This window comes from Bufo gargarizans, chromosome 3 (assembly GCF_014858855.1).
Source record: "Bufo gargarizans isolate SCDJY-AF-19 chromosome 3, ASM1485885v1, whole genome shotgun sequence".
Lineage (NCBI taxonomy): Eukaryota > Metazoa > Chordata > Amphibia > Anura > Bufonidae > Bufo > Bufo gargarizans.
Genome location: NC_058082.1, coordinates 58,421,664 through 58,493,752, shown reverse-complemented (window position 1 = coordinate 58,493,752; position 72,089 = coordinate 58,421,664). Strand labels below are relative to the sequence as shown.

The following is a 72,089-nucleotide window of genomic DNA, read 5'->3' as shown; positions in this document are numbered from 1 at the left end:
CGATTTTCCAGATGACACCAGAATGACGGATCTGGCATTATAATGCATTTGTCTGACCGATCAGGCATTTTTAAGACTGATCAGGATCCTGATCAGTCTTACAAATGTCATCAGTTGGTGTATGTTTTTCAGGATCCGGCAGGCAGTTCGGCGATGGAACTGCTTGCCAGATCATTTTGCCGCAAGTGTGAAAGTAGCCTTAGAAGGCATTTTTTAGAGCTATAAAAACATATTATTAAGGAGGTGAAAACCACCTGGGATGTAATTACATTGTAACACAGTAACATAGTAACATAGTACATAAGGCCGAAAAAAGACATTTGTCCATCCAGTTCGGCCTGTCATCCTGCAAGTTGATCCAGAGGAAGGCAAAAAAAAAACTGTGAGGTAAAAGCCAATTTTCCCCACTTTAGGGGAATAAAAAATTCCTTCAGGCAATCAGAATAACTCCCTGGATCAACGACCCCTCTCTGGAAGCTATAGCCTGTAATATTATTACACCCCAGAAATACGTCCAGGCCCCTCTTGAATTCCTTTATTGTACTCACCATCACCACCTCCTCAGGCAGAGAGTTCCATAGTCTCACTGCTCTTACCGTAAAGATATTGGATAGATATTAAGCAGAGGAAAAAAATCCCTGAAGGTTTAAGATGGCAACTACCCCTTAGTTCAGAAGTTACAAATGATTTGGAATTGATTTCAGAATGGGAGAAATTAATAAATCAGTGTGGTTTTAATGCAATGTGTTTTATTATCAATAGAAGAAAGGATAAACTTAAACATATTAATAAAGCGATAGATGAAATTCAAGAGAAGTTAGAACCTTTTAAGAAGTTAGATAATTATGCCGAATTATCCAAATTATGCCAAAAAATGTGTTGAAAACAGAAGCAGATGTAAAAACAAAAAAACATAGGAAATATATTAAGATATCAGAAGATTATCGGCATAATAAGGTATATAAATGGAAATCTAAAGGAATGGCAGAGAAGGGTTCACATGATGAGGAATCAAAGAAAGAGGCAATGGTATTAAATAAGGAGAATATTCATGCTCACAGTAAAACTTACGGGTTCCTCCTGAGCAGAGGTCCCATGAACCTAGAGATAATTACCAACAAGCAACTAGACCACCTAGGTATGGCTATGATTTTAAACTGCGTAATTCCTCTAGTTACCGCTATCCCCCTTACCAACAAAGGATGTATCCAACAGCGAGGTACAGACGCATACGTATTGTATGCCAAATAATCAGCAGCCAAGACGATCGCATTATTATAGATATGAAAATTATAAATCTCAATATAATTATCTGCATTACCCACATGTACAGGAGAACCTGTCCGCGCCTATGAATAATTATAATAGGGCTTAAGATCACGAGTCACAACATTTTCCCCATCAGAGAATAAAGGGGATCCAAAGAGAAAGAATAAAAGAAACAGAGACGCAGGGAGAAAAAATAACAACCCACCATAAAAGAAATCTCACAAAGGATGTAGAGGGGGGAAGAAAATAAAAGAACTGTCCCAGAAACAGGAAAGTAAAGGACAACTAAAGGGGATTTGTAATCTTAGTTCGTATATATTGAGTGAGAACAAAAAAAGATTCTAATGAAGGGGTTGAATTATGTGCCCATGAAACAGCTTAATAAATTTCAGACCTTTTTAGATATCCATCGGTTTATAAGAAAGCTTAATATAGTTAAATATGTCACATCCAACCCTAGAATGAGCAGCATAGACGCAGGTATCGGAGGGATTATACATACCAATTTCCGGGATAAATCCAATTTTTTTCCGTAGCCTAAATATAACGAATGTATTAAAGCTTTCAAAATGGATCTTCTATAAGAATTAGAAAAAATAGCTCCTAAACCTGTTTACTACAATTTAACCCATGAAGAAAGAAAAGCGTTAAGGCTACGTTCACACCAGACGGATCCGCACCTATAATGCAAACTATTGTATCCGTTCAGAATGGATCCGTTTGCATTATGAAGACCAAAGTAAAAACGGACCCGTCCTGACTTACATTGAAAGTCAATGGGGGACGGATCCGTTTTCAATAGCACCATATTGTGTCAGTAAAAATGGATCCGCTCCCATTGACTTACATTGTAAGCAGTGTTTTGGTGTCTGCCTCCAGAGCGGAATGTAGGCGGAATGGAGCCAAACTGATGCATTCTGAATGGATCCTTATGCATTCAGAATGCATTGGGGCTGAACTGATCCATTTTGAACCGTTTGTGAGATCCCTGAAACGGATCTCACAAACGGAATTCAAAACGCCAGTGTAAAAGTAGCCTAAAATTGGAGAAAAATGAACATATTGTGGTCAAGCCGACTGATAAGGGAGGGGGAGGTAGTGATCTTCGATAAAAAAAAGATACGAGGAAGTCATGCATAAATTACTGCAAGATACAACCACGTATAAGAGACTGAGAAAAGATCCAACCCCAGAGTATAAAAAACAAATGGATACACTATTGATGAAGGGCAAGGAAATGGGGATTTTGAACATGAGTTTGAATTCCTTCAGATTAAACATCCAGTTATTCCAGTGATTTATTATTTGCCTAAAGTTCACAAGAATGTAACTGACCCCCTCCCAGGCCAATTGTATCTGGTAAAAATTCTCTAACTAGCCGTCTGACTGAATATGTTGATTTTTTTCTGCAAAAATATGTGAGCAATACCCCGTCTTATCTGAAAGACACATGAGCTGTGTTAAAGCTGACAAAGGGTTTGGGCCAATATACGGAAGATGTGATATTGGCCACTGTTGAGGTTGCATCTCTGTATACCGTCATCGCTAAAGACAAAGGTATTAATGCAATTAAGGATTGTCTTGTGAACAACCCAGAAATGACATTTGAAGAAGGAAAATTTATTTTGTAATGTTTAGATTTTTGTTTGTGTCATAATTATTATTTTTTGCGATGGTTCCTATTACTTGCAGTGCATCGGAATGGCGATGAGGGAAAATCGCCCCCAGTTTCGCTAATCTGTTCATGGGCTCATGGGAGGAATAATATATAAGGCCGAGGTTGGGAAGGAAAGATAAGAATGGAGAATTGATTATGTGGAAAAGATATATTGACGATTTCCTGCTGATATGGAAGGGAGATCGCGGGAAGGTTTGGAGGATTTTTTTGTGTTACATCAATGCAAATGAATGGAACTTGCGTTTTACAGGAAATGCAAGCGATAATTCTGTTGATTTTTTAGATGAAGGGAAACTAAAAACTAAAACATACTTCAAGTCTACAGATGTAAATGCTTATATTTCTACTACTAGTTGCTATTATAAACCCTGGATTAATAATATTCCTAAGGGACAATTCAAGAGAGTGTGCAAGAACTGTACTAATTTACAAGATTATCAGGAGCAAAGAAGCAGGTTATAATAGGTTTTTGGAGAAGGGTTATAATAGGAAAGAACTAGAGAACTGTCTACAGAAAGTTATTGAAGCGAGCATGAATTCAAATCAGAGTAAGATGTATAAAGATAATAGAAAGATCAAAGAAGAGAAAGATTTTTGAATGAGTTTTATTAGACAATTCAATAGTAATGCATGGCAAATGAAAGAAGCTGTTAAAAGAAATTGGTCTGTTCTTAAAAATGTCCCCATATTAGGAGAAAATATATATTTTTTTTTAAAAGCACCCAGTTTAACCAATAAACTTGTACATAGTTTTTTATATCTACACAAACCGCTAAAGTTAATAAACACTGGTTCACATGGTGCGGTTTTTGTTTACCATGTAAGAATCGCCTGAAAGAAAACAGACAGCAATAAAGAGACAGTGGTATCTAGGAGTAACTGAACCACACACAAAATTATGGGAGAACTTTCTTGTGAACATATGGCTTTTGTCTATATGCTGGAGTGTCCTTGTGGCCTCCATTATGTAGGATGGACCACTAGAAAATTAGAAGTTAGGATCCAGTAACACATACAAAATAGAAAAAAGGATTGGTCACACATAGTGTCTCTGCACATTTAAAAAAAAAATACGAAATAAAAATCCTGAAGGTCTCATTGGGAGATTTATTGGGCTTCATTGGGCTCGAACATGTCTGGAATAATTGGAGAGGGGGTGATCCATTGAATAAAATTAACAGAAAGGAGGTAAAATGGATCGACAAACGGCAATGTGCAACCTGAGGGTTTAAATGTCGAACTAGACATAAAGGCTTGTGTAGTGGATAAATAGAGTATAGAGATGCCACTAATATGTAGCGTATTTTAAAAATGTAATTGCAAATAAACACCTCAGATGAGAACATCGGGAGGTTGGTGCGTAGGAAGAATAGAGTATTTTATTTTGTTGTTTGTAATATATACTGTAGATGGGTTTATATTGTTTAATGGGAAAAGGAAAAATTGGGGATTTCACATTGGTAAGTTGTTGAAAAATATGAGGACCAGATTGTGAGGTTGATAAACATAGAAAAGGAAAAATATTGAAGTGCATATAGATATTTTGGGACATTGCGGTTAATTAGAATGAGAATTAATAATATAATGATTATAAACAGGGCTGGCCTTTGGGGTGTGCGAGCTGTGCGGCCGCAGGGGCGCCCGGCGGCCGACACAGCACGCAGTCAGTCTCTTACAGCAGGCCGGCCCGAGATTGTGTAAGGCGAGCCTGGTGAGCTGAGCCGCTGCAGCTGCCAGGTCAGGTTCCGGAGCGTGGAGGAGGAGCTTAGGGGCACAGGCGCAGCGTCCAAGTGCTACGCCTTCACAGAGAGCCGCGGAAGGATCCGCTCAATGTGTGAGGGCGGCGGGCGGTGTTCTGCAGACAGGGAGGGGAGGGAGCAGAAGACTTCAAATAGCGAGTACCTGTTCTTATTGTTTTTTTTTTTTTAACAAATATCTTTCATTAAATGGGGGCAGGGGACTGGATAAGGGTGACAGACACTGGGTATGATTAAGGGGGCAGGGGACTGGATAAAGGTAGCAGACACTGGGTATGATTAAGGGGGCAGGGGACTTGCTTTGGTTGACACTGGGTATGATTAAGAAGGGCAGGGGACTGGGTAAAGGTGACAGGGTATGATCAAGGGGGGCAGGAGACTGGCTAAGGATGACACTGGGTATGATTGTTTGCACTTGCACTTAAATTATCTGTAATTAAAAAAAAATGTTTGTTACAAAGATTGTTTTCGTCTTTGTGTATGTACCTGAACACCCATGGCCAGCCCTGATTATAATGGGGTATTGTAGGCATAGCTGTGTATTTTACGGAGAGAATTAATGAGTTAATGATGAATGGGTGAAACCAGTCATATGACTATAAGAAGAGGAGATAGAGGTGGTTCCACGGTGGTAGCTCACGGTAAAAAAGAGGTTTCTATTCAATTGGTTTTTATTGTATAATTGGATTTGATGTATGGAAATATTGTTGTACTTATATTTTGTTAAGGTTATTTGAAATAAGCAATTTTTCAATGCTACAATCATGTAAATCAGGGCTGCAGAAACACTGACATTACCTTGAAAAACAAGCAATCTAGATGAGTCCACAGGTGCCCCTGATGAAGCGGAGGCGAAACCCGAGTCGGGCGTTTGATGAGAGGAGGTGCGCATTTTATATGATTGGGATTTTATGGATCTTGTGAGTAGAATACATTTTTATATTTAAACTCAGTTGGCTGTACTTCACTATGTCGGGGCATCTCTTCTGTTCTTTAGGAGATTAGAGCATCGACCTTTGTGAGAATCCAAGCAATATACTGAGTGAGGATTTACATCACAAAGACACTCTTTCTTTATTTCGAATGTGAACCTAGTTTTTCTTTCTAGTATTATTACTGATGATTGACATCTTCTCCCTATTACTCTGCATAGGGAGAAAGATTAGCCAGATAAATATCGAACACCACACCACAATTGTGAAAACGATTACACATAGCTAGTGCCCAATTAATTACAAGCCACACGCCACGTAATTTTTATGCTACCTATAAGATGAGTGCAAGAAATAGGTGACACTGAAAAAATATATCTTTATTAACACATAAATAAACCATTTAAATATGAGCCATGCAAACAAATGAGGACATCAGTGCAAAGTCACAGTATATACTATAGTTATTGAACAGGGAGTGAGAATCCAAGTAAACCACAGCCCAATGCACGTGCATCACTTCATGGCATAAGTATAAATGCATAAAGTGCAAATCATAAACATCAATTACAACAGATACCTAATTACTACTAACCCATGTGAACAGGACAACTGTAATTGGCTACCACCCCGGTATGTGTTTTGGCAGTATGTGTCCTCAACGTATAGTATATAGTGTGGCCATACAGCACAGTCATCCTCTGATTGAGTGGCTCATTTATAATTATTTGTTACTATCACCCTCCAGTAGTAGTGGCTTGTCTCCTCTAGAAAAGTGTCGGGCAGTTGAAACCAAACTTGCCCAATCTTTATCTCCAAGTCAGAGAACCCATACACATTAGGTGGTCAGTGGGTTTGGCCGATAAAGATCTAATATGCATTGCCACCTTTATAGCTATTGTCTACAGTCTAAATGAGTTATCCAACAATAGCTGTAGGGTGAGGTGTAAGCACTCCTTCAACAACAGCATACATTCCCAAAATTAAAGTAAACCACAAATTCATCCCATTGCCAAGTACCACAATATGAAGTAAAAACATGAATCACCTTCCCATCTGGGGTCAAGCTTCTTGTTTAGGCAGCTGTGGTTTTCTTACGTACATTACAGTATTTGAAAACAATTTATGGCAACAACTGTACATCAACTTGAAGGATACAATGAGTAGATTGATAGTACTTGATTATAATAGCCTGGCCGCTGGATGTAGAGGCAGATCATGGCCATACTAGACAAGAAACAACCATGGGGAATCCTATTTCTGAAGTACTGCCAATGACATGCAGGTATGATCCTCCTTGGAACTGACACTTTACTGGGCTTGCTGCACTATGTGGGCTTCTGAATAAGTGGAGTTTAAAGAACCAGAGTTTAAGACAAGGAGCAAGAAACTAAGGTTTGATAGATTTCCCTTGTGCGTTGTTGGCTTGATTCTAGCTAGTTCTCCAACTACAGCAGACAGGGTCTAAATCTAATTCATATTTACTGTTTTCCTTCTTTACTGTTCATACCCATTTAAAAAGGTGCTCCATGGACAATGCCACTAAGTGAGTGTCCTGTGCAATGTATGCTTGCGTTAAAGAGCCAATCGAGGATGACTATATTTGCACTAGATACAAGCATATTGCATATTTGGAATCCCAGATCTTGGATCTAAATAGGCAGCTTGAAATATTTAGGGGCATTGCAAACTTGGAGAGAGGCTTAGACCTCACTGTGCAGTCACTTACTGGGGTCAGTGAAATGGAGGTGGGGGGAGGAGGGCAAGATCAGGACTATCAGGTCAGCAGTTGAGTTAATGTAGGAAGAAGGGGTAGAGGAAAAAGTGTCAGGGAGGCTAGTCATGGGCTGGAACGCCCTAGTAAATACTGTATGCCTGTTTGGCTGATATTAGAGATAAAAGCCCAGGGTCAGCAACACTGCAGCAGGGTGTTTCTCCTATCAACCAGGAGGATGCCCCCTGCAGGAAAGATGGGAAAAGGAGTGCAGCGAAGGTCAGACAGATGCTGCTGGTAGGGGACTCTACTATTAGGAGGACAGACAGGGTAATTTGTCGCAGAGACCTTGAATGATGAACATTTTGTTGTCTTCCGGGTGCTCGGGTTCGGCATACTGCAGATCGGATTGACAGATTTCTGGGTGGGGCTAGGGAAGACTCGGTGCTCATAGTACACATTGGCACCAATGACAAAGTCAGAGGGAGATGGAAGGTCTTTAAAAATGATTTTAGGGAACTAGGAGAGAAGCTCAAGTTCAGGACCTCCAAGGTAGTGTTTTCAGAAATACTACCAGTGCCACTAGCGTCACCAAAGAGACAACTGGAGCTTAGGGAGTTAAATAAGTGGATCAGAAGTTGGTGCAGGAAGAAAGGGTTTGGGTTCATGGAGAACTGGTCCGACTTTTCGGTCGGTTACAGGCTCTACAGTAGGGACGGGCTGCACCTTAAAGGGGGGGGGGGTGCAACTGCTCTGGGGGAAAAAATGGTTAGATGGCTGGAGGAGCTTTTAAACTAGGATCTGGGGGGAGGGTGGGGGGACATACTAATAAGGGGTTAGATAGTGTAGATAGAGAGTGGGATTTAGGAGATGACAGTGGGGATTTAGTGGGGGTTGGGGTTAGTGAGGAAAGTAAGGACAAGACTGGGCAGAACTGTACAAAGATGAAAAATCAAACTGCTGGTAACAAGAACCTGTTACATACAAACATCAACCAAGGTAACAAAAAAATCCCGGATATTCACTTTACAGGTAATAGTTATTTAAAATGCATTTTCACAAATGACAGAAGTGTAGCTAGCAAAATGGGGGAGCTGGAGGCTATGGTACTAGAAGAACACATAGATGTAGTTGGTGTGGTTGAGACATGGTTGGACTCTTTGCATGGCTGAGATGTTAATATTGAGGGTTTTACACTATTTAGGAAAAACAGGGTCAATAGAAAAGGCGGTGGTGTGTGCCTGTATGTAAGGAGTGATCTGAAGACTAGTGTGAAAGAGGCATTTATGGGTGAGGATTGTCAGGATATGGAAAGCTTATGGGTGGAAGTTCATAGGCATATAAACACTGAAAAAATGATACTTGGTGTACTCTATAGACCCCCTAACATCACAGAGGAGATAGAAACGCAACTGTATAACCAAATAGAGCGGGCTGCACAGGCTGGTACAGTGGTCATAATGGAAGATTTTAACTTCCCAGACATTGACTGGGGTCATGGTTCTGCCTCAACCGGAAAAAAATTCCTCAACTTGCTGCAGGACAACTTTATGGGCCAGTTTTTAGAAGCTCCCACTAGGGGCAATGCTCTGCTGGATTCGGTAATTTCTAATGATGCAGGGCTTGTTGGAAATGTTACTGTTCGAAATACACTAGGTAACATTGACCACAAAATAATTATATTCCCCCTAAACTATAAGAAGCAAACTCTGTCAGGCAGAGCAAAAACACAGAATTTTAAAAAGGCTAATTTCCCTGGGTTGAGGGCAGCATTTAAGGGCATAGATTGGGAGCAGCTACTGTCACATAATACTGAGGATATATGGGAGAACTTTAAATCCACATTGAGTAAATTAACAAAAAATGTTATTTCCTTCAGGTAACAAGTATACACAGCTAAAATTAAACCCCCCATGGCTTACAGCTACTGTAAAAAGGGCAATAAATGACAAAAAAAGGCCATTTAAAAAATACAAATCTGAGGGGTCAGTTGTAGCCTTTGAAGTTTACAAAGGGCTTAGCAAAATCTGTGAAAAGGAGATAAAATTTGCAAAAATACAAAATGAACAGCAGGTGGCAAAAGAGAGCAAAACGAATCCCCAAAAATTATTTAAATATATAAATGCAAAAAAAACAAGGTCTGACCAGGTAGGGCCCCTAAATAATGGTAAAGGGGGGTTAGTCACTGAAGATAAGGAAAAGGCAGAGTTACTAAATGTTTTTTTTAGCTCTGTATATACAAAAGAAGAGAAAAGAGGTGATATCTGTGGTGCTGGGGCTGCTAGCACATCCAGTAATATATTCAATTGACTAACTGTAGATATGGTCCAAGCTAAGTTAAATAAGGTAAATGTGAACAAGGCTCTGGGGCCAGATGTATTACACCCAAGAGTTCTTAAAGAGCTCAGTTAAATCATGGATGTGCCCCTGTTTATAATTTTTAAAGATTCTCTAGGAACTGGTACAGTGCCAAGTGATTGGTACAAGGCAAATGTGGGGGCCATATTAAAAAAAGGATCTACCGTAGGTCCTCCACAGGTAATTATAGACCTATAGGCTTGGAAAGTATAGTTTGTAATAGGATTGAAAACTGGCTGAAGGACCGTGTTCAGAGAGTTGTGGTCAATGATTCCTATTCAGAATGGTCCCGGGTTATAAGTGGTGTACCCCAAGGTTCCGTGCTGGGTCCTCTATTATTTAATTTCTTTATTAATGATATCAAGGACGGGATTAATAGCACCATATCTATTTTTACAGATGACACCAAGCTATGTAGTACTGTACAGTCTATGGACAGGGCCGGACTGGCCTACCGGGATACCGGGAAATTTCCCGGTAGGTTGCTGTCTAAGGGGTCGGTCCTACCGCAATTTTTTTTTCAAAGTGCAGCGACGGCAGCGGGCCCTCCCCCTCACCGGGTGATCGTGACACCAGTCTGATGGAGTGACGAGAGCCTCAGGCGGATGCCGCACTGCCCGGGCTGGCGCTCCATGAGGGTGCACCGCCCGGGCGCAGCATAAAGAGAGAGACTAACAGGAGGGAAGCGCCTCTAGTGTAGCGTGGCCGAGCTCTGTCCGGTCCGCAGTACAGGAGCTTTTGTTTCCTGTACCCGGCCGGACTGACAGGAAGTGCTCACTTAGTGTGCACTTCCTGTCACTCCGGCCGGGTACAGGAAACAAATGCTCCTGCACCACGGACCGAACAGAGCTCGGGCACACTACACTAGAGGTGGGGGGGAGAGGAGAGTGACAAGGGAGGGGGGGAGAAGAGAGTGACAAAGGAGGGGGGAATGAGAGTGACAAGAAGGGGGAGAGAGTGACAGGGAGGGGTAAGAAAGAGAGTGACAAGGGAGGGGGGGGGGAGAGTGACAAAGAAGGGAGGGGGGAGAAGAGAGTGACAAAGAAGGGAGGGGGGAGAAGAGAGTGACAAGGGGGGGGGGGGAGATTGACATCCATGATAATGCACCCCTTGCACACATACACAGAAACACACAATGCACCCCTTACAGACACACACACTGCATCCCTTACATACACAGAAACACACCTAGCCCTTACACATACAAACACAGATTCACACAATGCATTCCGTACACACATTCAGAAACACACAATACATACCTTATACACAAACGCAAACTTCTTTCTATCCCTTACACAAAAACACACTGCAATCCACTACACACACACTGCATCATCTACACACACTGGTATCCCTATACACTACATTCCATAAGCACACACATTAGATTCTCTGCAGCAACACATAACACATCCCCTACACACTTCACCCACTGTGAACAAACTCATGGGTGGAACATGTAGGTGGACTTATGGGTGGGCCTTAAGGGCATACTCACCGTCAGGCCCTAGGGCCCAGACCTTGAGCTGTGTAAAGGGCCCCAAAAAATTGAGCTGCTTCCCTTTCTCCCAGAACATTGATTTTTGTGACCACAGTTACAAACAGCCTCCAGAGAGCCTGCTGTACACAAGACCAGTGGAGCCAGACTGCAGCTAGAGCCCATCATCATCCTCAAATGGTTGTAAGGAGGCAATCTAGTATATTATTTGTGGCACTAATCTCTAATTTACCTCACATTAAAGGGACACTATGGTCCCCAGAACCACTGCAGCTTAATGTAGTGGCTCTGGTCTTTATAGCCTGTCCCTGCAGGCTTTTTAATGTAAAGACAGCGGCACTGCAGCACTGGCGTTAGTTAATATGGCAGATCATATGGGTGGGGCATTGTGATGTCACATGGGGGGGCGGCAAACTTTTATTTTGCCTAAGGCGGCAAAATCCTTGCACCAGCCCTTGGGGAACATTTCTGGCATAACCTCTGTGGGGGAGGCACATATCTGGCATATCTACTGTGAGGGGGCACATATCTGAGCATAACTACTGTGAGGGAGGCACATATCTGGCATATCTACTGTGAGGGGGCAAATACAGTCCTGATCAAAAGTTTAAGACCACTTGAAAAATGGCAAAAAATCATATTTTACATTGTTGGATCTTAACAAGGTTCCAAGTAGAGCTTCAACATGCAACAAAAAGAGTGAGACAAAACATTTTTTGAGCATTCAATTAATTTAAAATAACGATTAAACTGAGACAGGCTGTTTTTCAGCTGATCCAAATTTTAGGACCACATGCCTTTAAAAGGCCAAATCTGTGCAAAGATGTGGATTCATTGTCATTTTCTGTCAGGTAGTCACACGTTGTGATGGCAAATGCAAAAAAACTCTCCCTTTTTGAACGTGGTCAGGTTGTTGAACTGCATAAGCAGGGTCTCTCACTGCTGAGGTGGGACGCAGTAAGACGAATAGAGCGGGCTGCACAGGCTGGTACAGTGGTCATAATGGAAGATTTTAACTTCCCAGACATTGACTGGGGTCATGGTTCTGCCTCAACCGGAAAAAATTCCTCAACTTGCTGCAGGACAACTTTATGGGCCAAGTGATAAACAATAACGGCGGAGCTACTCATTACCGAGTTCATGTTTGGAAGTTGGATTTCTGTTTTGGGGGGGTTTCATTTTTTTGGGGAGGTGTGGTGCTAAACTTTTGATCAGCTGAAAAACAGCCTGTTTGAGTTTATTCGTTGTTTTCATTAAATTGAATGCTCAAAAAATGTTTTGTCTCACTCCCATTTCTTCGTGTTGCATGTTGAAGCTCTACTTAGAACCTTGTTAAGATCCAGCCATGCTAAATATGATTTTTTGCCATTTTTCAAGTGGACTTAAACTTTTGATCAGGACTGTATCTGCATAAATACTGTGAGGGTACACATATCTGGGCATAACTACTGTGAGGGGCACATATCTGGGCATAACTACAGTGAGGGGACACATATCTGGGCATAACTGCTGTGAGGGGGCACATATCTGGGCAAACTACTGTGAGTGGGAACATATCTGGGCATAACTACTGTGAGGGGGCACATATCTGGGCAAACTACTGTGAGTGGGAACATATCTGGGCATAACTACTGTGAGGGGGAACATATCTGGGCATAACTTCTGTGAGGGGGCACATATCTGGGCATAACTTCTGTGAGGGGGCACATATCTTGGCATAACTACTGTGAGGGGGCACATATCTGGGCATAACTACTGTGAGGGGCACATATCTGGTATAACTATTGTGAGAGGGCACATATCTGGGCATAACTACAGTGAGGGGCACATATCTGGCATAACTACTGGGAGGGGCACATATCTGGCATAACTACTGTGAGGGGCACATATCTGGCATAACTACTGTGAGGGGCACATATCTGGGCATAACTACTGTGAGGGACACATATCTGGGCATAACTACAGTGAGGGGGCACATATCTGGGCATAACTACAGTAAGTGGGCACATATCTGAGCATAACTACAGTGAGGGGGCACATATCTGGGCATAACTACTGTGAGGGGGCACATAACTGGGCATAACTACTGTGAGGGGGAACATAACTGGGCATAACTACTGTGAGGGGGCACATAACTGGAGCATAACTACTGTGAAGGGGCATATATCTGGGCATAACTACTGTGAGGGGGCACATATCTCGGCATAACTACTGTGAGGGGGAACTTATCTGGGCATAACTACAGTGAGGGGCACATATCTGGCATAACTACTGGGAGGGGCACATATCTGGCATAACTACTGTGAGGGGCACCTATCTGGCATAACTACTGTGAGAGGCACATATCTGGGCATAACTACTGTGACAGGAACAAAGGTGGGCATAACTGCTGTGAGGGGCCACAAGAAGGACATAACTTTTGTGAAGGGACCACAAGGTGGGCTTAATTACTGTGAGGGGCAACAAGGTGGGCATTAGTACTGTGAGGTGATTTCACAGGGGCAGTCACCATCTCTTCCTTATGTGATTATTATTATTTTCTCTATCACCACAGGGACTTTGTTCTGGATCCAGTGGACCATCACGCCAACGACACCCTGGATGAGGTAGGACTAGATTTAATTAGGACTGGGTGAGTGTAGCCATGCATTGGGCTTAGGGCTCTTTAACACGAGCGGATGCCATGCGGGCAGTGGCGTTGCTAGGGCTGGTGTCACCCGGTGCGGTAGAAAATGGTGTCACCCCCCCTGTATATAACAAACATATTTCATATGAAAACTTACAATTACTTGGCTTGGCCCTTGGGGATCTCGGACGCCACTTCCACACTTTGGCCGGGGGCTCGGTGGAGCTGATGATGTGTTTTATCCTAATGAGAAAGATTTCATAATAAGTATTTGGAGAAGGGGCAGAGGGATAGCAGAGCAGGGAGAGGCTGGTGCTGCTACTAGGGGGTCATACCATGGGGAGTAATAACGCCCACCATAATGCCCCCCCCCCCAGTAGAAATAATTCTCCTTATAATGTGTCAGTGCAAAAAATACCCCCCTGTAATGTCCCCAGTTGAGCTAATGTCCCCATAGTGCCTCCATAATGTGCCAGTATAAAATACCCCTATATAGTGACCCCAGTAAATGCCCCCATAGTGCTCCTCTCCCCCCTAGTGCCCCCATAATGTACCAGTATAAAATGCCCGATATATAGTGCGCCAGTAGATGCCCTCAGTGTCCCCCATAATTTGTAAGCATAAAATACCCCTTCTCAGTTCCCCGTAGTAGTCCTCTCCCCCCTTCCCCATAGTACCCAACACAATGTGTCCCAGTATAAAATGCCCCTATACAGAGCCCCCATATAAAATAACCGTTCTTTGTGGCCTCAGTAGATGCCCCTATAGTGCCACCAATAATGTGCCAGTAAGAAGTGCCCCCATAGATGTCCCCCAATAATGTGCCAGTGAAATGTGCCGTCATAGATGCCCCTTAATCATGTGCCAGTAGCCTAAGCCCCCCATCAACATGTGCCAGTAGCCATAGGCGCCCCCCCTATCATGTGCCAGTAGCCATAGGGCCCCTCTATCATGTGCCAGTAGCCATAGGGCCCCCTATCATGTGCCAGTAGCCATAGGGCCCCCCTATCATGTGCCAGTAGCCATAGGGCCCCCCTATCATGTGCCAGTAGCCATAGGGCCCCCCTATCATGTGCCAGTAGCCATAGGGCCCCTCTATCATGTGCCAGTAGCCATAGGGCCCCCTATCATGTGCCAGTAGCCATAGGGCCCCCCTATCATGTGCCAGTAGCCATAGGCCCACCTATCATGTGCCAGTAGCCATAGGCGGCCCCCCCTATCATGTGCCACTAGCCATAGGGCCTCTCCTATCATGTGCCACTAGCCATCAGTATTGTACAGAAAAAAAAAAAAAAAGGAAAAAAACACTTACCTCTTTGGCAGCGATGCGATGCAGGCCTCTTCTGGCCTGTGTCCCGCGCTGTGTACGGCTCAGGGCTTAGGCGGCGCGATGACGTCATTGCGCCGCCTGCGCCGGCCTCTGATAGCAGGGCTCCAGACTATAAAAAATACCTAGTAGCCATTGGCTCCTGAACTGAAAAATTTAGGAGCCAAATTACATTTTTAGTCGCCAAATCAAAACCGAAAGAAAATTTTGGTATCGTGACAACGCTACGCCGATCAGATCGGCGTAGGGTTGTTTCAATACCAAAATTTTGATTCGCTTTCATCACCATAAAAAAGTATTGCGATACTCGATACCAAGCAAAAAAGCCACGTGCATTTCGCATTTTATGAAACGTTCGGCCCATAATAGAACAGTCCTATCCTATTTTTTGGGGTGACAAGGTGACTAAAAAATGGCAAATGCTCACCGCATACGGAGATATTTTTTAATAATTTAATAGTTTGGACTTTTCGGACGCAGCGCTATGTAATATGTTTATTGTATATATTTTTTATATGTAAAATTGGGAAAGGGGGGATTTAAACTTAATATTTTAGAGTACTTTCACACTAGCGTTTTTCTTTTTCGGCATAGAGTTCCGTCACTAGGGGCTCAATACCGGAAAAGAACTGATCAGGCATATCCCCATGCATTCTGAATGGAGAGTAATCCGTCCAGGATGCATCAGGATGTCTTCAGTTCAGTCATTTTGACTGATCAGGCAAAAGATAAAACCGCAGCATGCTACGGTTTTATCTCCGGCGAAAAAAACTGAAGATTTGCCTGAATGCCGGATCTGGCATTTTTTCCCATAGGAACGTATTAGTGCCAGATCCGGCATTCAAAATACCGGAATGCAGGATCCGTCCTTCCGGTCTGCGCATGCCGGTAAAAATGTGTAAAAAGATACAAGACGGATCCGTCTGTCTGCATGACAAGCGGAGACATGGATTCATTCTTGCAATGCATTTGTGAGATGGATCCGCATCCGGATGCATCTCATAAATGCTTTCAGTCACATCAAGATCGGCGGATCTGGCAGGCAGTTCTGACAACGGAACTGCTTGCCGCATCACACTACCGCAAGTGTGAAAGTAGCCTTAGTGTTTGTGTTTTATTTTCACTTACTATTAGCCCCCTTAGGGGCTGGAACCCTTGTCCTATTCACCCTTAGGCCCCTTTCACATGGGTGAGATTTCTGCGCGGGTGCAATGCGTGAGGTGAACGCATTGCACCCGCACTGAATCCGGACCCATTCACTTCTATGGGGCTGTGCAGATGAGCGGTGATTTTCACGCATCACTTGTGCGCTGCGTGAAAATCGCAACATGCTTTATGTTGTGCGTTTTCATGCAACGCAGGCCCCATAGAAGTTAATGGGGCTGCGTGAAAATCGCATTGTATCCGCAAGCAAGTGCGGATGCGGTGCGATTTTCACGCTTGGTTGCTAAGATGAAAGTCTATTCACTGTGTTATTTTCCCTTATAACATGGTTATAAGGGAAAATAATAGCATTCTGAATACAGAATGCATAGTAGAAGGTCAATATAATAAACATTGAGAGCGCCCCCCCCAGTATATCAAACATTGAGAGCGCCCCCCCAGTATAATAAACATTGAGAGCGCCCCCCCCAGTATAATAAACATTGAGAGCGCCCCCCCAGTATAATAAACATTGAGTGCGCCCCCCGTATAATAAACATTGAGAGCGCCCCCCCCAGTATAATAAACATTGAGAGCGCCCCCCCAGTATAATAAACATTGAGTGCGCCCCCCCGTATAATAAACATTGGGTGCGCCCCCCAGTATAATAAACATTGAGAGCGCCCCCCCCAGTATAATAAACATTGAGTGCGCCCCCCCAGTATAATAAACATTGAGAGCGCCCCCCCAGTATAATAAACATTGAGAGCGCCCCCCCAGTATATCAAACATTGAGAGCGCCCCCCCCAGTATATCAAACATTGAGAGCGCCCCCCCAGTATAATAAACATTGAGAGCACCCCCCAGTATAATAAACATTGAGTGCGCCCCCCCAGTATAATAAACATTGAGTGCGCCCCCCCAGTATAATAAACATTGAGAGCGCCCCCCCCCCACAGTATAATAAACATTGAGTGCGGCCACCCCCCCAGTATAATATACATTGAGAGCGCCCCCCCCCCAGTATAATAAACATTGAGTGCGGCCACCCCCCCAGTATAATATACATTGAGAGCGCCCCCCCCCCCAGTATAATAAACATTGAGTGCGGCCACCCCCCCAGTATAATATACATTGAGAGCGCCACCCCCCCCCCAGTATAATAAACATTGGTGGTGCAGTGGGAAGTGCCAATGAGGGTTAAAAAAATAAATAAAAATTAACTCACCTCCTCCAATTGATCGCGCAGCTGCCGGTCTCCTGTTCTATCTTCAGGACCTGTGAAAGGACCTGTGGTGACATCACTGTGGTCATCACATGGTACATCATATGATCCATCACCATGGTAATGGACCATGTGATTAGCTCAGTGATGTCACCACAGGTCCTGAAGATAGAACAGGAGACCGGCAGCTATGCGATCAACTGGAGGAGGTGAGTTCATTTTTTATTTATTTTTTTAACCCTCATTGGCACTTCCCACTGCGCCACCAATGTTTAATTATACTGAGCACTCAATGTTAATACAAATACAGGAGGCGGGTGCCGGAATGAAATAGCCGGCACCCGACCTCTATGATAGGGGGCTGCGATCAGTGGCAGTTTACCCCTCAGGTGCCGCTCACTGTCATAGAGGTCGGGTGCCGGCTATTTGATTCCGGCACCCGCCTCCTGTATTTGTATTACAGGTCAGTTTTCTTCATTGGTGGCGCAGTGGCCACAGCCCCTCCCCTCCTCCTCCCATCCCTCTTCTCATTGGCGGAGGCAGCGGCAGCAGCAGCACAGGGGGGAGGGAGAGAGCCCCCCCCCCGCCCCCTCCCTGCCGGCCGGCGGGTGACACCCCATCAGACTGGTGTCACCCGGTGCGGCCCGCACCCCCCGCACCCCCCTCGCAACGCCACTGCATGCGGGTAAACAAAAAAATGACGTTGTGCTGGACTGCTGGTATAATTACACAATGCTATGGGGCTGGTATGTAATTTTTTCCAGGGCTGGTTTTCATACCCAGTCCGGCCCTGTCTATGGAAGATGTCCATAAACTACATATGTCCTAAGGCAGTGATGTCGAACCTTTTAGAGGCCGAGTGCCCAAACTGCAACCCAAAATCCACTTATTTATCGCAAAGTGCCAACACGGCAATTTAACCTGAATACTATTGTTCAATATAGTATACTGTATATTCCATGTACTTTATCATTTAGCTATGCCTGCCTACATTCAGTGCGCTGCCTGTGCTGTTCATAGTGTGCCCTGCGCTGATGAATGGCAGGAAAAGTCTAAGGCATATTGGTACACCATAGACTTTTTTCACAGTGCGGGTGCCCACAGAGAGGGCTCTGAGTGCCACCTATGGTACCCGTGCCATAGGTTCGCCATCACTGTCCTAGGGGATCTAACACTGGGAGAGTAACTTATAGAGAAGGATTTGGGTGTCCTTGTAGATCATAGATTAAATAACAGCATACAATGTCAATCAGCTGCTTCTAAGGCCACCAGGATATTGTTATGCATTAAACGAGGCATGAACTCGCGGGGCAGGGATGTAATATTACCAATTTACAGAGCAGTTGGTGCGGCCTCATCTAGAATATGCAGTTCAGTTCTGGGCACCAGTCCATAGAAAGGATGCACTGCAGCTGGAAAAAGTACAGGGGAGAGCGACTAAACCGATAAGGGGCATGGAAGGTCTTAGTTATAAAGAAAGATTAAAAAAAATCTAAATTTTTAGTCTTGAGAAGAGAAGTCTAAGGGGGAACATGATTAACCTATACAAATATATAAATGGGCCATCCAAAAAATGCGGTGAAAAACTGTTCCATGTCAAATGCCCTTAAAAGACAAGGGGGCACTGCCTCCGATTGGACAGGAAAAAGTTCAGTTTTCAGAAGCGTCAAAGCTTGTTTACTGTAACAACTGTGAATCTGTGGAATAGACTTCCTCAGGACATGGTCACAGGAGAAACAGTGGACAGTTTTAAAAAGAGTTTAGATAAATTCTTAAAAGTAAATGATTCGCTTAGGTCTTTTTTCAACCATATTAACTATGTAACTATGTAACTTTCTTCATTTTGTCTGTGCTACAAACAATTTAAGGAATGGGCATGTCTACTCATTAAGAGGAGTCATCTCCATGTCTACTCATGAAGAGGAGTCATCTCCATGTCTACTCATGAAGAGGAGTCATCTCCATGTCTACTCATGAAGAGGAGTCATCTCCATGTCTACACATGAAGAGGGTTTATTGACAGCTGCCTAGGATGCTTTTACCATGCCTCCCCTGGTTGGGGTAAAGGGTTGTAGTACAGGTCTAAGGGCATGTTCACACAACAGACTTTGAAAACATGTTTTTAAAATCGGAGAAATTTGTGGATAGCTCACCACCCTCCTCAATCAGGTAAGGGTGCTCTAGACGAAAGACTGTTCACTCAATCAGTCTAAAAAGTGAAGGTAAAATGGGAAAAATACGGCTGGCACTCACTATGTGGTTCACATCAAACAACTATTTTATTAGTCCTAGTTCACAATGGAACGAAAACAACAATATATTGTTGTTTTCGTTCCATTGTGAACTAGGACTAATAAAATAGTTGTTTGATGTGAACCACATAGTGAGTGCCAGCCGTATTTTTCCCATGTTTTTAAAATCAATGTGGGATCCACACTAATTTTCAAAGTGAATTTTATAAGGCGTGTTTTTTGTCTGGTTTTGAAGCACATTGTTTTGGGGTATATACTGAATTGCAAATCTGCATTCCTGCTCATATGTTTTGGCAGATGTGCACAGAACATACAGCACCTTTCTTTGCTCCCTCCCGTTCATTTTAATGGGGGATTTTGTGTGGGTACTAGTCCAAGATGTGATATGCTGCCTCCGTTTTCCTTGCCTTTTTTTCCCGACATGGAAATAAAAGCAAGTACTGCTTCCAATTTAAATGAATGGCAGGCTCTTTGGAGGCATTATTTTATTTCACTCGGAAAACACGCCAAAGTCAGCTGCAACAATTCCTCTTCATATGTCTACAGTCATAGAGTAAGGTCTTCAGACAACTATGAAGGCCATGTATGCAAATTACTTAGTAAATCGTTTAAATAATTCTCATATAATAAGACTGTGTTGTAGGTGCTGTAGGTCTCTGGGTAAATGCCATTTTTGCCCTTCCTATAATCTGGCCCTGGTTGAGAGAGCAAGAAAGTTGCTTTATTTCAATGTCTGAAATCATAGATACATCCGTTACCCATGTGCAGCTCTATCTTGAAAATTGCTGCGCATAAGTAGCCCAAGATACTTCCTACTTGTCCAACCCTTCTCTTGGATTGGTCAGCATGGTTTACATGAACCAGAGGGTAGCCTTAATGGATATTATTAAGGTAATTTTAGTAATAGATCTGATCCCACATAATTAACAGATACATACATTTAAAATTTTGAAGGCTGCCTATCACCCACCGACTACATGTTGTCAACAGCTGTTAGATAGACTGGGCAAGAAAAGGCACTGGAATTCTAGGCTCCAGCGGAGCTACAGGCACGTGCAGGACCTGAATAAAGTTAAAAACAAAAAGGGCTTTATCTATTATGAAAGTCATATTGTAGAATGTTTTCTATGTTTAGTGATTGCACATTGTAGCAAGTATTATTTATGCTATTAATAATAGTATTCTTCAGGAGGAACCTGGCAACCAGTTAAGCAATCTGAATGTCACTTAACAAAGTGTGCCATACGGGGAGTTGCCAGTATGCAATACACTTGTGAAAATGAGAACTTTCTATTTTACCATTAGGGAAGGTCTGGATTCCTGTGCGCTGGAAACTTTTAAAGATCTGTCTTGTTCCTTGGGTACAGCCCTTTCTGGAATGGTTCCCTGCTCTTCCTTGATGTATATATATGCCACTGAAGTGCCTCTGAAGAAAATAGCAGAGAGACCAAGGCAAAGAACAAACATCCTTGTCCTGCTTCGATTCTTACTCAGAGCACAATGAGGAATGAAATTTGCTCCTTAGCTTTTGTCCGGGCGGTATTTTCAGAGTTTTTGGCCACCTTAATATTTGTATTTTTGGGATTGGGGTCTGCCCTCAATTGGCCATCAGCTCTCCCTACTGTATTACAGATCTCTATAGCTTTTGGCCTGGCCATTGGAACCTTGGTACAAACATTTGGACATGTGAGTGGGGCCCATATAAATCCAGCTGTCACAGTAGCGTTCCTGTTGGGGTCTCACATCTCTATTCTACGTGCAGTGTTCTACATAGTTGCCCAGCTTGTTGGAGCAATTGCAGGAGCTGGTATCTTACATGCGTTGGCTCCTGCTCAAGTCCGTGGAAACCTGGCCATCAATCAGGTATGTATTTTCTACAGATATGCATTTTTGTACTGTATATACAAATATAAATATGGTGGAATGGTAAAAAAGCTTCCAATCATCAGTATGGATGATCCGCTCTTTGGAGGGCTCTCTGCTATGGCTGATAACAGAAAAGTCTTTTTCTACAATGATTATACAAGTATAGAGAAAGGCTCCAGTATAGAGCCGAAACGTTGCGCTTCCAGCATGGGTGAAAAAACATTTTTGATTATTTTTTTATTTGACAGTCCTGCCTGCCTTTTATTATATATATATATATATATATATATATATATATATATATATATAATCTGTTGATGTAGCACAGCTGATACTGTGATCTGGCACAACCTGATATCTCTTGGTTTTACACAGCATTGAAGGTACTGTGTTATCTGTGCTATCTTGGGCATCACTTTACCATTTTAAAGTTCACTCATAAATTGATTGTAAACCTGACCATACAGTATACATTTGATGCATTCGGCTGACAACCTCCATCCCCCTCCATACTCAGCTTGGCAGGGTGTGCATGTGTCCTGGATGGGGAGAGAGGAAAAAGCCACGGACTCCCCTGGAAGTTGCTTATCCTTCTTTCCCCCTGACATCTGCTGTTGGGGGAAGTCAGGGCACCACCATAGACATTAGAAGGTCAAGCAGTCCCATGAAAATCATCAGGATCAGCCAACATTATTCTAATGTGTATGGTCAGTATAAGATGTCCTACAGGTGGCATGCAGGAAAGAAACAACTTCAAGATTAGATAGATAGATAGATAGATAGATAGATAGATAGATAGATAGACAGACAGATAGGCAGACAGATTTTAGATAGACAGACAGATAGATAAATACATAGATAGATAATAAATAGATAGATAGATAGATAGATAGATAGATAGATAGATAGATGATAGATAATGAGATAGATATATGATTGATAGATAGATAATAAGATAGATAGATAGATAGAAGATAGATGATCTATAGATAGATAGATAGATGATATATAGATAGATAGGAGGTAGATAGATATTATAGATAGATAGATAGGAGATAAATAGATAGATAGATAGATAGATAGATAATATATAGATAGATAGATATATGATAGATAGATAGATAGATAGATAGATAGATAGATAGATAGGAGATAGATGATAGATAGATAGATAGATAGATAGATAGATAGATATATGATACATAGATAGATAGATAGATATATGATAGATAGATAGATAGATAGATAGATAGATAGATAGGAGATAGATAGATAGATAGATAGATAGATAGATAGATAGATAGATAGATAGATAGATAGATAGATAGATAGATAGATAGATAGATAGATAGATAGATATAAACTTCAGCAGTGAATGAAGTTCTCATCCGCCTCCTACATGGATATGTTCTTCACAGAGAACGTCACCATATGCTTCCTGGATGCAGAGGTGGGGATGGCTGCGCACCGCAGTCACCTCCACCTGTAACGGAGCCGCTCTGTCAGATGATATTGATGGGTGATTAATCAGAACAAATATGAAGGATTTACAGAATTTGTGTTGCTCGCTGATTAATTTTGTACGTGAGAGGAAATGTATAATTGGAGCTATCCAGATGACTCCCTAAAGGATAATTGCAGTATATTATATGAAGAGTCAATTAATTATAATTATAGTTCATTCCTCTAACCGCAGTCAGGGACTGTTACGATTAATCAAGTCTGAAAGATATATATTAACAATTTCCCCCTCGCAGGTATCTGCCGGATCCCCGGGTCTGGCACTTGTTGTGGAGCTAATACTGACGTTCCAGCTGGTCCTCTGCATCTTCGCGTCCACAGACAGCAGGCGAACCGACAACGTAGGGTCACCAGCTTTGTCCATTGGGCTTTCTGTGACTCTTGGACATCTCCTGGGGGTAAGATGATTGAGAGTCCATAGAATACATGCTTACAGTTATATGTAGGGAAAATGACCCCAATTACCTAATGACAACTGCATGTATGTGGGGTAAACCAGAGTAAACTTGATGGTATGGTTAGTATCCAGTACAATGTACTGTAAGTATTAAAGTATTAGATTTAGTATAACACAGCTGCCCTTTATTATTGACTTTATGACATCCACGTGCCTTAAAGGGAAACTGTCACCGGGATTTTGCGTATAGAGCAGAGGAAATGGGTTGCTAGATGGCCACTAGCAGGTCTGCAATACCCAGTCCCCATAGCTCTGTGTGCTTTTATTGTGTAAAAAAAACACGATTTGATCCATATGCAAATTACCCTGAGATGAGTCCTGTCCCTGACTCCTCTCACCTACAGGACTTATCTCAGGTTAATTTGCATATGTACCAAATAATTATTTTTTACACAATAAAAGCACACAGAGCTATGGGGACTGGGTATTGCGAATGTGCTAGCGGCCATCTAGCAACCCATGTCCTCAGCTCTATACACAAAATCCCGGTGACAGGTTCCCTTTAAGGCACATGGATGTCAAAAAGGCAATAATAAAGGGCAGCTGTGTTATACTAAATCTAATACTTTTGACAGGTTCCCTTTAAAGACGTTGTCCAGGCTTTTAATATTGATGATCTATCCTCAGGATAGGTCATCAATATCAGATCGGTGGGGCTCCGACACCCGGCACCCCCGCCGATCAGCTGTATGAGTGCGCACGTGCCGTCTCCCGTCTCTCTTCACCACTGCTGTCTATGGCAAACCGTCGGTGAACACGAAGAGAGAAAGGAGACGGCAGCACACTGCACGCCTCGTCTCCTCATACAGCTGATAGGCAGGGGTGCCGGGTCTCGGACCCCCGCCGATCTGATATTGATGACCTATCCTCAGGATATTATTTTTATTAATTCATTTAATTATTTTATTAAAAGCCCAGACAACCGCTTTAAAGGGGTCTTCTAATCTAGTAACATGATGGCATAGTGCTGGTTTAGCCACTCTCTGTCCTGGAAACTGCAGCACAGCTCCATTCAAGTGAATCTCTGCTGTCCTGGAAGAGGAAGCAGAGATAAACTAGGCCAGCGACATTGTCTTTCTCACGGGGGTCCCAAAGGAGGACCCTCACCGATTAAAAAGTAGTGGCATATCTTAGCCATCAATATGCGAAAACCCCTTTAATAGTGCATATGGATTGGATCATCTGGATCATCTTCATAACACAACCCCTTTAAAGAGGACCTGTCCCCCCTCTGGACACATCTGTTTTAGTAACTATTTGCATTCCCCATGCAATAACCAATTCTGGAAGAAAAAAAGTCATATGACTATGTTGTGCCATCCCTCTATTATTCCTGCTAGAAGTTTATGAGTACAAGTTTGATGGGCTTGGGGGGGGGGTGACCTGATTCGATAGCGTGCACTGATTGGATAGTGTCAGACTGACACACAGACACACACTGGTGACACCAAATTGTACCTTTATTCATGAACTTCTAGAGAGAATATTAGAGGGATGGCACAACACAGAGTCATAAGTATAGACCAGGGATCAGCAACCTCCGGAACTGCAGCTTTTCTGAAACTACAACTCCCAGAATCCTCCTGTCACTTCTCTGGGAGTTACAAATACAGCCAAGTAAGTGTGCATGCTGGGAGTTGTAGTTCCACAGCAGCTGGAGTGCCGAAGGTTGCTGATCCCTGGTATAGATGCTCCAGAGTTGTTATTACATGGAGAATGCAAGACGTTACTAAAACGGTCATGTCAGGAGCGGTAACCAACCGGTCCTCTTTATGTCAAATATTTATAACCTATTACTACTATAAGAAAAGATTTCCTGTATGAAGATACAAGACAATGGGATTCCCTGTAGATTGTATATACAGATGTAGCCGAGCTAAACTATCTCCTGACAAAAGCCATTGAAATCCATTGAAAAGTTAGTTAACTTTTTTTTGCCGTTCTTTACTTATCTGCATAGTACAGCAGCAGAAGTCAGGGCCACACAGTACGCGGAGTGCCAGCAGCCTCCATAATCCATGTTATAAAAATAGAAAAAAATATGCGCAGCACATGCAATGTAAGTGAAAGAGAGCGCGGTGTCCTTTATTCACCCAGATAGCGATGTTTTTAGCTTGAGAACATTTCCACTAAGAGGAAACATCGCTGTGTGGGTGAATAAAGGACACCGCGCTCTCTTTCACTTACATTCGATGTGCTGCGGATATTATTTTTATAATTATAATGTATAACCCATTTGAAAACATATGGTATAATCAATTACTATAGGCAGGAATATGAACTGATGTAAGAACATCACACATCATTATTACACATAGAGGTTAATGTGAGGAATGAAATTCCGCTCTCCTCGGTAAACATTTGGTAATCTTAGAGGTTCTTCACTGTTACGTGTCCAGAAGGAATTCATCCCGCTCATTCAGGCATCCTATTTATTTTGTACTGGGTCCGGCTATTGTAATCACTATCACGGTAAGGCTCCATTCACACGTCCGCAATTCTGTTCCGTATTTTGCGGACCCATTAATTTCTATGGTGCCGCACGATGTGCTGCCCGCATCCAGAATTGCGGATCCGCACTTCCGGGTCCGCAATTCCGTTCCCCCCAAAAATAGAACATGTCCTATTCTATTAAGTGCCAGCGATGTGCGGTCGGCAAAATGCAGAACGCACATCGCCGATGTCCGTGTTTTGTGGATCCGCAAAACACACACGGACGTGTGAATGGACCCTAAATGAGAGCTCAGTAGGTATTGCACTTAAAGAAGTATCTCAGAAATCATAGCAAATTTTACTAAGGCCTCATGCACACGACCGTTGTTTGGGTCCGCATCCAAGCCGCCATTTTGGCGGCTCGGATGCGGACCCATTCACTTCAATGGGGCCGAAAAAGATGCGGACAGCACTCCGTGTGCTGTCCGCATCCGTGGCTCTGTTCCGCGGCCCCGCTAAAAAAATTATCTTGTCACGCTTTGCGGACAAGAATAGGCATTTATATTGCCAGCGCCCGTTCCGTTCCGCAAATTGCAGAAGGCAACACGGGCGGCTTCCGTGGACCGCGAAAAAACTGAACGGTCGTGTGCATGAGGCCTAAGGCACTCGTATGCTCTATACGAGTGTATTACTGTACAGCAGCGGCGACATGAAGCGCACAGCGTTATAGCAACCAATGACGCCGTGCGCTCCTGCTCTGAACAGGAATCCAGCCCGCTCTCGGCCGCAGAACACGGCCGTGTATATTCGGCCTTAGAGAATCAGGTATAATGGAAAGACTTCCACCTGTTTCTGACCCGCACCTGGTTTTGGCTCACAATAACTGATGGAAATGACTGATCCAATAACTGAAGTGTTAAACAGCATCTGTTAGAACTTATAAAAACTGGCTGACCTGTTACATGTGCGCTTGGCAGCTGAAGGCATCTGTGTTGGTCCCATGTTCATGTGTGCCTGCATTCCTGAGAAAAATGATGTTTTATTATATGCAAATGAGCCTCTAGGAGCAATGGGGGTGTTGCTTTTACTCTTAGAGGCCCTGTTCTCTCTGCAACTGCTGCGCCCTTTCCACTTTGATTGACAGGGACAGGCAGTGAAAGCGTCACACACCTGGCCCTGTCTATCAAAGGGAAGAGTAGCCGGCAGTTGCAGAGAGAGCAGAGCCTTTAGGTGTAATGACAACGCCCCCGTTGCTCCTAGAGGCTCATTTACATACATTAAACATCATTTTTCTCAGCAATGCGGACACATATGAACATGGGACCAACACAGACGCCTTCAGCTGCCAAGTGCACATGTAACAGGTCAGCCAGTGTCATAAGTACAAATCTGCTGTCTTTTAGACATCCTTTTTTACTATTATTACTAGATAAACTTATATTTTGCTGGACACCACATAAAAAATAATAATAATCTGCTTTGTCTGACCACCTGAATGGTGGTAAAGTGCAGTACCAGAAACAGCCTATGTAGAAGAGAGGCGCTAATCTTATAGAACCTACTTAAAATGATTTGCTTCTGCTGTGTCCATTGTCCAGTCCCCACAGTGATTACATGCGGCGGAGCATGGGCATGAGCCAATAACTGCAACATGCAGCACGCCACCACTGAAGCCAGTTATTGGCTGCAGCAGAGCATGTGATATAGCACATGCACCACCGGATGTAATCACTGTGGGGACCGAACAGTGGACACGGCGGGGAGCAGATAAGTAAGAATCTTCTGTTTAGAGAGGCGGGGTATGGGCATTAGATAAAAACTAATTATTTCTGGAGAACCCCTTTATAGGGTTCAGATTTTGAGTCATTTTTTTTTTATGGGAACTGCAGAGGTGAAATATAATTATGATAATGACGTATCACCGACTGATAGCAGCGAGCTTCCACAGGCACGACATGTGCATCTGAAAAAGAGTAAGAGATCTCTGACAAGACGTTTGGGAGATTTATCAAAATTGATGCAAAGGAAAACTGGCTTTAGGTGGGTTCACATCAGCGTTAGGGATTCCGTTATGGCGTTACGTTATAACATGGTTATAACGGAAAATAACGGAATACCCAGACAGAATGCAAAACGGAAGCCTTTAAAAGGCATTCCGTTTGCTCTCCGTCCTAATAGAAGTCTATGGGAATCAAAACGGATCTGTCTGGGTCCCGTTATGCAAGACGGAAAACAAAGCCCTGTCAGGACTTTGTTTTCCGTCTTGCATAACGGGACCCAGACGGATCCGTTTTGATTCCCATAGACTTCAATTAGGACGGAGAGCAAACGGAATGCCTTTTAAAGGCTTCCGTTTTGCATTCCGTCATAATACAAGTCTATCCTTCCATCTTATGGATTCCGTTATTTTCCGTTATAACCATGTTATAATGGAAAGCCATAATAGAATCCCTAATGTTAGTGTGAACCCACCCTTAGTTGCCCATAGCAACCAATTAGATTTCATCTTTCATTCTTCAAAGCTCTTTTGGAAAATGAAAGGTGAAATCTGATTGGTTGCTATGGGCAACTAAGCCAGGTCTACTTTCTACTTTCCACCAGTTTTGATAAATCTCCGCCATTATCTACTGTACATCTATACATAAAAATTCTCTGTTTCTGTTGACAGATTTACTTCACTGGATGCTCAATGAACCCAGCTCGATCCCTCGGCCCTGCAGCCATTACTGGAATCTTTACTGATCAATGGGTGAGACATTACTCTAAAACTAGTTCTTATTCCTTGATGCCTATACACCTCCATCCACTGTGGTTACCGTAGTGCTGCTTCCATTCACTTCAGAGGTGCGGGGTGTCAGACCTCCGCTGATCCCGATGATAGGCCATTAATAGTAAAATCCTAGGAAACCCGTAGATATTTTTCTGGTATTTAAAACAAGATAGTGACACATATTCCTTTCTCCAAACAGTTTTTGTTTTATGATTGCAAATGTATTTTTTATTTTAGCACATGATTATGGCGGCGGCCATCTTGACTGAGCTGTTCTTAACAGCATTTAGAGACATGCTTTACGGCAGCTACCATGGGGCCATACACACAATGGTCAGGAGGGGACCTCATTGACTTCTATGGGAGAGTTTTCTAGGCCTGTTCTGTGACTTATGTAGAGGTCATTGTACAAGGAAGGAGTAGATAAGCTTTAACCATCAAATATTGTGAATGGTGGATCCTTTGTTATCTATATATAGGTGATATCTATCATTGTGATCCTGCCTGTGATGATAGCTGCTGAAAAGTGATCTGTACAGCCCAAGAAGTAGTGACTATTATTAGGGGCCAGGGGAAAACTTCCGGATTTTAGGATTCTGTTTTTTAAATATAGACATTGACATAGAATATTAAATAAAACCACCAAAATTCTTTCAAATTCTTTAAAAATATAAACACTAGATCATTTTGATGACACATTCCCTTCAACATGTTTGTATGCATGAGGCTTAAAGTAATGAGATCATAGGATTACAAGCCATAGTGTTAGACCGAACATTTTAATTGTCGATTGTGCTCCCTATGCATTAAAATAAAACTATAGCCACACACGGACAGCTGAGAACAAGGATTTGAAGGGTTATCTTATTAATATAGTTACTAAGCACCGCATCATTATAATCAGGGGCGTCGTTAGGTCAAAACATTTGGGGCTTGAGCCGAATTTTTTGGGCTATTCTAGGGCCCTTTAATATTGATTAGACCTGGGCAACCCCACAGATCATCCCCCCCACCCACCACCATTGTACTTGTTCCGATACTTTCCTGCTGCGCCGGCATAAGTTCAATTACTTCGGTGGCATCGGTGCGCAATCCCGTACTGCGGCGCATAATCCTGTGAGACCTGCCGAGGGAGGTCACGGGTCTCACGGGATTACGTGCCGCAGGACGGGATTGCGCACCGATGCCACAAAAGTGACTGAACTCATGCCAGCGCAGCAGGAAAGTAGCGGAACAAGTACATGGGATGGTGGGGGGATGATCTGTAGGGTTGCCCAGATGGCTAGGCCCTTCACAGTAGTTATTAACTCCTTTCAGCAGTCCCCCTTTCACTGAAGGGGGGGGCTGCTGAAAGGGGTTAATAACTACTGTGAAGGCGGGACTGCTGAAAGGGGTTAATAACTACTGTGAAGGGGGGACTGATGAAAAGGGTTAATAACTACTGTGAAGGGGGGACTGCTGAGAGGCGTTAAAGTAAAAGGGGGGTGGGGGGGGGGTGATCTGTGGGGTTGCCCAGATGGCTAGGCCCTTCACAGTAGTTATTAACCCCTTTCAGCAGTCCCCCATTCACTGAAGGGGGGACTGCTGAAAGGGGTTAATAACTACTGTGAAGCCTCCCCCCCCCCCGGCGATGGGGGCGTGGTACAGTGGGCTTGTGCCCGGATGTTTTCAGACCCTAGCAACGCCCCTGATTATAATTATGCTATACACACAGGATGAGCATGATATAAATGTAATTACAAATTTCAAAACATAATTAAGAGTAACTATGGTAACAGGGACCCCATGTGATATTTCACTGTCTGTGTTATACCTGTGCATAACATTTTAACAGTGCAGCTAAATGCAGGGTTACAGGCTGTTTGCATACTGACTTAAATGCATACGCGGCCTAAATGAAGTAATCTTTTTTTTTATTACTGCTCTTAAAATTGTAATCAACACCATTGTTGAAGGATAACTGTCATGTTTTCATAACAAAATCTATTTTAGCATATGTTACTGCTGCAGCAGCATTATGCATAAAGCAATCTTTAGTTTCTTCACATACCACTGTTTTCCTTGAGTTTTCCTCTTAGTTACGACTGTATCCTACAATATGAGGATCTTCTCAAGATAGCTCCTCTGCCAGTTATCTGGGGCCAAAACTGCCTTCCCCTACTTCCCATACACACTTGCTGTAGCCAGCAGCTTCCTGACAGCCAATCAGATTAGATTACTGAAAGACACGCCTCCTCACTCTGAAGCCGCCTAATGCAGGCATGCAGTGTGAAGGACCGCCCCTCTGTCTTCTGTTCACATTAAGTTGGGAGACAGATGAGCCCTAGCAACAGTCTTTTAAGGGAACAGTGGAAAGGAACAGAGAATATTAATGAAAGCTGTTATTATAAGGTAATTACAGCTCTTTTAGCAATCATTGAAAGACTAACTCAGGTATACATGCCTAGCTCTAATAAACTAGCAAATAAAAAAAATATGACAGTTATCCTTTAAAGTGACTCAGACCTACAGCAGTGATTTATAAACTGAGTAATAATTGTTTTTCTGTAATTAGAACTTGAAGTTATTTCAGCTCTTTTCATGGGTTTTGTAATGTATTTGTCATCCGGGAAGAATTTTTTTTTTTTTCCTTCCCTTGTATATAAAGTAGATTTGTTTAGTATATAGTATAGTTAGATGTGTATTTTACCTATGGGGTTCATTTTTACAAAGAATGAGTAAAATAACAATGTGTCTGGCATCTTATTAAACCTTTTAGACAAAATAAAGTAAATGTACATCATTTACCTGTAAAGGATGTCTGGATTGGGCTTACGAGCTGAGCCTGCTCCACACTCGGAAGGTTCCACCACAAATCACCGGGATCAGAGATAACTCTTATCACGGTAATTTAACCTCTCAAATGTAGTGGTTAGTAGTGATGAGGAGTTAGACACAGGGAGGGGGCTCTCTGTCCTCCAATCAGGGCACCCAATCAGGTTCCTTGTGAAGGCTACCAGACCTGCCATAGTAAAATGCCTGTCAAGCCCTGTCTATCACAGTGCTTAATAGGAAGCCTGTCAAAATAGATAGACCAATAGTATTCTATTGCAGTCTATGGTACAAGCATTCAGAAGATTGCATATTCAAGTCCCCCAAGGAGCCTAAAAATGACAGTGAAAAAAGGTTTTAAAAAAGCACAAAGACAAAACAAAAAATGAACATAATTCCTATAAAAAAAAAGTCCTAACTATTAAAATATAAAGACATATATCATGCACGGTGAATGCAGTGACAGGAAAAAAAGAATGCTAATTTGTTGGTTTTTGGTCAATTACCTCACAATTTTATTTTTTTAATAAAAAGTGATCAATAGGTCGTATACACCCCAAAAGGGTACCTATAAAAACTACAGTAGTAAGACATAAAAGATTATATGAATTTGATGTTGCCATGATCCTACTGACACACCAAATAGTTTGTCATGTAGTTTTTAGTGCACAGTGAACACCATTAAAACCAAAAATTAAGAAAAATTACAGAATTACATTATTTTTTCAATTTCATCCCACAAAGATTTTTTTTCCCCATTTTCCAACATAAGTTATGGTTAATTATATGGTACCATTAAAAAATACAACCTGCCTGGCAAAAATAAGCCTTCATATGGCTATGTGAATGGAAAATGTTAAAAGTTATGGCTCCAGGAAGGAGGTGACCCAATAGGTCATAAATTAAGTGTATTGAGAGACTAAATGACTTATTTCCATGATTTCCTCAGGTATTCTGGATTGGACCTCTTGTTGGTGGAATTTTGGCTTCACTCTTCTACAACTACCTCCTGTACCCATACAACAAGAGCCTGTCTGATAGAATCGCTGTCCTGAAAGGTACATATGAACCGGAGGAGGAGTTATGGGACAACAAGCAGGATCACAAGAGGCAATCAGTGGAGTTGTACTCTGCCCACCCTCTGCCTAAAGTCACAGAGAAGTTCTAAGCTAGTCGAACTTTACACCAAACCATTATTTATGTCACTTGACCAAGCTTAATCCTAGGCTTACAGCAAACGAAGTTGGAGTGCACATAATTCAGTTCTGCAGAGTCTCTTCAGACGTAATCCTTTGTAAATATACTTTTGTTTTGTAGTGCTTTACTGAATGATTTGAGATATAACACCATTATCTTCGAGGCTCGGGAGCTTGTAAACCACAAATGTCAAATCCCATTTTATGTTGAGCCTCTTCCTTAAAGTCAGTGGTACCTACTTGGGTGCAGTCATCAATCATGCAAATAATTCCGTCTGACACAACAATATATTGATCTAGAGCCATGGATTGCCTTCAACTAGAACATTCAAACAAATGCCACTCTATATAAGCAGTTATATGGCAGTAGATTTCCCAAGCAAGGGGGCATCTTGGGAGTCGTAGTTTAACCACAGCTGGAGTGCCGGAGGTTAGCCATCACAGGCTTATACCGACCAATCCGCCATTGCAGCTTCGATGGTGCCCAGGTCCCCACTGTGCTCCACTTCCTGCTGACTTTTCAGCACAGCAGGAAGTGGCTGGGAATAGCTCTCAGCCAATCGCTGACTTAAGTGGGTTATCATTGAAGACAGTGATTGGCTGAGCAGCATTCACAGCCATTTCCTGCTGTGTCAGGATGTCAGCAGGGAATAGTATGTAGTAGGAACCCAGGAACCATCGGAACAGCAGCAGTTGGGAATCCATGAGTATAAGCTCTGTTCATTTTTACATCATATGTATCCCAACTGCAACCCTCTTTTATTTGGCTGGAATCCTTTAAGAGTACCCCCTCCCCTAAATAAAAATAAGAGAAATGAGAAGTAAATATATTATCTTGAGTTGTCCTGTTAAACATTCTATTCTGCTTTTTCTGATATCAGTTTCTTGGAAAGCTGTGTGATGTACCCTTTAACAACCTTGTAAAATAGAAGAGAGTAAATATTGATAACCAGACCCACAGTTCTTACCCCCTCCCCACACTGTACACCCTGTAAATTTAAATTTAATATTGACCACTGCCACATCTGTAATATAACAACTATAGGATGTCAGAATTATGTGCATTGACAACTAAATCAATAGTTCATCAGCCCCTGAAGGTTAAGAAAAAAGTGAATGGTCTGTATGGCATTCTGGCTCCAATTGTGAAGGATATGATGTTTTTTTAACATTTTGTACAGATTTTTTTTCCCGGCATTGGTTAATCTTATGCATGTATATTAAAGCTGATCTCAGCCTTCTTTATAGAACATTAGGCAGGTTCTATGTTTGATTGCATATACTGTATATACTGTAGCAAGCATTAAAGGGGTTTTCTGGGATTTTAATACTTAGGATAGGCCATCAGTGTCTAATCAGGTCCAGCACTCAGCTTCCCTGCTCATCAGATTCTTCAGAGTAGCTCCAGTGCTGGAACTACACAGTTTCATTCATTGTGTAGTAGACATAGCTGCTAACAGCAGTGTTGTCCCCAGTTACTTCAATGGGAGCAGTGCTGCAGAAACCAGCTCCATTCATTGTGTAGTGGACGGAGATACTTACTGCAGTGCTGTCCCCAGTCACTTTAGTAGAAGCAACTCTGCAGAAACCAGCTCCATTCATTGTCTATTGGATGGAGCTGCTTATTGCAGTGCGGCTCCCCATTCACTACAGTGGGAGCAGTGCTGCAGAAACCAGCTCCATTCACTACACAAAGGACAGAGCTGCTGTGTACTGTAGTTCTAGCACCGACTTCTGGCACTGGAACTACTCTGAAACAGCTGATGGGTGGTGGTACGGAGAGTAGCCTCCCTTCCTTCTTCAGATGGCGATCAATATTAAAGCCCTGAAAATCCCTTTAAGGGCTTGTATATATGCTGCTATGCTATACATCTGACATGAGTGCATTTTGCATCCCCATAGCAATGCACTATGTATCCAAAAAATTTACCATCGATGGGTCTTATAATAGATTGTACACTGTGTATTAGGCTTCATGCTCAAGTAATAGCTGTGTGCACAGAGCCTGCAGGGTGGCACCTGAAATCCTTATGTTACCGTATTATGGAAGAGATTTATCAAAAGTAGTGTAAAGTAAAACTGGCGTAGTTGCACATAGCAACCAGTCAGATTCCACCTTTCATGTTCCAAAGGAGCTCTGAAAAAATGCAAGGTGGAATTTGACTGGTTGCTATGGGCAACTAATCCAGTTCTACTTTACACCAGTTTTGATAAATCTCCCCACTTGTGTGCCTGAGATACACTGCAAATGGGGGCATTATGTGCCAGAATTCTGGTTCATTTTGCACCACAAAACTGCCGAACGTACCTTGCACTACATTAAGGTTACATGCCTACAGCAGTTCCGTTTACGCAGATTTTCTGCAAGGATTTTTTCACATGATTTCCCCTGTTTTTCCTCTTCAAATCAAAAGCAAAATCCATGTGTGTTACTTGTGGATTGTAATTTAAAGTGGATTCTCCTCAAATCTGACCCTTGGCTTTGCACACTGGTCAATTTCCCCATGGAAAATTTGCATGGAAAATATGCATTGTGGAGGTCATTTATGAAGTCTGCTACGCCCGCTTTATGGCTTAAAAATGTCGCAAGCGATGCCTGCTTATTAGGGTGGCCAATTACTTCACCCCAATAAGCCATTATTAAGACATTATAGTCCATTTTCCCAATCCCCCAAACCCACACCCCTGACTCTGCTAAGCCACACCTCTCATAGGCTGCAAAGATTTTTAAAAATGTACTGGAGTGCTTTTCTCCCCCTCAGTCAGTCACAGAGTGACATGTCCGCTGGCTCTAGTGACCGGGGGTGAGAGAAGCCTCAGTCAGTCATTTTGTTCTGAAGATCACTGTCTGAGCATGGAGCCACTAAAAAGGAGGACACCCAAACGTCCGTCCAGGCCCAGCGTTGGATGGCGGATAGGGTGCCAGGAAACCAGACTGTCCTGCCTGAAGCCAGACATCTGGCCAACCTACCTGCATGAGACCTTTGGTCTATATTTTTGGTCAAATTTTTTCACATTTGGTGATCCTCGAGACTTTTACAATTAGAGTGAAAAGTAGGTCTGGATTTCAGATTAAAACACACGTTTAAGACTTATTTCTAATGTGTGACTTTTAAAAAAGTTGCATCTCCACGCCAGGTAACCCTGGTAGCTTTTACATACATAGGGGTATGCCACATTGCACTAGCACCAGGGGTTAAAATCCCCAAACAAACAACTCACCTGATCTACTTGATTGCGCTGCAGCAACTTCTTCTATTTTCACTGAACAGGACCTGTCAAAGGGTGGAAGAGCACGGTGATGTTATCACACAAATAGCAGGTCCTGCTCAGTGAAGTTAGAAGAGATTGCTGCAAAGCGATCAAGTGGATGAGGTTAGGGCTGCAGTAAACTATTATTTTAGTATTCGAGTTTTCTATCGATTATTTTTTAAGATTAATTGAGTAATCTAATAAGAAAAAAATAATTAATAGACTGTTTTCCTTTATAAAATCAGACCCCCTGCCATCAGTCCCCAACACCCTTTGTTCCTCCCTGTGCGATCAGCCCAAGTGCATCAGTTCCCCCAGTACCATCAGCTTCCCCCATCCCAGTGCCATCAGCTCAGTTTCCCCAGTGCCTACAGCTCTCCCCCACCCCAGTGCCTTCAGCTCTCCCCCACCCCAGTGCCTTCAGCTCCACTTCCCCAGTGCCATCAGCCCCTTCATGCCATCCATTGTCATGTCCTCCACTCCCCCAGTGCCATAAGATTTTTTGTGTGTCGAATTACTCAATTCAATCGAGTAATCGTTTCAGCCCTAGATGAGGTGAATTGGGTTTTTTTAACTCCTAAATGGCCATATCGTTTTGCATTCTGCTATTATTTTCCGATATAACCATGTTTTAACAGAAAATAATAAAAACCTGGACTTCAGTAAAAAAGTTTAGGTACCCAAACTCGGTACGAACCTGAGCTTTTCAGTTCAGGTTCGCTCATCCCTATACAAGAGAAACAACAGGATACAGTACAGTATGGGCCCATAGATTTTTATACGTACCATATAATGCCACTTTACATCTCAGAACTTGTATGGAGCTGTAATACCGTCTAAATTTATAGTCTGTATTGATTAGCATTTACACTTGTGTCTCTACGTCTACAGTATGTTCTTAATGTTTTAGATGTTCTTCCTATATTTATATTTAATAGTATGTCCAATGTAGTCTTGTCTAATATGTGTACAATTTAATTAAATTATCTTTCTTCTGTGTTATATTCACCTACAGTATGAGCCTCTTTACAAAATGTGATGGAAAGATATAGGGGTCTTGATATTCCCCGCGCTGCTGGGGGATGCACCACATTTATGACGAGGCACAGTCCACCACTTCCCCCGGCAGTCCGTACTCCTAAACAGAAATCTGCGATAGCTCAGAGCTGCTGTAGATTTCTGGCTTCATTTGCACCATAAGACTGGCATAAATAAAAATAAATTTGCCTCGGCTATTGTCCACGCTGCTTTCCTACCCTAAGGAACAGACTGGGAATTAAAAGTGGCTCTGGAAAAAATGCTAAAAGTAGCTCCGTTTTGTAGTCAGGTCCAAATTGATTGAAGGCCGGGTCAACACAAGAAGGCAGGGCCATTAATACCATACTGCGGCACAATATGCCAACTCCAACAGAGCCAAATACCACAGTTCATCACAAAATACTGCCAGCAGCACAAAATACATCCCCAGAAATTACCACTGGCCGGCCTTGAGAAGTCATCGGCCCACCAGGAAATTTCCCTGTAAGGTCTATGGCCAATCAGCTCCTGCCTACCCTTGCCATGGCCCCTGTTGGAAAAGTGGCAAGGGTGGTGTAAAAAGAGGCACTTGTGCCTTTTTTCAAAAAGTTTTACTTGAAAATTCACAAACATACAGTTTGTGACTTTTTAAACCGTCTTTTCTGGCACAAAGTAGATGATAACTCTCCCCCAAAAAGTCCAAAATCTAAAAAGTGGGGCAAGTGGCACAATTTTGGTGCAATTTGGTGTAGCTAGGGTTTCTACACTTGTTTCAAACTTACTGGAAAAGGGGGAGGGGATTATTGGAAAGGGCGCTTAACTTCACAAGAAAGTGGTCATGGCCTGAGATGTGCTATTGTGCTCCAAAATGTCACCACAATTCTGACTTCAAATTTAAACTCAAAGTAAGCCAACCTATAGCTGGTATAAAGTCAGAGAAAACTATCTATCCCTGCAGCAGATGCTCCAGACTGAGCCACTGTAACAAATGCGGTGCAGATCTAGACAGCCTGTCTAAAAGGGAAATGTATCAATCAAATGTGCTGTACAAGAAAATTAGAGTGTTTTTTATGTTTTGTCGGTGGAGTAGGCATTTGTGCCAAATTTATGAGTTTTGCACCATTATTGCGCTGTTGCCTGGCTGTGCCCGTATTGTGGTCCACAAACAGCGGTTCTGCAATATGCGGGCAGTGGCCGTGTGCACCCCACATCATAGGTGCAGACCCATTCACTTGAATGGGTCCACAATCCGAAAAGTCTGGTACAAATCGAAGGCACGGAATCCCACGGAAGTGGGTTTTGCGGTGCGGATGGACCACGGACCCATTCAAGTTGAATGGGTCTGGATCAGTCTGCGGAATCCGCTCGGATGTTGCCCGTGCATTGGGGACTGCAAATTGGGGTTCCCAATGCACGGAACGGCCGTTCAACGGCCATGTGCATGAGACCTTAGTATGATTTGTGCCATGCCTGCAAGTTTGCATTTACTAATGGTAAGCCAGAGTGGAGCAATATTTTTAGTCAGATTTATCATTGTGATTTCTTTGATGGAGCCTTTGCAATAAACGTAGCTAGACTTTAGAATGAAAAATTCATAGATTGCTCAACAAATAGTGTGCATTCTTTTGAAAATATGTCCAAAAAAATAAGTGCAACCCAAAAAATGAGAGCAAAAAGTTGCATCTTAATACATTACCCCCTAAATTCATGACATTTAGAGGATTAGTTAATCTGGGCCAATGAGTTAAAAAGAATAAAACTGAGAATAAAACTGCATTTGTTGAAGGCACAGACTCTGGTACCAATGCAGCAGCTCCATTGTTCCAGGAATCTATGTACACTGAATACCAGCTGTGCTTTCAGCTCAATCTGATCCACCTGTATGGAACAGAGCTGCAAAAAGATCATGTGTGTGGCCAAGGAGATCGCCTAAGAACCACAGCTCCTTTCAACAGCTGATTTATGGGGGTTCTAGGAGTCAGATCCCAAAAGATCAGATATTGAAAACCCCTTTAATAGAACTTTTACCAATTTAATTCAAAGGTAACAAAGATGGTATAATACTGTAACAAAGTATGAGATATATCAGATTACTCAAACACTGGGCATTCCAGTGCACTTACAATAAAATAATATAAGAATAACATAAAATAATAAATGAGTAATTCCTCGTAGTCATTTGCTATGGAAAAAGCATTATTAATATTGAATACTGGCACACAAAAGAAGTGATTCCTAAATTTGGTATTAGGTTAGAATTAAATTGTGTTATTGTCACACTGTCAACCCATGACCGCCACTGTATTATCTCTCCAGACGGGCATCAGTGCTACGTTACTCACCCTGTCCCACTTGCTGGTCTGGTGGTCTGGACACGCTGTCCCTCCTCAGCCCTCCTGCAGCAGGCCTGGCCACCAGCGCTTCATCTCCTAGCTACAGTATGTGCTTCTGTGCCCAACCTCTTTTGTCTGCTGGCCACCTCAGGGTATTTAAGGTACCTTAGGGTGCCCAAGTTTTAGGTTTCCTAGCTGGCTAGTTCCCTGCAAAGGTGTGTTATTCTGTTTGTCTATATGTATACCAACCTCTGGCCGTTTACTGACTCTTACCCTGTGCTGCCTCACCCTATTACGGTACTTCTTGTTTACCATATTGACCCTTTGCTGCTTGCCCTGATCTCAAACTTGTTTCACAGATACGGACATACTCTTCCTGCCCTGACCTCTGCCTGTTTCCTAAATATGAGCATTGCCTCATCTCTTGGTGGTTCACACTAGTGTCTTTGACCCCCGTGGGCAGCTGCCAACCACACTGGAACTATTTTAAGCCTGGCGGATTTCGTGCAGCAAAGTCCAGATCCCTGTATAAGTGTTAAAGGGTAAAAAACAGGGGACTGCCAGGATAATGACCGTAGATCTAGCCCTAAGTCAACTCATTTGGTTGGCACAGTGGTTATACCCCTATTACCTGTTACAGTTATATTTACAAGTAAGCCATACATCCCATTGGTTTCTAAAACCTCTGTTAAGGGGAGAAACAATCATTGATTTATGCCAGCAGTTACTATTAACACCTCATATAATTTCTAACATTGTTATTTCAGAACCCCAATATTTTGATCATTTGGTTCTCATTACCATAATCATGTAAGAATAATGTCCTATGAAAAAATGAGAATCTATCACAACTATTATTCAATAAGGCTAAACAGAGATTTTGCATAATAGGGAAGCCACAAATATAAGATAATTTACCTATGTTTTCCAAAGATTTAAAATGTGTGTACTTCCCACCAGATGTGTTTAAGAGAACCTGTCTTATTACATCTCCAACATGTCGCTGGAACATTTTGGAAATGAGCAATTCTAGTAGGGACCATGTACAATTTCTATATGATTAGAGCATCTTGAAGTTAAAGTAATCACTGAAGGTGCTACCATCCACTGATGGTCTGAAGAGATTATTTTCCCATTAAGCCATTTGTTGATAGGTGTTGAGAAGAAGTTTATAGCAATTGAAAATGTCTATACATAGATAATGAGAAGAGGGCAAATGCACTTTCCGGGACACAAAATTTTTCAAGCACCACTACTAAGACCAACTGGCCATCAGTTGAAGGGCATTTTGGCACTGCAGAGATACAGAGAAAGAAATTGCACCCCTTGGCAATATTGGAAAATTGTTTGTTTTTATTAGGAAGAGACTCGGAAAGGCATTTATTGTACGGCCTAAATCCCCATATACAACCTTGGAAAATCAGTGTATGTAACCTGAAGAGACTGAACTTCATTTTGCAAGTGCCTGTGTGTACATATGACTAAAGAGCCTCAGTTAATTATAGTGGACTTATTACCTTCAAAATCTTCCTCCTCTTTGCATTGCATTGCCTAATTACATTTGTCGCACCATGGTTCTCCTTGTGGTGCCTCAGGAGAGACCTCCCCTACAACCTAAAACTGGCCGACACCAAGGGCACCCCACTTAACAAATAGCCAGGAGCCCCAAAATCAGGGTGTTCTACAATGGGAAGAAGGGTTGCACTCCTCTCATCACTGCACGACCCAGGGAGTACCAGGGTAAGGACTGCCTTTATGACCACTGCAACTACTCCTCCTATCATTGCCACTACCACCACCCCTGTCCTCTGACTCTGCCAAACTTGGTGCACACATCCACATTTTTTAAGAAACGGCATGACCATGCTGCAAATTATAGAGCATGTCCTATTCCGGTCCATATTGTGGATGGGGATAGTCTTCTTTTATTTATAAGAGTGAGAAAAACACAGCATGCACAAAGAATCGTATTTTTCGCATCCATTGTTTGCAGACTGGACATGGAAGTTGCAAGTAACTCTGGAAAGAAAGGTCTCGGAGGCAATGAAGATCGTCACGACTAAGGGTACCAACCCGAAACGCGTCAACGTTTATGCTGTGTACGAAGTGGCTGTGTCCGCTACTGATATATGAATAATAAAGAAGAGCTTTTAGAGGATCTTCATTGCCTCCGAGACCTTTCTTTCCAGAGTTACTTGCAGCCTGCCACGGGGACACTCCCCTAGAGCCTCCGGAGCCGGGATCATATATTCCACCAGGAAGGTGAGCTGGACTAAGTTTTTCCATGGACATGGAAGTTCTTTGATTAGGATCCCAATGCATAATATACTATAAAAAGATTATCAGCACTCATTAAATTGTGGATGCTTGAAAATAAGTTTATTGCAAGCAATTCAGACAACTATTTTGCTGTTTCGTAAAGATACAGATATGATTATTCACTAGAATAATTGGTGACATACATAAGCAATGGGAGTTAAGATTCACAGTGCGTTATAACTTTGTGTAGAAGGCTTCTTGTGTGGCCCAGTTGCAAATGCTACCTCTGCAGGTCTGCAACTCCTCTGAAAACTTTTTATATTATCCACATAGTATTATTTAGTGTGAGCAATTTAGTTTAGTTGCATAGTAACTCCTTCAGGACTCTTTTTCACCTTAAGCACCAGGCCATTTTTGCAAATCTGACATGTGTCACTTTATGTGGTAATAACTTTGAAACACTTTTACTTATCCGAGTCATTCTGAGACAGTTTTCTCATCCATATTGTACTTAATGATAATGGTAAATTTGAGTTAAATTTTTTTTACTTTTATTTATTAAAAAAATACCAAATGTACCAAAAATTTAGAAAAATTTGCAATTTTCAATTTCTCTGCTTTTAAAACAGATAGTGATACCTCCTAAAATAGTTATTACTTTACATTTCCCATATGTCTACTTCATGTTTGGATCATTTTGTAATATTTTTTGGGGGGGACGTTAGAAGGCTTAGAAGTTTAGAAACAAATCTTAACATTTAAAAAAATAAATCCAAAACCTAATTTTTAAGGACCAGTTCGGGTCTGAACAAGTCACTTTGTGGGGCTTACATAATAGAAAACACCCATAAATGGCCCAATTTTACAAACTACACCCCTCAAGGTATTCAAAACTGATTTTACAAACTTTGGTGACCCTTTAGGTGTTACTGTTTCACACGGTAAAGATACTGGGTAGTACGTTCACTAAATATTATTTGTATCATACTGCCTGAAGAACGTATTTAAAAGAAAATAATAAAGTATTTATTAGTAACTGGTTAAAACTGGAAAATTCTGTGCATCAATTTTGTGAATTTCAGGCACCAGACTGGAGTTATGTAGTCGAGGATAATTATTGACCCGCTACATCAAAAACAGTCTGGACAAAGTCCTAGTCCTGCTGGCACATTGGTGCTAATACCCGCAGGAGAAGGAGTAAGGACACGGTTCATGTATTGTAAGTAGGCACAGGTGCGCTCAATTGCAGTCCTACCTAATAGTGAATTAAAGCTGGAAGCCCTGTTGAGAATATTAGTCTGTGTCGACTTCAGATCTCATAATCTGTTTATATGTGAGGTGGTTCACACACTACATCAGGACATTCATGCAATAGCAGCCACACAATAACCACTGTATGTACAGAGGCACACTAAGCTGCCTCAGTCTGCCTACCCACTTATGCGTGACTGCACTGGGTCTAGGTATCAGACCGCATTCACACTTGTATCCAAGCTACCTATTGAGCTGCCTGATAACTTGTATGCACCCTGCCTATAAAAACATGTCCTTGATAGAGATCAACGGCTCAACGCGTTTCTACATGACATATTCTGCCCCATGTCATCAGGAGCAAAGGTCTCTCAATAAGGTGAACCTGTAAAGGAAAGGTGCCCCACACTGTTGCGTGTTAAGGCTCCGGCGCTATGACGGCCGTAAGCGGCCGCATGAACGCCAAGAAGATATCACAAAAGCCCCGCCTTAGGCAAGGTGTGTGCTGGTGCTACCGCGAATCAGAAACGAGCGCATCATCTGACATCTGCCCATTGACCCGCCGAGCACCCAAATAAGCTAATACACTTCCTCACGAATGCGCAATATGCGCTGCTGTATTGAGATAATCGAAGTCTGCGGCGAATATGCCTTTACCTCGCCTAGTGCCGATGTGGATATAAAAATCTACCCATAAAAAAAAGAAAAATCTGAAAAAATCACAGCATATGTCGAACCACTAAACAAAGGAAACCCAAGACAGTTAACCACCAATCCTCCCTACATATCAACCCCCATACTTCCTCCCTGCGATCGGATCCCAGTCACAGGGATGGAGGGGGAGGGAGGGGATGGGGGAAAGAGTCCTATTTTTGATCACTTCTGCATGTGCAATAGCTAGAAGGTTGTTACAATAGTAAAAACCCGTTCAAGTGTCTACATTCTGAGTTAAATGAAGCAAGCATATGAAATAGCTTCATTCAAACCCCTCGGAATGATGGTTTGCAACTTGAAGATCCACTTTGCTTCCTTACGGAGTAAGAGTGTGTCAATATCTCCGCCGTGAATGGATCTATTGATCAATAAAATCTCTTGTACCCGCAATACATCGGGATTCCCATCATGTGCTTCCCGCACATGACGTGACACAGTTGTATCCCGTAAATTTAAAATATCAGATAGGTGTTCAACTATTCTCCTCCTTAACTCACATTTGCTCTTGCCTTATTTGGGTGCTCGGCAGGTCAATATGCGGATGTCAGATGACGCGCTTGTTTCTGATTTGCGGTAGCACCAGCACACACCTCCCCCAAGGCGGGGCTTTTGTGATATCCTCTTGGCGTTCATGCGGCCGCATACGGCCGTCATAGCGCCGGAGCCTTAACACGCAACAGTGTGGGGCACCTTTCCTATACAGGTTCACCTTATTGAGAGACCTTTGCTCCTGATGACACGGGGCAGAATATGTCACGTAGAAACGGGTTGAGCCGTTGATCTCTATCAAGGATATGATTCTATAGGCAGGGTGCATACGAGTTATCAGGCAGCTCAAAAGCTAGCTTGGAAACAAGTGTGAATACAGTCCGATACCTAGACCTAGTGCGGTCACGCATGAGTGGGTAGGCAGACTGAGGCAGCTTAGTGTGCATCTGTACATACAGTGGTTATTGTGTGGCTGCTATTGCATGGATATCCTGATGTTGTGTGCGAACCACCTCACATACAGTCCTGATCAAAAGTTTAAGACCACTTGAAAAATGGCAAAAAATCATATTTTGCATGGCTGGTTCTTAACAAGGTTCCAAGTAGAGCTTCAACATGCAACAAGAAGAAATGGGAGTGAGACAAAACATTTTTTGAGCATTCAATTTAATGAAAACAACGAATAAACTGAAACAGGCTGTTTTTCAGCTGATCAAAACTTTAGGACCACATGCCTTTAAAAGGCCAAATCTGTGCAAAGATGTGGATTCATTGTCATTTTCTGTCAGGTAGTCACACGTTGTGATGGCAAAGGCAAAAAAACTCTACCAAAAAAACTCTACCTGCATGAGGTGGGATGCAGTACGACTTTCTTAAATTCTTAAATGATCCTGAGGGTTATGGAACAAAAAAGTCAAGTGGAAGACCCCAAAAAATGTCATCAGCACTGAGCCGGAGAATCCAATTGGCTGTCCGTCAAGGCCCTTACTAGTGCTGACTGCAGCCCCATAACCATCAGATGGCATCTGAGACTGAAGGGCTTCAAAAACAAAAAACTTCTTCAAAGACCTTGTCTCCTTGAACGCCACAGAACTGCTCGTTTGGACTTTGCAAGAGAGCACCAAACATGGGACATTCAAAGGCGGAAGAATGTTTTATTCTCTGATGAGAAAAAATTTAACCTTGATGGTCCTGATGGTTTCCAACGTTACTGGCATGACAAGCAGATACCACCTGAGATGTTTTCTACGCTCCACAGTGAAGGGGGCACCATAATGGTTTAGGGTGCTTTTTCTTTCAGTGAAACAGTGGAGCTTCAAACGGCCGCAGACTATGTCCAGATGTTGCAGAAAGCATTCCTCATGACTCAGGGCCCTCGTCTGTATGGTAACAACAGTTTTTTTTTTAACAGGACAATGCTACAGTACACAATGCCCGCAGGACAAGGGACTTCTTCCAGGAGAATAACATCACTCTTTTAGCCCATCCTGCGTATTTCCCTGATCTTAATCCAATTGAGAACCTTTGGGGATGGATGGCAAGGTAAGTTTACAAAAATAGACAACAGTTCCAGACAGTAGAGGGCCTTCGTGAGGCCGTCTTCACCACTTGGAGAAATGTTCCCACTCACCTCATGGAAACGCTTGCTTCAAGCATGCCGAAACAAATTTTTGAAGTGATAAACAATAACGGCGGAGCTACTCATTACTGAGTTCATGTTTGGAAGTTGGATTTCTGTTTTGGGTGGGTTTAGTTTTTTTGGGGAGGTGTCGTCCTAAACTTTTGATCAGCTGAAAAACAGCCTGTTTCAGTTTATTCATTGTTTTCATTAAATTGAATGCTTAAAAAATGTTTTGTCTCACTCACATTTCTTCTTGTTGCATGTTGAAGCTCTACTTGGAACCTTGTTAAGATCCATCCATGCTAAATATGATTTTTTGCAATTTTTCAAGTGGTCTTAAACTTTTGATCAGGACTGTATAAACAGATTATGAGATCTGAAGTCAACATAGACTAATATTCTCAACAGGGCTTCCAGCTTTAATTCACTATTAGCTGCTCTGCTGTACAGAGTTAGGTAGACCTGCAATTGAGCGCACCTGTGCCTACTTACAATACACAAACCGTGTCCTTACTCCTTATCCTGCAGGTTATTAGCACCAATGTGCCAGCAGGACTAGGACTTTCTCCAGACTGTTTTTCATGTAGCGGCTTTGATGTCCTATCCTCAACTACATAACTCCAGTCTGGTGCCTGAAATTCACAAAAGTGATGCACAGAATTTTCCCGTTTTAACCAGTTACTAATAAATACTTTATTATTTTCTTTTAAATACGTTCTTCAAGCAGTGTGATACAAACACTTTAGGTGTTCCACAAGAATTAACCCCTTTGTGACCACCAATATGCCTTTTTACTGACGTAAACAAAGGGGGTTTTAGACAGATAGCTGGTGTTAATCAATGATTATATGTACCCAAAAAGGTGCATTCAAATCTATAACTTGTCCGGCAAAAAATAAGGCCTCATAAAAGTATATTGATGAAAAAACAAAAAAGTTATAGCTCTTGGAATGCAATAAAAAAATAAATATGTGTGGCCACTAAGGGTTTAAAGGAAAATGTAATTTTTTTGGGCAAATTTTTCATTTTAATCCATTTTTTTCCAGTAACAAAGCAAGGATTAACAGCCAAACAAAACTTAATATTTATTACCCTGATTCTGTAGTTTGCAGAAACACCTCATATGTGTTCATAAACTGCTGTATTGGCACACAGCAGGGCGCAGAAGTAAAGTAGCGCCATGTGGTTTTTGGAGGGCAGATTTCACTGGGATAATTTTAAGTTGCCATTACAAAAAAGTGACCCCATTTTGGTAACTATGGGACAAGGTGGCAGTTTTTTAGTACTATTTTTGGGTATATATGATTTTTGGTTGCTCTATATTACACTTTTTGTGAGGCAAGGTAACCAAAAATTGCTGTTTTGGCACAGTTTTTTGTTTTCTTTGTTTTTTAGTGTCTCCATATTCTGAAAGCTATATGATTGTCTTATGTAGGGTCTAATTTTATGTGGGATGAGATGACAGTTTGATTGCTACTATTTTAGGGTGCATATGACTTTTTGATCGCTTTTTGTGATGTAAGGTGGCAAAAAATTGCTTTTTTGACACTTTTTTTTTACGTGGGTTCATCTGAGGGGTTAGTTCATATCATATTTTTATACAGCATTTTCTTACAGATGCGGCAATACCTAATATGTATACCTTTTTTTTATTTATATAAGTTTTACTTAATAACAGCTTTTTTGAAACAATAAAAATCATGTTTTAGTGTCTCCATATTCTGAGAGCCATAGTTATTTTTTTGTTTTTTGAGCAATTGTCTTAGGTAGGGTCTAATTTATTGTGTGGGATAAGATGAAGGTTTGATTGGTAAGATTTTGGGGTGCATATTACTTTTTGATTGCTTGGTATTGCACTTTTTGTGATGTAAGGTCCCAAAAGTTTTTTTTTTACGGTGTTCATCAGAGGGGTAAATTCATGTGATATTTTTATACAGCAGGTTTTTATGGATGCGGCGATATCTAATATGTAAAAAAAATTCACTTTTAACACTATAAAAGGATTTTTGAAACAAAAAAAATCATGTTTTAGTGTCTCCATATTCTGAGCCAAAGTTTTTTTATTTTTTATTTGCCCAATTGTTCTATGTAGGAGCTCATTTTTTGCAGGATGAGGCGATAGTTTCATTGGTACAATTTTGGGGTGCATAAGCTTTTTTGACCGCTTTGTTTCACTTTTTGTGATGTAAGGTGACAAAAAAATGATTGTTTTAGCACAATTTTAATTTTTTATTTTTTACACTGTTCAGGTGAGGGGGTTGATCATGTGATATTTTTGTAGAGACGGTCGTTACAGGCATAGAAATACCCAATATGTCTGTTTATCTTCTTTTTTCTATTTTACAATTTTATGTGTTTTATTTTGGGATTTTTTTTTTTACTTGAAACTTTTTTATTAAGGAAAACACTTTCTTTACTTTTTATTTTTGTCCCACTTTGGGACTTCAACTTCTGGGGTCTAATCCCCTCTGCAATGCATTACAATATATCGTGCATTGTAATGCATTTTCTGCCTAAGGGCTGGATCTCACAGGCTTCCCTAGAATGCAATCGGGCTTGCCTTCTCTGCCATCGGGTCCCCGCCACTGCAGCGCAAGGACCCAATGGGGAAGCTGAGGGCACCCGTACCCTCCGCGAACCCTCTGCATGCCGCGGTCAGATTTGACCGCGGCATACAAGAGGTTAACACACTGGCATTGGTGCAGCAGGGGTACGGCTGTCAGTGACTGCTGGGTCCGTGCCGCTGATTATCCTGCCGTACATGTGCGGCGCTGGTCCTTAAGTCACGTCCACCAGCGCTGTACATGTACGGCGCGGGTCCTTAAGGGGTTAATTAATGTAATCATATTTGTTTACAAATTAATTCCCCCCTATTCATATATCACCAACATTTTGCAGTGATGCATACAGAATGGCATAGACCCATGTAATGTATATAAATTATGGGCCTTGTGCTATCATCTGTGCCTAGAGGTGGCCATATCATATTGGGATTCAGATAATGGTTTCTTCCTCCTACTCATTTTTTCTATTATTACATGGTTTTAACTAGGTCATCTGGAAGGTCTTGTGCAGGCCGGGGGTGTAACTAAAGGCTCATGGACCTTGGTGCAAGAGTTCAGCTTGGGCCCCCCTTCCCTCAGTGTCCAGGGAAGTACATTGCCTTCGTGCTGCCTGAGGCAAAAATTGGAACAGTGCCCCCTCCCCATGCCAAATTCTTTACCTAACCCCTTTCCTCCAGCCAGAGGTGTAACTTGATAAAAATGCACTTTCTATAAAACCGGTATCGCACATGTTTGGTACCCAAAACCGAACTTCTTCACAGAAGTTCGGGCTTGGGATTGATGTTCTGAAGATTGTATTATTTTCCCTTATAACATGGTTAAAAAAATTAAAAAGTTAACTCACCTTATCCTCTTGATCGCGTAGTTCCCGGTCTCTTCTTTACTTAATGATGAGCTATGGGCTAAATGACCTGTGGTGATGTCAGATCACATGCTCCAATCACATGGTCCATCACCGTGGTGATGGAGCATGTGATCTGATGTCACCACAGGTCCTTTAGCCCACGGCTAGTAAAGAACAGACCGGGAACTACGCTATCAAGAGGATAAGGTGAGTTAACTTTTTTATTTTTTTAACCCTTCCAGCACTATTATACTAAGCATTCTGTATTCAGAATGCTATTATTTTCCCTTATAACCATGTTATAAGGGAAAATAATACAGTGAATAGACTGTCACCTAGAACCCATGCGTTAAAATCGCACCGCATCCGCACTTGCTTGCGGATGCTTGCGATTTTCACGCAACCCCATTCACTTCTATGGGGCCTGCATTGCGTGGATTATCGCACCGCAACGCACAAAGAGGAGCATGCTGCGATTTTCACGCAACGCATAAGTGATGCATGAAAATCACTGCTCGTGTGAACAGCCCCATAGAAATGAATGGGTCAGGATTCAGGGCAGGTGCAATGCGTTCAACTCACGCACTGCACCCGCGCGGAAAACTCGTTCGTGTGAAAGGGGCCTTAGTGCAGCCTTTACCTGCCCCCCCACTTGCCATGGTGAGCACTCGCTGCTTACTGGATGTGCAGAACAGGACCTGTGAGACGTTATCATGCTGGAGCACAGGTCCTGTCCTGAGCTTCCAGTGAGTGGTTACCGTGGCGCAATCAAATGGAGGAGGTCAGTTTTTTTTGTTTTTTTTTGCAGAAGCAGAGAAGTGGGTACTAATGGTAGCCTAACTCTTACTGGGGGCACTGATGGGGGCATTATTAATTCTGGGGTGCACTAATGGGGGCATTACTGTTACTGGGGTGCATTAATGGGGGCATTATTAATTCTGGGGTGCACTAATGGGGGCATTACTGTTACTGGGGGCACTAATGGGGGGCATTACTATAACTGGGGGCACTAATAAGGGCACTATTCATTCTGGAGGGTGCTAATGAGGGCATGGCATTACTAGTACTGGGGGGCACTAGTATTACTGGAGGAAACTAATGGGGCAGTATTAATACTGGGGGGTGCTAATAGGGGCATTAATATTATTTGGGGGTACTAATGGGGAATTATTAAGTCTGGGGGGCACTAATGGAGGCATTACTATTATTGGGGGCATTATTAATTCTGGGGGCATGAATGGAGGCATTACTATTACCGGGGGCACTAATGGGGGCATTATTAATTCAGGGGGTGCTAATGGAGGCATTACTATTATTGCAAGCACTAATGTGGGCAATATTAATTCTGGGTGTTACTAATAGGGGCATTATTATTACTGAGGGGCACTAATGGGGCATTAATATGACTGGGGGGCACTATTGGAGGCATTAATATTACTGAGAGCCACAGTATGACACCACCTTAACAAAACCACGCCTCCACAACGACACCCCCTTTGGGGTGTAGCTTAACTTGATCTGTATTTTTTGTTGGGAAAGGTGGCAACCCTATCTGCAAAATCGCCACAAAGTCGAATTTCCTTGCATTTTGTCATAACACATTTTTCCAAAAATGGTGGCTGAAAATAAAAAAAGATATACTCACCTCTTCCACAGAGGCCGTCCGCTCCCATTTTGATTGAAGAAAATCTGCCAAAGGACCTGCGGTGAGGCTTTAAGACGTCACCACGTGGCGAATTCTTCTCACTCGTTGTAGGTCCTTTGGCAGGTTTTCTTCAATCAAGACAGGAGCGGACAGCCTCTCTGCGATCAAATGGATGAGGTGAGTATAATTTTTATTATTATTTTAACTCTGGATTAACCTCTGAGCACCTGAATGTGAGTTTCAGATGCCGCGATCCGCGTTGAATGTGGCTTCTGAGATATTAAATGACTGGGGTGGCACGATCAGCATTCCCTGTGCTTGTTCCTGCTCTATACAATGGAAGGCAATTTGTGACAAAGTAATTAATCACAAATCAAATTTCGTGATTAAGTTCGTCGAAGCAGCCGAATCCTAGTTTTCATCACTACCAGCCAACTTTGAAAAGTTTTTATAGACTTCTAAAATAAGGACCAGCCCTAGATAACCTGGCACCCTGTCACCCTGGGCAGGAAGTCCTTTTGGGGCTCCATTCCTGACACAAACACACACACTGCTCCACAAAAATTATTCAGAGTATTAAATGTACTAAATTAGTAGCACTATTTAAAATGTACCGTAACTTAATTTTATGAGGAAGAATGCATAACTAATCAATTGGTTCACAGCTTTCATGAGCCTCCTCCCCGTAAACCTTATTGGCTGACGAGTTCAATGCGGGGTACTTACCGTTGCAGTGGTTGTATGCCTTGTGGTGCCTTCAAAAAAGGAAGTACCTTTTGCTGTACACATACTGGATTTACATATGATATCAGGACATTTATGAATTGTAGGATGACCGGTCTGATATATCTGATCACGTGTGAATGCGGTATCCAGTATGTTGGCAAAACTCAAAGTGAGTTCAGGAGACGCCTTAATGATGTTCATAATCAAGCAGACACCTCTGTGGCCCGCCATGTTACTAAATGCTACAACGGGAACCCAGGAGTGATTAAATTTCAGGGCATTGAGGTTGTCAGGCCATCCCCAAGAGGTGGAGATTTTGACCGTAGCCTCCTGCAAAAGGAAGCACAATGGATCTTTTGCCTAAAAACCACACGTCCCAATGGTCTGAATAAACACATATCGTTAGCATGTTTTATAGTGTTGGGGCGACAATGCTCGGCCGAACACTAATTTTACTCGAGCATTGCGATGCTCGGCACATCGCAGTGTTCGGCTGAATACCGCGTGTGCTCGAGTGCGATGCTCGAGTCTCCTCCCCGCAAGTTTGTTGGCTACTATGCAGCCAATAAACGTGCAGGTAAGTACTGCCACTCACTGTAATGCCGTAGCCATGTTGGATACTGGCATTACAGCGATTGGATGGCCGGAACGTGTCATCGGGTGCTATATAACCGTGCCGTTTTTTGCGGTCCACAAACCGCGGATTCGCAAAAAAATTGAAGCCGTCCGCGTGCCTTCCGCTATTTACGGAACGGAACAGGCGGCCCATTGTAGAAATGCCTATTCTTGTCCGCAAAACTGACAAGAATAGGACATGTTATATTTTTTTTGTGGGGCCACAGAACAGAGCAACGGATGCGGACAGCACACGGAGTGCTGTCCGCATCTTTTGCGGCCCCATTGATGTGAATGCGTCCGCACCTGAGCCGCAAAAACTGTGGGTCGGATGTGGACCCAAAAACGGTTGTGTGCCTGAGGCCTTAGTCAGAGAAAGCTGGAGAGCAGAAGGGAGAGATAGTGTAGAGAGTGAAATAGGAATATTTTAGCTTTCATACTTGTTATAGACCCAAAAGTCGCTTTAAGCACTATAGTTGTATCTGGCAGCAATATATATTTTTATTGCAACCTGCGCTAAATAGCTTGCAATCGATATTATCTGCGCTACATCTCCAGTATAACATTAGTGCATCCAAAATATCCGTGACATTCAGTGTAATATTTTTTGCCGTTGGTGACAGCGACATTATCTACACTATATTTCCTGTGTAACGCGTGCGCAGCCTAAAAATCTCTGTGACATCTAGTGTACTTTTTCTGTAGACAGTGTCCGCTGTGGACAGTTACATTACCTGCGCTACATCTCCTGTATAACGTTTGCGTATCCGAAATATCAGTGACATTCAGTCAAATTTGTTTGCTGCTGGTGGCAGCGACATTATCTGCAGTACATCTCCTGTATAATGTTTGCCAATCCTAAATATCAGTGACATTAATTCAGTGTAATTTTTTATTAGGCGGTGGTGACAGCGACACTAATTGCGCTATGCCTCATGTTTAACGTGTGCGCATCCTAAATATCAGTGACATTCGTTCAGTGTAATTGATTATTAGGCGGTGGGTGACAACGACATTACTTGGGCTATACCTCCTTTTTAACGTGTGCGCATCCTAAATATCAGTGACGTTCATTCAGTGTAACTTTTTATTAGGCCGTGGTGACAGCAACATTACTTGCACTATACCTCCTGTTTAACGTGTGCGCATCCTAAAAATGACATTCTGTGTACTTTATTTGTGCATACACTTACAAAACCTGCGCTACTGTACGTGACATACTTCCAAGCATATATACCATTTAATATGCACATGGCGAGCAGTAAGAGAGGGGAAGTGGCCGTGGCCAAGTCAGGAGGATGACCAGAGAGAGGAAGTGGAAGAGGAGGTGCCGCTACAGAGGGTAGTACCCTGGAAGTTTTGTTCCATCTGTTCAGCGTGAATGGGTAGAAGAGGAGGACAGCGAAGTCTCCTGATGAGGACAGCGAAGTCTTGTCTGTTGGGATACTGGCACACATGGCTGACTTTATGTTAGGATGACTTTCCTGTGACCCTCGCATTGTACGCATTTTGGCCAACACTGGGACAGTTTTATGACACCCCGCCAGCACCCTCAATCTGATGCCCGGCCTAGTGTCACAAGGAGGGAAAAATTTTGGAAAATGGTGAAGGAGTACGTAGCAGACCGTGTTCTCAGTGATTTCTGTGTGCCTTACAACTATTGGGTGTTTAGGCTGGACACGTGGCACGAACGGGCGCTCTACGCCTTGGAGGTGCTGGCCTGCCCCGCCACCAGCGTTTTGTCAGAGTGTGTATTTAGTGCTGCTGGGGGCATAATAACTGATAAGCGCATCCGCCTGTCATCTGAAAATGCTGACCGGTTGACTCTTATAAAAAGTAACAAGGCCTGGATTGCCCCTGACTTCTCTACTCCACCAGAGGAAAGCGGCTGAACATAAAGGCACTCTAAATGTGGCTTTTATGGTGTACTGAATACACTGAATTCCCATGCACCCCTTCCACCACAAAAAAGGGTATATGGTTCACTCTCCCTTTTCTCATCCTCCTCCATCATATCAACATACTTATTAGGCTGCCCTCGCGCCTAATGTTTTAGAGGGTAAGCTCAGCAGCGGGCCCTCACCCATAATGTTTTAGAGGGTCCCCAGCAGGCCCTCACCATAATGTATTTGAGGGTCACCAGCAGGCCACCAACCATAATGTTTTAGAGGGTCAGCTCAGCAGCAGACTCTCACCCCTAAATTTTTAGATGGTCAGCCCAGCAGCAGGCCCTCGCCCACAATTTTTTTTAGATGGTCAGCTCAGGAGCAGGTCCTTGCCCACAAAATATTTTAGGTGGTTAGCTCGGCAGCAGGCCCTCGCCCACAATTTTTTTTAGATGGTCAGCTCGGCAGCGTGCCCTTGCCTACAAATTTTTTTTAGATGGTCAGCTCGGCATCAGGCCCTCGCCCACAAAATTTTTTAGATGGTCAGATTGGCAGCAGGTCCTCTCCCATAATGTTTTAGATGGTCACCAGCAGGCCATCAATCATAATTTTTCAAGAGTGTGTATGATGCCCTCATTTATATGTAATAAAGGGTGTATTGCAGTGCCAGTTCCTTGCAATTTTTGGCAGCCCTTTCCCTTAGTGCATAGGCTTTTCTGAGTGTGGGAGTCCCACTACCTAAACAATTGTACCACAATGTGAATGAGGCCCTCCTTTAGGCATCCTGCACACGAGCGTGGGGCAGCCGCAGCGGATCGCAGACCCATTCACTTTAATGGGTCCGCGATCCGGTCGTTCCTCAAAAACATAGGTCATGTTCTATCTTTTTGCGGAACGGAAGTACGGGATGAAACCCCACGGAAGCACTTCGTAGTGCTTCTGTAGGGTTCCGTTCCGTGCTTCCGTTCTGCACCATTACGCATCTCCAGATTTGCGGACCCATTGAAGTGAATGGGTCCGCATTCGTGATGCAGAATGCACATGTAACTGTGCCCGTGTTTCGAGGATCCGCAAATTTAGTCCGCAATATGTCAACGGGAAGGCCTTATGTGATATACAGGTTGTATCAGAGTGCCTCTTCCTTGTAATTTTTGGCAGCACTTGGACTTTATATACGTGGCATACTACTCGGACAACATCGCTCTCAGCAGCGACCTTAGAGTCCAAGATGCATCCTGACATCCTCCCCATGCTGTTTCCGAACTATTTCAGTGGTGTTTCCATCAATTTCTGACCTTTTCCTATGAACCAGACACCCTCCCCTCTTCAGAGCAGGGGGTGCCTGGTTTAATGCTCGGGTTCTCCCATTGAATTCCATTGTACTCGGGTGCTCGGTAGAGCACCCGAGCATCCCGAAGTGTTCTACTCGAGCACCCGAGCACTTTGGTGCTCGACCAACACTAATGTTTTCTATAACATCAGGATCCCTCTAATATCAATAATATGTTGCCCGTTCAATATGTTTGGTCTCAATCCAGTTTTGCATTTGCAGTAACTTACTTTTAGGCAAGCCCTACAATGCACTAGAGGTATCAATTATTTATTGATTATCCATAATTGACATGCGGCATGTATAGGTGCACGAATAACGCATTCTATCAGGCACATATATATCATACTTCTTTCCCAGTGTAGTAAGGGGTGACTCATAAATCCATTCATGTTTTTCCTCCTATACAATGATACTTTTAAACTCGTATGCCTAATCCTGGGCATGCTATGTGTGAATAATCATCATCATAATAAGGGAATTTCTAATGTAACATATAGCTGTCATGTGTGTCGGGGCTTCCTATTCTGCTATTGTACTAAGCATTCTGTATTCAGAATCCTATTATTTTCCCTTATAACCATGTTATAAGGGAAAATAATAAAGATCGGGTCCCCATCTTGATCGTCTCTTAGCAACCGTGCGTGAAAATCGCACCGCATCCGCACTTCCTTGCGGATGCTTGAGATTTTCACACAGCCCCATTCACTTCTATGGGGCCTGCATTGCGTGATATAGAACATGCTGCGATTTTCACGCAACGCACGAATGATGCGTGAAAATCACAGCTCGTGTGCACAGCCCCATAGAAATGAATGGGTCCGGATTCAGTGCAGGTGCAATTCGTTCACGTCACGCGTTACACCCGCGCGGAATACTCGCTCGTGTGAAAGGGGCCTTATACTGTGGCCAATTAAGAGGGTTGCTAATAGGCTGGCAGCGTGTGCTGGGGATCCAACATTGTACCCAGCACACACTGGAGCCATATATCATTGATGCAAACGTATCAGCCTGGGCGTGAGTGGTTTTTTACACCCGTCTCTGTCCACATTGGATCTGCACCACTGATTATATTTAAACATACATATTTTTTACTCTTTGAAATACTAATAAAGGAATTTTTTGTTTTCTTTTTTAGCGTCACTATTTAAGTATACTAGAATTTCAATATATTGTTGACGCAAACCAGAGTTGGCTTCGATTAGCCTAGTGTGAGCTTAGAAGAATGCATAACTAATAATTAAAGGTTTATTCCCATCTGGCGTACCCCAAAGTGAACGGAGAGCAATCTACACATGCACCACCTCTTCCTTTATCGCTGTGGAACTTTAAAAAATAGTTGAGCTCTAAATTATTATTTTTTTGGATGTCCCATAAGGACAGAGAGGACACTATGCAGGTGGAGTGAGCTATTTAAGATACAGTAGTAAGCGTTCCATACCAAGCTCATTACATAAATACAGCAACAGAACAGAGCCAGGCACATAAATGCAGCACTAGAGCCAAACTCATTGCATACATACAGCACCAGATCAAAGCATGGTACATAAATATAATACCAGAAACTAACTAAACTAAAACCAAGATCAGTATGTATGTACTGTATAGCACCAGAACCAAGCACGGTATATAATTACAGCACCAGAACCAAACACAGTACATAAATGCAACACCAAAATTAGGCCTAGTTTACACGAACGTATGGCTTTTATAGTTTTTTGCGGTCCGTTTTTCACGGATCCGTTGTTCCGTTTTTTTCGATCCGTTTTTCCGTATGCCATGTACAGTATACAGTAATTACATAGAAAAAATTGGGCTGGGCATAACATTTTCAATAGATGGTTCAGAAAAAACTGAACGGATACGGAAGACATACGGATGCATTTCTGTATGTGTTCCTTTTTTTGGCGGACACATTGACTTGAATGGAGCCACAGAACGTGATTTGCGGCAATAATAGGACATGTTCTATCTTTCAACGGAACAGAAAAACGGAAATACGGAAACGGAATGCATACAGAGTACATTCCGTTTTTTTGGCGGAACCATTGAAATGAATGGTTCCGTATACGGACCACAAAAAAACGTCCCGTACACTTGCAAAAAAAACATTCGTGTGAACTAGGCCTTAAGCTGAGTACAACATACATAAATACAACACCAGAACCAAGTTCAGTACATTTATACAGCACTGGAACCAAGTTTGGTACATAAATACAGTACCAGCTCGAAAAACAGCTCAATTGCAAAGTTCAGATTCCACTTGCAAAGACAGATTAGTCCCTGCTATATAAGTTTGTAAAGTGTGAAACTACAGCTCCTGGTATCGCCTGAACAGGTATAAATGCATGCTCATGGTTGTTGTTTCACAAAAGAGGAGGCTACCACCCATCATCATGCGGTAGGCCATACGAGTGACTCCAGCACTGCTCAGTCTTTCATTCCATTCTTCACAATTCAAATATCTATACAGTGTAACTTGTAATGTAAAATGGAAATAGCCTGTTATTTGATAAAAATTCTGTCTGCCTCTGTTTAGTGTCTATTCTGCTCTTATCCGTGTTTGCACATACTCATGTGTGCTTTTGGCATTAGAAAATGTCCTTTATTATTCCAGCAGTGTGAAAATAAGCTCTTAGAACTAACTATTAGATTAGCAAGATGAAAGGAAGGACTGCAGAAAACAGGACTCTGCTCTTCAGTAGTGTTGATAATGTGAATAGTTCAGTTTTCATTTTCAGATACAAACATTTCCATGGACATGATTGGGGTCGATGTTGCAGGCTGGTAGTATTTCACCTCCTGAAGTCAAGGAACCATATATACATTTTGTCTCAAAGTAAAGCACACCAGATAGGATGATGATTGGAATTTCTGTGCACAAATAAGGTTGTTAATTATAATTTGAGAAAACAGCAGTGGGTGATGCATAACGCTCTCCTTGGCGTCTCCAACATCGTCGACGGCCATCATTTCTGCTCAGCGTGAATCGACTTTCATCAGTGAAAAGTAAAGCACACCAGGTACCTCGTCCAATGTAGATGCTTCCTGACCCGTGCAAGGCGATGATTCCTGTGCCTTGCGGTGTGGTCAGGTACCCTTGCAGGTAGTCTAACACGGAGAGCACACTGATGTAAATGGTTTTGAATGCTCTGACGTGACACTTGGGTGCCTCTCACCTTCCTTAAATGTGCCTGGGGTTGTGTGGCATTCATCATCTGTTTCCACAGGGCATTGTTCACAATGAAGTGGTCATCAGTGTGGTCTTCCAGTCTCACAGTATATCTATTGCAAACTGCTGATGACACTCTGACACTGTAAGCTCAGTGACCACTTCCGTCTGAGAACATCCTGCTTGAAGCCTTGCAATGGCAAGGTACTGTTGATCAATTGTTAGGTGTCATCTTGGTCTCATGATGTCAAAATGTGAACAGCAAGATGAGGAGGACTGTTTCAATACCAATTTTAATTGAACCAGGAAATTTATTGGGTGATTCATGATCAAACAGCTGTTGTGAATTTTGCCATTAAGCTCCTTGTTAGAGAACAGCAAATACTGAAGCATTGAACAGTTGGACATGTGCATTCAAAAGTTTAGAGAAAGTCACATTAAGTTCATCTATAAAGCCAAATATCCCTAACTTTTAGTGAGTAGTGTATATAAAAGTGAATTTCTTTATGAACAGACAAATGTACCATGAACAGACTGGACCAGTCTGCACAAATTTTGCACATAGGTACATCGAGTGTCCGGGAAGGTTATCGTAAAGGTCTCAGCTCTCTATGACGTACCTGTCATGGACTGTCACAACCAGACAGCTGAGAAGCTCTGACAGAAGACTTTCAGAACCTCCTCCTTGAGTTTTCTTTGTTTTTGGTTTTCAGTTCCTCATCTCGTTAGCCTCTCTCAGCTGTCATGTAGTTGGACGGATTGCATCCCTTTAAATTCCTCCCCATAATGCATTAGTGTGCGTTTTATACAGTTTCCTGGAGTGTGTGTGCATGCTGATCCTATTTCCCAGTCTTCTACAAGTTAAGTGTTGTACATTAATTTGTGATTTTCTGTTTGCTGGATCCCATGTGACCCTGACTCCCTCCGTGTCTAGTGTAGGGAGCCAGTGGTCGTGTCCCTTCACTATTGTAGGGTGTTTAGGTGTTATATAGTCGAGGTACGAGGATATGCGATCATCCACCATTGGGATTATCGCATAGGCTGAGCAGTAAGGGAGAGAGCCAGGTCTGATGCAGGGGTCTCCCTTTTTGTTCCTTAGTTTTGGATCCAGTGAGTCATATATTCATTTTGCATTGTCTTGTTTCCTGTACACCTTCCGTGACATTATAAACCGCCTAAACCGTCTCAAGCATGGATCCGGTTTCACTTTTCACTGAACACTTCCAGGGTCTTTCATTGGAGGTAGCTGATCTCCGTAAGACTCTTTCTCAGTTTCTAGTGACCGGTTCAGCTTGCGTTCATGGAGTTTGTTCTGAGCCTAAGATCTCGCTTCCGGATACGTTCTCCAGGGGTAGTGAGAATTTTGTGCGTTTCAGAGAAGCTTGCAAACTCCATTTTCGCCTTCTTCCCCATTCCTCTGGTGATGAGGAACGGAGGGTGGGGATCATTATATCGCTGCTCAGGGGTAACGCTCAGTCGTGGGCTTTTTCGCTGCCGGTGGGGGCACGGCCCCTCCGTTCAGTGGATGAATTCTTTTTAGCCCTGGGTCAGATATATGATGATCCGGATAGTGTTGCTTTGGTCTAGACTACGTCTGTTATGCCAGGGTAAACAATCCGCAGAGATATACTGCTCAGAATTTCAGAGATGGGCAGCTGATACTGGTTTGAATGATGCTGCACTCCGAAGTCAATTTTGCCATGGTCTTTCAGAGGGATTGAAAGATGCATCTGCCTTTCATGAGAGGCCTATCTCCTTGGACTCTGCTATGTCTCAGGCCGTTCGTATTGACAGGCGTCTTAGAGAGAGAGGAGAGAGCTCTCCTTCCTGTCATACTCAGTCCCAGGACAGTGCAGCGGTCTCATTCTGTGCGCAGGGGTCTCAGTCACTGTCAGCCCTTTCTGAGCAGGAGCCCATGCAGCTGGGGTTGATTGCCTCTGACAATAGAAGATTCAGCCCGCATGGGAAGGTTTGTTTTTGTTCTGGAGGTATAAATCATTTGGTAAATGTTTGTCCCTCTAGGAGATTCAGGCGGTTTTCTGGGAGTAATAAAGAAACAAAAAGGAAAAAATCTTTTAAAAATGTTCCATCTGTTACTATTGGCAGGGTTGAGGCGGAAATTGAAGGTTTTCCGTTTGCTTGTAGTTCCCGTTTTGTCCTGCCTGCCAGGGTGGCGCTAGAGAGCAAGAACATTTTTTGTGAGATTTTTGTAGATAGTGGAGCAGCTGTCAATCTCATTGATAATCATTTTGCGATAACTCATGGTTTCCAGGTGTGCACTTTGGGAAAGGATATTCCTGTTTTTGCTATTGATTCCGCTCCACTTTCTCAGAAATCATTAAAGGGCATAGTTCACAATATTCGTTTAATTGTGAGTGATGCTCATGTTGAGGATGTGTCATGTTTCATCCTTAGCGGATTACTTACTCCTCTTGTGTTGGGGCTACCCTGGCTCACTAAACATAACCCCACCATTGATTGGCAAGCGAGACAAATAAATGGTTGGAGTGACTTTTGCAGAGAGAATTGCCTCACAACATCTGTTTCTGAGGTTTCTACTAAGACTGTACCACCTTTTCTCTCTGAATTTTCGTATGTCTTCTCTGAGAGTGGACCTCAGGATTTGCCCCCGCACAGGGAGTACGATTGCCCTATTAATCTCATCCCAGGCGCCAAGCTGCCTAAATCTCGTTTATACAACCTCTCCCAACCTGAAAGGGTCGCTATGCGTGCTTATATCTCTGAGAGTCTGAGAAAAGGACACATACGACCCTCGAAGTCACCTGTTGCCGCTGCTTTTTTCTTTGTTAAGAAAAAAGATGGTTCTTGTCTGGATTTCAGGAAGCTGAACAGTATCACTATTCGTGACCCTTATCCGCTTCCTCTGATCCCGGACCTGTTTAACCAGATTGTTAGGGCTAAAGTCTTTTCCAAGTTATACATGGGCATACAACCCAGTCAGGGTCAGAGAAGGAGACGAATGGAAGACGGCCTTCAATACCCCTGAGGGCCATTTTGAGAATTTGGTTATGCCTTTTGGTTTGATGAATGCCCCAGCCGTTTTTCAGCATTTCGTGAACAGCATTTTTTATCATTTAATGGGAAAATGTGTATTAGTGTATTTGGATGACATTTAGATTTTTTCTCCTGATTTCAAAACTCATAAGGAACACTTACGTCAGGTCTTGCTCATCCTGCGGGAGAATAAATTATACGCGAAACTGGAAAAATGTGTGTTTGCGGTTCCAGAAATTCAATTTCTGGGGTTTCTTCTCTCCGCTTCTGGTTTTCGCATGGACCCCGAGAAGGTCCGCGCTGTGCTTGAGTGGGAGCTTCCTGAGAATCAGAAGGCGCTGATGCGTTTTTTAGGCTTTGCCAATTATTACACGAAGTTTATTTTGAATTATTCCGCTATTGTTAAACCACTCACTGATATGACCAGAAAGGGGGTAGATTTTTCTTCCTGGTCGGTAGAGGCGCGTAAGGCCTTTTCTAATATCAAGGAGAGTTTTGCTTCCGCTCCCATCTTGGTACAACCTGATATTTCTCTACCCTTCATAGTTGAGGTTGATGCTTCTGAGGTGGGTGTGGGTGCGGTCTTGTCTCAGGGTTCCTCTCCTGCCAAATGGCGACCGTGTGCCTTTTTCTCAAAGAAACTCTCCTCCGCAGAGAGAAATTACGATGTGGGAGATAGGGAATTGTTGGCCATCAAGTTAGCTTTTGAGGAATGGTGCCATTGGCTAGAGGGAGCCAGACACCCTATTACCGTGTTTACTGACCATAAAAATCTGGCCTACTTGGAGTCAGCCAAGCGTCTGAACCCGAGACAGGCCAGATGGTCTTTGTTCTTTTCAAGGTTTAATTTTGTTGTCACGTTCCGCCCTGGGGTTAAGAATGTGAAGGCAGATGCCCTGTCACGTTGTTTTCCGGGAGGTGGGAATTTTGAAGACCTGGGTCCCATTTTGGCTGAAGGTGTGGTGGTCTCTGCTCTATTTCCTGAATTGGAGGCAGAGGTGCAGGCAGCCCAGTCAGAGGCTCCTGATCTTTGTCCTCCTGGGAGGTTGTTTGTGCCTCTCGCTTTAAGACACAAGATTTTTAAGGAACACCACGATACGGTCCTTGCTGGGCACCCGGGGACAAGAGCCACAGTGGATCTCATCGCTCGGAGATTCTGGTGGCCTGCGCTTCGTAAGTCGGTTGAGGGTTTTGTGGCAGCCTGCGAGACTTGCGCTCGTGCCAAAGTCCCTCATTCACGGCCATCACGGGTCCTCTCCTTCCCTTACCCATTCCTTCCCGTCCTTGGACACATCTGTCCATGGACTTCATAACGGACCTGCCTCGTTCCTCGGGGAAGACTGTGATTCTGGTGGTGGTGGACCGTTTTAGCAAAATGGTGCATTTCATCCCTTTTCCTGGTTTGCCCAATGCTAAGACACTGGCGCAGGCATTTATTGATCACATTGTCAAATTGCATGGTATTCCTTCAGACATAGTCTCTGATAGGGGCACGCAGTTTGTTTCCAGATTCTGGAAGGCTTTCTGTTCTCGCTTGGGGGTTCGGTTGTCATTCTCTTCTGCTTTCCACCCGCAGTCGAATGGCCAGACAGAGCGCGTCAATCAGAGTCTGGAGACATATCTGCGCTGTTTTGTGGCGGAGAATCAGGAGGATTGGTGTTCTTTTTTGTCCCTTGCTGAGTTTGCTTTATATAACCGTCGTCAGGAGTCCTCTGATAAGTCACCATTTTTTGGTGCATATGGGTTTCATCCGCAGTTTGGGACTTTCTCGGGAGAAGGGTCTTCTGGTTTACCTGATGAGGACAGATTCTCCTTGTCTTTGTCATCTATTTGGCAAAAGATTCAGGATAATCTAAAGAGCATGAGTGAGAGATATAAGCGTGTGGCAGATAAGAGATGTGTGCCTGGTCCGGACCTGAATGTTGGTGATCTGGTGTGGTTGTCTACCAAGAATATCAAATTGAAGGTTCCCTCCTGGAAGTTGGGTCCTAGGTTTATTGGGCCTTACAAAATCCTGTCTGTTATCAATCCTGTTGCCTACCGTCTTGATCTTCCTCAGACTTGGAAGATCCATAATGTTTTTCATAAGTCCTTATTGAAACCTTATGTTCAACCCATTGTTTCCTCGCCTTTGCCTCCTCCTCCGATTATGGTTGATGGGAATCTTGAATTTCAGGTCTCTAGGATTGTGGATTCTCGTCTTGTCCGCGGTTCTCTCCAGTACCTCGTTCATTGGGAGGGTTATGGTCCTGAGGAGAGGATGTGGGTCCCAGTGACGGACATTAAGGCCACTCGTCTCATCAGGGCTTTCCATAGGTCCCATCCTGAGAAGGTGGGCTCTGAGTGTCCAGAGTCCACTCGTAGAGGGAGGGGTACTGTCACAACCAGACAGCTGAGAAGCTCTGACAGAAGCCTTTCAGAACCTCCTCCTTGAGTTTTCTTTGTTTTTGGTTTTCATTTCCTCATCTCGTTAGCCTCTCTCAGCTGTCATGTAGTTGGATGGATTGCATCCCTTTAAATTCCTTAGTCGCATTAGTGTGCGGTTTATACATTTTCCTGGAGTGTGTGTGCATGCTGATCCTATTTCCCAGTCTTCTACAAGTTAAGTGTTGTACATTAATTTGTGATTTTCTGTTTGCTGAATCCCAGGTGACCCTGACTCCCTCTGTGTCTAGTGTAGGGAGCCGGTGGTCGTGTCCCTTCACTATTGTAGGGTGTTCAGGTGTTATATAGTCGAGGTACGAGGATTTGCGATCATCCACCATTGGGATTATCGCATAGGCTGAGCAGTAAGGGAGAGAGCCAGGTCTGATGCAGGGGTCTCCCTTTTTGTTCCTTAGTTTTGGATCCAGTGAGTCATATATTCATTTTGCATTGTCTTGTTTCCTGTACACCTTCCATGACATGGACATATCGAGACATGCAGATGTCCCTGAAACAGTGGGTGACAGAAGATCTGTGAGACTGGCAACATGTGCTTTGATCTCACAGGTTTCCTTGTGGATCAATAGACGTCTGTGTTGTTTCTAATACTGGCCACACCTCTAACCTCCAGGTGTTGCTATTCTGGTCATTTAACTTTCCTTATTTATAGTTGCTTCTCCCACAATGCTGTGCGGTTTACAGCTTCAGTGTTATCTGTGGTCTGCTGGTGTTTGGTTCTCAGCTGAGTTCCTGTTGCTGCCATAGCTACTGGAAAGGTAAGTGTTTTCTTTCCCTTTTGCATTTTGTTTTGGTTTATCTGCGTTGTTTTTCCCTTGCCCTTTGTTGTAGGCCTGAGGAAGACTCGTGGTCGTCCTTCCTTTCTGGAGGAACAGGTAGTGTCAGTCCTGTCATTATCACCAGGCTATTATAGGTTGAGTTAGGACTCTAGGTACTCCTGCGTATGAACTCACCTATCTTTGGGGTCTGTTCATACTAATAGCCAGTCAGGACTGTGACTAGGGATTTGACTAGGAGGTGTCCTTCTTTCTTCACTTGTTTTCAGGCCTCCTTTCTTGCTTCCCCTCCTTCTACGTCCGGTGTGGTGTTTCCCTCCCACACACGGGTGTGACAGTACCATTCCTGAAAAATTCCCAAAAATGTATTAGCCAATAGGAGCTTGCAGCTTCACTCATATCCTAACTGCCATACACACAGTCACATGACCCTTATTGGCCAATAGAAGCTCATAGGCCTTTCAGTCTTGACATACACACAGTTTTATACCAGGTTACCATAACAACTTAGCCATTTTTCATCACTGTTATAGGTTACTGTTAAGGGGCGGGTGCTGTGGAGGTCAATGTTAAGAGGACAGTGTGCTGTGAAGGTTACATTTTAAGGGGATGGGGCGCTGTGGAGATCACTGTTACGGTGTGAGCTGCTCTGGAGGTCATTGTTAAGGGGGTGGGGTGCTGTGGTGGTCCCTGTTTTAAAGACAGGGCACTTTGGTGGCCACTGTTAAGGGAGAGGGCCACTGTTGAGGTCACTGTTAAGGGGCAGGCCGCTGTTGAGGTCACTGTTAAGGCGGCGGGTCACTGTGGAGGTCAAAGTTAAGGAGGTGGGGCACTGTGCAGGTTACTATTAAGAGGGTGGTACACTGTAGAGCTCACTGCTGTGGGGGACACTGTGGATATCTTTTGACCACACACACAAACATTAAATTAAATAGTTAAAATATACCCGTGCAAAGCCAGGTCATTCTTCTAGTCTAATATAAAAACAAAAAATAAAACCTGAAAACATGAATCACACAAGCTAATACACAATAAATACTATATATTACTTTTTCATGTAGATTCAGGGACTGTTTCCTGACAAATATGGGTAAAATACATAGTTGGCATCCTTTTGGCCATAGTCACATCTAGAGCAGGTAATTTATCTCTAAGAAAAATGTCAAAATGTATGGGGCTCATGCACATGAACCACGCTGCTGTAAAGTACCTTCATATAGTAGTATAATCTCCCCCAGAGCAATGCCCAGAAACTATCTTCAACTAAAACAAAAGTCTGTTTGAGGAAAATTTGCTAAATGCAATAAGAGGTGCATGTTTCTTAAAGGGGTTGTGTCACTTCAGCAAGTGTAATTTACCATTTAGAGAAAGTTAATACAAGGCACTTACTAATGTATTGTGATTGTCCATATTGCCTCCTTTTCTGGCTTGATTAAACTTTCATCACATTACATAAACCCTGCTCATTTCCAGGGGTTACGACTATCCTGCAGTCCAGCAGTGGTGGTCATGCTTGCATACTATAGGAAAAAGCATGGGCTTCTTTGGTGGCGCAGCAGCTGCCGTCCCGGCCACCTCGTATCTACGCTGAAGTGCCGGTCGTAACCCCTGGAAATGAGCAGTGAATAATGGATTGAAGCTTGGAACTTTCTCTAAAGGATAAATACCATTTTTTGAAGTGAGACAACCCCTTAAATATAGCTATTGGTTGGTATACATTTCTGCTATAGTCAGGCCGAGGAGGCTTAACAACTTATTGGCTAGTGCAGTGAGTGGTGAAAAATTCCAAAATGTCACAAAAATATATTACTTTTAAGAGCTAGAAAGCATGTGTACAGCATTAATAAATGTACCCCTATGGGTACATTCATAAGCGTTGGTCAAAAAAATGTTCAAGGAACATGTTCCTACAATATGTCTATGAAAAACTGCATTGTAAACCTTTTTTCCAAGAAGATGACAGCACAGTGATTTTCTTTCCAGTGCATAGTGTTTAATGGGGCAATCCCAAATTTCCATATTAAAGCATCTACAAGGTTAAAAGATGGAAAATGTCTGCTTATTTTTAATCACCTATTGGATTGCAGTAGGCTTCATAAAAACCAAGACTGTCTTTTCTATAGTTTTTCCATGAAAGTTATTGGGGTAAACCTCAGAAAAACATGGACAAAAAAACATAATTAATAATAGGACACATTAGCCTCTAAAATTACACTATGGAAATGTAACTTCACAAAATCTTATTCAGTACAGTGTAACATCTAGTCCAGAGAAGAAATTGATCTGGGCCTCAAGGATCACCTATTGACATCCTGAATGATGGGCATTACCTCTGTTTCATGGGCCACCTGTAATGTTACCACTCACAATAACACAAAGCCAAGAAACCAAGGTTTTTAAACCAATAGTGGTGCATACAGTACTAAGTATTATACTGAAATCTCACAGTGGTATAAAGGTACAACCTCTAAAATCATAAAAAGGAGAGGACAAATACAGTACTAATTCTCCTTTTTTTTTTTAAATTCAACCCTGGTTTGGGCTTCAAAATCTCCATCAGGAAACTTGACTGTGTGGCCATACCCCAAGACCAATAGCGGATTAAAATAGGGATATTTGGGTCGGTCACCCCAGGCCCGGCGCTGCTAAGGGGCTCATGGCCACCCAAAATACCCATCAATATTCCTGGGGCTTGGGCGCAAAATTCAAATACTACAGAGGGGTAATGTCCCTCTCGTTCAATCTCATAGGCAACAAACCTGAAGGCCTGAAGCCTATGAGGCCCTAGAGCAGCACAGATGAGCGATCTGATCTCAATGTGACTGCCTGCATCGGGACGTAGGCTGCACAATGCCATGCCGGGAACTAGCAACACAGGCCTCGGGGCTGCATCACTGACGGTGGGAGTGAGGTGTGCATATACATTGGCATGCAAAAGTTTGGGAACCTCTTGTCAAAATAACTGTTACTGTGAACAGTTAAGGAAGTTGAAGGTGAAATGATCTCCACAAGGCATAACGTATAACGTATTCTATTTTAATATTTTCCTTTTTATAAAATAACAAAAAAGGAAAATACAAAAGTTTGGGCACCCTGCGTGGTTAATACCTAGTAGCACCCCCTTTGGCAAGCATCACAGCTTGTAATCGCTTTTTGTAGCCAGCCAAGAGTCTTTCATTTGTTGCTTGAGGAATTTACAGCTATTCTTCATTGCAAAAGTCTTCCAGTTCTGTGAGATTCCTGGGCCATTTTGCATGCACTGCTCTTTAGAGGTCTATCCACAGATGTTCAATGGTGAGCAGAAGGGAGACTGTGACGGCCATGGTAAAGCTTTCAGTGTGTGCCTTTTGAAGTACTGTAGTTTCAGGTTGCCATTTCCTTAGTTTGAAATGTAATTTATAAATGGCAGTTGACAAGACCTTTAGAAGTCAAGAGAATGTCTGAAACATCTGCTTGTAAGATTGCTAGAAAAGCAAATTAGAACACACACACACACACACACTTGACTGCAAAAGACCTCCAGGAAGATTTAGCAGAATCTGGGGTTGTGGTACATTGTTCTACTGTTCAGTGACACATGCACAAATATGGACTTCATAGAAGAAATGGATAAGGATCCTAAACACACCAAAAATCCATAATAGACTACCTCAAAAAGATGAAAAAATATATATAGTTTTTGCTTAAAATACAAAGGTAATATGTCATCTTTAACTTCATCCCTTTCGGAGATCATTTCACCTTTAACTTGCTTAACTGTTCACAGTAACAGTAATTTTGACGTAGGATGCCCAAGCTTTTGCATGCCACTGTCAATATATATTTTGTCCCTACTGGAGGCAATATGTATGACTAGAAGAAATAAGCACTACTAAGGGTAACAGGCTCTTCTGGGGGCAATAGGCTCTATTGGGGATAATAGGCTCTACTGGTGGTGATTTGGATGTCCATCGTAATATGTCTTCAGTAGTAGGACTGAGGGGAGGGGTATACTGTGCAGTACACTTTTTTTTTCTCCTGGGGCCCAAACTTGAAGAACAGCCCTGGGACTTTGGGCCACTAAATCCTCCCTTGCCTTATACTCATTACATGGCACATCATATATAACATACCAAAGTGCTTCACATAAACTTGAAGTAGCATGTCACATATCACATTTCTAGCATGTTCCACAGTCACATAACAGTCCGACAGTTCAGCATGGGTAGTATTTCCACCATAACAGGGTAAATGGCAACCCATATTAATAAGGATATATATCCTTGTAAGGGGGAATGTGGACATTTTCAACCTTTTTCAACCTTCCTCTCTGCTCACTGTAGTAAGGTCATGTCGGAAGATATTCATCAAAAAATGTCCTGTGTGATCCCTGCCTGGCACATCCTATCAATTAAGTGACAGAAGCTGGAAGAAGAATAGACGGGAGATTGTGATAATGTTCTATAGTGATGGAACCTGGTTAAGACAGTAAAAGTTAATTTGTCACAATGATCAAATTGTTCATTTTTCCCAAAACGTCAGAAGAAATTAAATGATCAAAACAAGCGCCATCTCATCAGGATCGTGCTGTATTCTCTCGGTTAAAATAATGCCTATACTTTTGATAAATAAAAAGAACATTAATAACAGCTTTGATTGTATCCGCTGCTTGAGCCTGGATCCACAGCTGGAAAGGCATAAATACTCTGCGCCACATTGCCTTGCACAGCCTGCAGCATCGTGCCTCAATTGTCCCTGTGTTTACCAGACTGTTAACAGAACAGCCATAATGGTAAATGTATCATCATTAGCCTGCTGGGTAAAGGAGAGAGTAATTACTGAGCACTAAACGAGTCCGGATATACATAATGCGCTATAGCAAAATCACCTTGTGCGCAAATCTGCTATTGAAAGAAAAATGCCAGTGATCAAGGAGGAAGAAAGCACTCTATTCTGCCAAGTGATGTAGGGCAATGCAACCATATTTCGTAATGCATCTACTATGTAAAAGCTACTGAGAATCCTAAAACTAAGTGGCCTTTCACCCATCTGCAAACAAGTCTAATGCTTGTATTAACCCCTTTAGACACATCCTTATTTCACCTTAAGGACCAGGCCATTTTTTGCAAATCTGACAAGTGTCACTTTAAGTGGTGATAACTTTAAAACCCTTTGACTTATCCAGGCCATTCTGAGATTGTTTTTTCGTCACATATTGTACTTCATAAAACTGGTAAAATGAAGTGAAAAAAATAATAATTTTTATTTATAAAAAAATACCAAATTTACCAACAATTTGTAAAAAAATTGCTAATTTCCAAGTTTCAATTTATCTACTTCTATAATACATAGTAAAACCTCCAAAAATAGTTATTACTTTACATTCCTCATATGTCTACTTCATGTTTGGATCATTTTGGGAATGATATTTAATGTTTTGGGGATGTTACAAGGCTTAGAAGTTTAGAAGCAAATCTTGAAATTTTCCAGAAATTTTCAAAAACCCAATTTTTAGGGACTAGTTCAGGTCTGAAGTCACTTTGTGAGGCTTACATAATAGAAACCACCCAAAAATGACCCCATTCTATAAACTACACCCCTCAAGCTTTTAAAAACTGATTTTACAAACATTATTTACCCTTTAGGTGTTCCACAAGAGTTATTGGCAAATGGGGATTAAATTTGAGAACTAAAATTTTTTGGCAGATTTTCCATTTTAATCAATTTTTTCCAGTAACAAAGCAAGGGTTAACAGCCAAACAAAATGCTATATTTATTGCCCTGATTCTGTAGTTTCTAGAAACACCCCATATGTGGCTGTAAACTACTGTACGGGCACACAGTAGGGCGTAGAGGGAAAGATGCGCCGTATGGTTTTTGGAAGGCAGATTTTGCTGGACTGGTTTATTTACACCATGTCCCATTTGAAGCCCCCCTGATGCACCCCTAGAGTAGAAACTCCATAAAAGTGACCCCATTTTGGAAACTACAGGATGAGGTGGCAGTTTTGTTGTGACTATTTTTAGGGTACATATGATCTTTGGTTTATCTATATTACATTATTGTGAGGCAAGGTTACCAGAAATAGAAATTCTGAAATTTCATCTCCATTTGCCAATAACTATTGTGGAACACCTAAAGGGTTAACGACGTTTGTAAAATCAGTTTTGGATACCTTGAGGGGTGTAGTTTCTTAGATGGGGTTGCTTTTTTGGAGTTTTTACTCTAGGGGTGCATCAAGGGGGATTCAAATGGGACATGGTGCCAAAAAAAAAAAGGCCATCAAAATCTGCCTTCCAGAAACCATAAGGCATTTCTTTCCTTCTGCGCCCTGCTGTTTGGTCATACAGCAGTTTACGACCACATATGGGGTGTTTCTGTAAACTGCAGTATGAGGGTAATGTTTGGCTGTTAACCCTTGTTTTGTTATTGGAAAAAAACGGATTAACATGGAAAATTTGCCAAACAATTGCTTTTTTGGTACCGTTTTTATTTTAAATTTTTTTACCGTGTTCTTCTAAGGGGTTAGGGGGTTATATTTTTATAGAGAAGATTCTTACGGACGCAGAGATACCTAATATGTCTACTTTTTATTTATTTATTTATGTTTTACACTATATTATCTTTTTATAAAGAAAAAAAACATTTTAGTATCTCCATAGTCTGTCATTTTTTTTTTGTTTTTAGCCGATTATCTTATGTAGGGGCTCATTTTTTGCTGGATGAGAGGATGATTTTATTGGTGCTATTTTGGGGGGCATATGACTTTTTTATCACTCGTTATTGCAATTTTTGTGATGTAAGGTGACAAAAAAATACCATATTTTTTTCTTTTCTTTTTTTTTTACCGTGTTCATCTGAGGGGTTGGGGGGGGTTTATAGAGCAGATTCTTACGGACGCGGAAATACCTTTATATGTCTACTTTTTATTTATTTATTTATTTATTTATTTATTTATGTTTTACGCTTTATTATCTTTTTATAAAGAAAAAAATAACATTTTAGTATCTCCATAGTCTGAGTCATTTTTTTTTTTTTTTTTTAGCCGATTATCTTATGTAGGGGCTCATTTTTTGCAGGATGAGAGGACAGTTTTATTTGCACTATTTGGGGGGCATATGACTTTTTGATCACTTGCTATTACAATTTTTGTGATGTATGGTGACAAAAAAAACTTTTTTTTTAACCTTTTATTTTAACATGTTCATCTGAGGAGTTGGGGGGGTATTTTTATAGAGCAGATTCTTAGGGACGCGGCGATACCTAATTTGTCTACTTTTTTATTTATTTTAGTTTTACTAAATAATATTTTTGAAAACATTT

The 72,089-nt window shown here is 42.5% G+C and overlaps 1 protein-coding gene across 1 annotated transcript; it reads left to right on the top strand.

Annotated features, from left to right (window-relative positions):
• The first annotated feature begins 21,093 nt into the window (after positions 1-21,093).
• LOC122932585 (aquaporin-5-like) lies at positions 21,094-35,691 on the top strand. The gene is made up of 4 exons (XM_044287078.1): positions 21,094-21,645; positions 23,406-23,567; positions 28,728-28,808; positions 32,590-35,691. Exons 1-4 carry the CDS (start codon positions 21,283-21,285, stop codon positions 32,806-32,808), a joined length of 825 nt encoding a protein of 274 aa, XP_044143013.1. The 5' UTR covers positions 21,094-21,282; the 3' UTR covers positions 32,809-35,691.
• Positions 35,692-72,089: the final 36,398 nt, after the last annotated feature.

Bases quoted from the DNA above. Each gene is read 5' to 3' on its own strand.
- LOC122932585 (XM_044287078.1), top strand. From the start codon at position 21,283: ATGAGGAATGAAATTTGCTCCTTAGCTTTTGTCCGGGCGGTATTTTCA. The intron at 21,646-23,405 runs GTATGTATTTTC...TCCCCCTCGCAG, and splicing joins GAAACCTGGCCATCAATCAG to GTATCTGCCGGATCCCCGGG. The intron at 28,809-32,589 runs GTGAGACATTAC...TGATTTCCTCAG, and splicing joins GAATCTTTACTGATCAATGG to GTATTCTGGATTGGACCTCT.